The sequence below is a fragment of the Sparus aurata genome, chromosome 17, assembly GCF_900880675.1.
Source record: "Sparus aurata chromosome 17, fSpaAur1.1, whole genome shotgun sequence".
Classification (NCBI taxonomy): domain Eukaryota; kingdom Metazoa; phylum Chordata; class Actinopteri; order Spariformes; family Sparidae; genus Sparus; species Sparus aurata.
Window position 1 is genome coordinate 34,573,366 of NC_044203.1, and position 64,248 is coordinate 34,637,613.

Below are 64,248 nucleotides of genomic sequence, written 5' to 3' on the forward strand. Positions count from 1 at the left end.
TTTTGAACCTTGTAAATCAAATATTTTTCCTTTTTTAGGACCTGATAGCCAAAACTTACATAGTTTTATAAGAATTGTAATTACATGGAAAGCTGGAACTCTTAACCAAAGCTCAGACTAATGAAAACACTTTTAATGAATGGATTTTCATCAGTTTAATTCCTCTTTGGAGCAGGCAGGAGGATTCTGAATGGGGAAAAGTGAAATGCAGTGCTTGCTCTTCTCTCATTACCAACTCTGAGGCGCCCTTCAGCCCTTTTAACCCCGACCGCTCCAGTGGAGCTGCTCAGTGGCTGGTGGATCAGGCTGTGGTTGTACTGTGTAGCCACCAGGTGTGAATGCGATCAGCACATCCCTGGAAAAAACAGAGAGCTGCACCTCCCTGAATTAATTAAAAACAACAAAATATAAGAGGCTTTTTAAGGTCGGGTGATTCCTCCGAACTTCACATGATTGGGTAGCTGGTGAGGTTGGTGATGCTGCAGAGGTTGCCACGGTTGCGTGCCATCATGTAGCCTTGTCTGGCCCAGTTCTCGCTCCAGCTGTCAGGGGAAAAGACAAAAGACATCGACAGTGGAAGAAAGACGTGAGTTGTTGAACATCGCCAGGAGTCAAACAGCACTTCATATCATCAGTTTGTCACTGACGCGGCAGACAGAAGGCCATCAAATCAACGTTACGCTAACAGACAACCTCGCCGTTTCATTTTGGCGGGCCTTATGAACCACCTGATGCCGCTCAGACTGGTGATGTGACCCACCTGTTCTAGACAATCCGGTACTTCTTCCCCTTGACGCTCACTCCATAACCCACTGCTAGCACGGCGTGATTGATGTCGTCTTTGTTACCGTTGGGGTCGTAGTAAACACCTGGGCACATGACAGAGAGGAAGAGTGAGGACAGAATCTGAGCTGGAGGTACATCAGTGAACCAACATATATACATGATGTAGCTTCTAAACATGGTGTATGTGTTCAGGGCGTAGCTTGATCAAGGGTGAATACGTTTAATTTCCTAATTCGATCCAGTTTTAAAGCTCGTTCCACATTGCTAGGATGAACATTTTGGTAGAGAAATCCTGAATGCCCTAAATGCAATCATGTCTAAAGTTGTAATGGGTAGAAATTTTAAGAAATCAGATATTTTTGATAAGATCTTTTTGGCAGAGGTCTCCACAAACACGGCTGGTTATTGTCCTAAGTCTAAAAGAAATCAATTGGTTTAACGCTTAGAATGTCCACAGTCCACAGCTAAAATATCTGCTGGTTTCTCACTTAGAAATACTGAAGTGCAGTTTCGAACTGCAGTCACTTGCTTGGCATGAAGATCAAGTCAGAAACGTGTAATGTGAAAGTGATATGAAACAGAAAAACAAGTCATGCATGGAAGTTTTACATCATCTCAGAACCATATTAAGTTCCTGCTAATGCAAACTGAAGATGCTGCTGCTGCTACTGTGAACGTTTTGGTCACCACGGTTGGACCCAACATGAACACTCATCAAAAACACAATCTACGGATGAGTCGACAGTCAGTTTGGTCATTTTTTGTCAGTGGATCAGTTTGAGATCTGTCAGGGAGAAATGAAACAAAAGGTGATCTGTTAGCTGAGGAGCTGCAGGGGACGGGCTGCACACCGTGTCATCAGGTAAACCACTGAAACCTGAAGGATCACAGTTTCAAGAATATTGGCCCTAAGAATACTTGGACCATCAACTGATCAATACAATACAACTCAAGTTTCAAAAGTGATTGATTCAAATATGTTCATCATTGATAGACTAAATAATATAATATCTTTACATTTAGATATTTTCTACAAACCTGGGAACAGTTTAAAGAAATGCAGAGCTGCAACAATAAGTTAATTAATCAGTTTAGTTCATTTTATCCTTCAGGTCATTTTTAAGACAGGTTGATGTCTCCAAGTTGTCAAATATGAGAAATTGCTGTTTTCCTTCCTTGTACTACAATCAATTACATATTTTGGGGTTTCTAACTGTTTGGAAAAAACAAGATGAGGTGATAAAACTGGACTGAGAACTTTCCTGTTTTCCGATGTTTTATAGACCCAATAAATAATCGATTAACAAAACAAAAGTACATTTTGGAGAAATCTATTCTAGAAATAATAATTATTTGCAGCCACGTGCATCAAGCCATGTGATTTTACTGTCACGTGCACATTCCACATGATGTGTTTGTGCAGTAAGAATGTACTGCGGCTGTGATTAAATAACAGTAAGACTGTATCATCTAATCATTAACAAGCACTTCTAGATTCCTCCTTGCACCAACAGATGACTAAAGAGGAAACAATACATGTTTCATAAGACGTTGGAGAGTTTTTGCTAAGTCACCCTCATTTAGTGATGTTTTATCTGTGATTTTTTTTCTCTGACATGACTGGACCAAGTGTTTGAGACCCTGACACCCAATAGAGGAACTATTGACCACTTTGGTTTCAGTCTGCGTCTGCAGCTCTTGCGGTAAACAGATGATTTCTGGAAGTTGTCCTCATTTAGATTTCTTTTTTTAAGACTGCTGAGTTTTTAGTGCAATTGTTAGTATCAGTCTCATGCTTTTGAGTGCAATATAAAACTGGAACCAGCTTAGCTTAAAAACTAGAAACGGGGAATAGCTGGCAGGCTGTCTGAAGGTAACAAAATCTGCCTGTTAGACAAAGAGTTTTGGCTAGACAAGCTCAACTTGGAAAAGTGTCATGAGCTGACTTTTGTTATGAATTGGCTCTATACAAATAAAGTGACTGATTTTTGCATTGTTTTAAGAAAATGAGGTACAGGTTGCGTAAACTAGTAGTACTTTTAAAGTTCCTATGAATCATGATGTTCAGGTCTTTTTTTACCACATTTGGCTTGCTCTGTCTCTCACCTATATGCCAGTATCAGTAACAGTAGGTAGCAACAAGAGAAGCTAACTACAGCTAACCAGCAGCCTCCAAATGAACACGTCAAGACAGAGGCTGTATGCAGCCCCTGGAAATGACAAATGATGCTGTTAGGTAGTTAAGCAAGGCCCTCACTTTGTGTTGAAAAGTGAAGGGTGCATAAGGGCGAAGACATCCCTCAGAACCTACATGAGGAACACAAAGGTAGGGTTAGTACTCTTTTGAAATGGGCCAATTATTTAGAAATTATGGGACAAGATTTCACATAGATCTTCATGTATACCAGTCTAACACAACTGGATGTGACTTTGTTGGGCAAAGTGGTGGCGACAAGGGCTCAGATGGAAAACATTATTTTAGTGGATAATCATGTCAGGGAAAATATGCAAAAATGTTTTTTAGTGTATCTTTAAATATATTTCTTGTCTGGCCTGTTCTGACTGGGAGTCAACAACAAATATACATTAAGATGAGTCTGATAGCAAGAATTTAGTTAGCAAGTCTTTCTTACGACTCCGGCGTACAGGTAGGTCTCCTTAGAGTCGATGCCTCCGTTATCCTGTGTGTACTTGAAGGCTCTGGTAATGTATCCTCCTCCGCAGCCTTGGTTCTCTGACTCCACTAGGTTCTGGGGACTGAGGTCCAGCTGACCCGTCGTCTTGGCCAACTGGCCCTTGAGGGCCCCCGGCCGAGCTGAAATGTACTTTTTGTAAGTTGCTTTGGACAAAAGCGTCTACCAAATATCCTACATGTAAATGTAAATGTAAATGTCAGGAGGGAAGGAAGGGGTTTAGTTTGATGATACGGTGTGTGCAAATCTCTGTCAAAGCCATCCTGATAACAGTGAGAAGAAACTGAGACTGAAGGAGATAAATAATAAACACACATGCATGAAAAACTAATTTGTTCATAGTTTAGAAGTTGCATATGATTAATTAAAATAAGAATAAATATGTACATGTACAAACTGATAAATGAGAGATGAAAAACAAAAAAGCAGTTTAGTTTAGTTTAGTTTGTGTCTTCCTCTGTGTCTCCACTGGGGGGCAGACTTGGACAACTTTGCTTGATATTTCTTGATTGTTGATCATTGTCACTGTTCTGAGGAGGTTTGAGCAGTGCAGGCTGTGAGGAGGAGTGTGTACATGTCACACAGTGAGACACTGATGCAGTGCTTTAAATTAAGTCAGGATAGACTTGATGAAAATTTGGAGTCGGTGGAAATGCCACCTTAACAGCATTTAAAGCAGGATAAACCAAACTGGGGCCTGCAGGACAAAGTTTGGCCGCTATAAAGTTAAATTCGGCCCACCTGATGTAATTCAACATTTATTCTGCTCTATTTATGCTATAAGTAAAAAAGGCTCTTTAGAATATATAGTGTCCCTAATTATTATTTTTCATAACCTGAGCATGGCAGGTAAGGTGAAGAAGTAAGACAAGTCACAAGCCTCGTAACCATTTTTAATCTTAACAAAAAAAAACAACACAACACACGAGGTGTTTCTTTTTGGCCCTTGGCCCCTCATTAAAACACCCCTGAGTCAGAGGATTGTAGGACAGTAAAGCTCTCCTCTGAAACTCAGACTAATAATAGTCTTAAGAGCCCTTCAGTCAGTGTTTCACCAAAAGAAATCACACTGTGTGGCAAAACGTATGTATACACCCTTATCAATACTCTGATCTGGGGATGGTCTTCACAGTTTGGACCCCTTCTTCCAAGACAGGGAAATCTTAACGTTAAAGTACGATCAGGACCCTCTCAGGTGTCACAAGATGAATACAGGTAAGAGCGGCCATGAGAGATAATGACGAGAACAGGAACTTTTTGGAAGCAGCAATGATGGGTAAGAAGAAATTCCCCTGTTTTTAAAGGCCATGAAAAATTTGAAATTAATGTTTTAATTCCAAAGAAAAATGTAAATTCCTGCATTTATTAAAAAACAAACAAAACAAAACAATGTTTCATTTATAAGGACATTTTTCTCAAGAAATATCAGTCCTTTATACAAAGTATAGGCTATAAACCAACCAGTAATATATATATTTATATATACACCATGGTTTTAGATGAGTAGAAAGCAAATGTATAAACTACTGTTCATACTGTTAAATGGTTTGTGTTTGTCTCTTTCCTATTGCAGCATTAAAAAGCCTTTTTATCCATTTAGTTTTGTTGTGCTTCATGCAACATTAATAGGGAGTTTTGGGTTAAATTTGGCAATCAATAATAATGACTGATTAATTATTAATTATGATAAATAATAAGATAATATTTTCATTTCATTCATTTTCAATCACTTAATTCTTTGGATTGTGTAGTTAGCTGGTAAGCTTTGCGTCGTAGTTCCTGGCATTTACTTAGCTGGAATACGAGCAAGACCTCACATTGCTGTTGTGAGGAGAAGTTGATTTGGCCGGCTGGAAATGTAGCTGGCAACTCTCAGCAGCAGCCAGGCCCAGAAGAATCAGGAGGAAGAAATGTTGAGGACAGGCAGTCCCATGCAAGAGAGGTGAACAGCGAGAACAAAGAAAGGAGCTGGTGTTTTGACTATTTTGTCAGTGAGAGTCCTGTCACCCTGATCAATAGGAGCTCAAAGCTGAATTTCCATCTAGGTCACTGGAGAATTCTGGGAAACTGAGTTTAGTTCAGAAACCATTTTGAAATCCATAGTGAACTGACACTCCATTCCAGGGAAGAAATGAATCACTCCACACAGGGGCTATCCATTGTTAAACAAGTTGTCTAAACAACAATCAGTGTGATAGGCTTTGGTGTTGCTTTGGCGGACACTCAGTACTGAAGCTTGCAGGGAATACACTAGCCTCACCAAACTGGCCAAACCAAACTAGCTTCCTGTGGCGGAAGGGTGGCAATGGCACAATCTAGTGGCTCTTGTAGGCTTACAGAATGGGGCCAATAAAGATAAACACAGTCTTAAAAGTGTAATTTTGCCTTCAAAACTTCTAAAAAAAACTCAACTTCTGTGAGTAATACAAGGAACACTTCTGTCAGATTCTGACAGCTTGACTAGAATGCAACAAATACAGAATATTCAAATGCTAAACTAAAATTATTTCTACAGAGCACTTTCATCTTGAATCAATAGCAGCAACAGCAAATGGCTCAAAGTGGCGGTTAATAACCTAAAGAATTTGGTTAATCAGGCGGGTTATACATTTGAATGATAGATCAATTCTTAACAGTTCAACTGTTTGTAAATACAAATCAACGTCTAATCCTGTAGTAGACTAGTTTGGTTAGATGTACAGACTTTTAGCTAGAGGGTTCAAGATGTGAATCTTCAGGTTTAGCACTGTCCAATTTGTGCTTAAGTTAATATTGCAAACTTATGAATGATTGCCAACAGTATGCTGCCTCACACGGGGCACCATATGCAGTGCTTACTGTAACATGGACAGGGAGTTTTTAGTAAAATTTGGCTATCAATAATAATTAATGATTATCAGGGACAATTATTAATTCTAAAAAAAAAAATAGGACCCAATTTTCATTAAATCACATATGTGCACCACCCTTGAAGAAGGGAAAAGATTGCCAATTCACTAAATCAGTCTTGCTGCTGACTGCAGATTTACATTTAATGGGCAGATATGAGTGGTATCTGCTTATCTATCGGTAAACGTTTTTTTCCCAAAACGTTAAACTATTAATTTATAGGACTTTCTGTCGCTCAATGTTTCAATGAGAGGATCTGTAGAAAATAGGAACCTACCATAAGGCTTCTCTATTGCTCAGGGCAGCGTAACTTGCTTACAGACATGCTTGAAGAGGATATGCTAACGCATCCGCATGTGCGCAGGACAGAGATATTTACCAGACACAGCGGTATTGATTTTGGCGTTCCTTCTGTCTTAACATGTAAAAACTAAATTGACCAACATGCCAATTTCGAGTCGATGGAACCCTTTAGACTGTGTTAATGGCAGATTTAACAGACTGAAAACTGCTGGTATAAAGTCAAATCTTCTTCTTCATCACATCTGTGGCACAGAACACAGATCTGATATTTACTGAAAAGCCGACATCAGACTGATCGAAACTGATATATCGACCCAGACTTGGCATGTTTCACTGTGAATGAGCGAGGGGTACATCTGTCTCTTTATTATAGATTCGTACACACACAGAGTCAGACACAAACAAACTCACAGTCTTACAAGACAAGGCCACAGATGGTTAACTGTATTAAAAAACATTTTTGTGTCCCATCAGAAGGTACATAAAAAGTAGTTTCAAAAACAAAACTGAAAAATGTTTAAATCAGCATGAATATAAAAAATATTTAAAAAAATATTTACACAAAAAAATATTCAAAGCAGTTCCCTCTACAGCTACATGATGGGGTAACAGCCGTACAGAGTGATGCCACACTGGTCGTCCTTGTTGCGTGCCATCCGGATGTAGCCCTGGTCTCCAAATGAAGTTCCCCAGCTGCACGAGAAGAGCATATAGAGTGAATGAATTAATGAAAAATCACTGGCACCCCATACGTATAGTTGAGCATACACTATTTTCATTGTTAAACAATACATAATAGCACAAAAGTAACATGAAGTAGCAGTAGCCTTTCCCCATTTCTAGAATAAGAAGTTGAATGTGAATTGCTCACTTGGTGCCTATGCAAGAAAGTTTTCTAGCAGTGAAATAAGGAGGATTTAACAAGCTAAAAACAGGCCTGATGCATTCAGCGATAGAAGACTGGGAAGTTGTGTTTTTCATGCAATAACTGAAAAGAAATAAAACTTCTTTAAAAAGGAGCTACACATGAGCTCAGTATGTGTCCATGTACAAGCTTTTGGGTCAGTAGGAACCTCTCACCTGTTCTTTACCAGCCAGTAGTCTTGTCCATTCAGCGTGCCGTAGCCCACAGCTAACACAGCATGGTTCAATTTCTGGGTGCAGGACGGGTCATCGTACACTCCTGAAAAGGCAGAGGTCAAAATAATGTTTCATACTATTTATTTTCTAAAAAGGAACAGTTTACCCAAAAATTAATGCCAAATCATCAGGCAAAGTTTCGAAGTCTATTTATGACCCACCCTTATCTCCACCCTTCTCAAAAAAATATCATGCAAGTAAAGCTGATGCTGATGACATGTAACGCACCACTCCTGTAGAAAGCAAATCTTGGTCGTGTGGCGTCAATTGCCACTGAAATGGGTCCGATGGTGGCGAGCGCCTGCTTCAGGGCCCCCTCGTCGCCCTCAGGCAGGAAGTCGTACCGGGAACAGTTGGCGGCGCGGTAGCTGGGGTTGTAGTTGCACTGTGACGCCTGCTGTAAGAAGACGAACTGGATTAAAGCTGATGATTTCCACAGAACCTGTTCTGAATAAACCTAATAGTTCCCTAATGAGGTGATCTTTTTAGTACCAACTAATTCAAATTCTTAAATCCATCTTGTGAACTAATATGATAAGAAGTTTGCTCGAGGCCCAACTTTACCAACCAACTTGGTAAAGTTGGTTTACCTTGTGCAGCCTGTGCTGCACAACTCTCACAGGTCTTCACCACAATCTTCAACCTCTCCCTGACACAGTCTACCATCCCAGCACGCCTGACATTGGCCACCATCATCCCAGTACCGAAGAAATCAACCACTGTCAGCCAAAAGGTCTACCGCCCATTTGCTCTCACACCCATCATCACCAAGTGCCTGGAACGGCGGGTCCTCAACCACATCAGGTTCGAAAGAAAGTACCAAAGAAATCATCCTGAACTTTAGGAAACACAGGACAGATCCATCTCCTCTCTACATACACGGCGACTGCGTGAAAAGGACCCGCACCTTAACCTCCTGGGCACCGTGATTTCTGCTAACCTTTCCTGATCTGCAAACACCTCATCTGTCATCAAGAAGGCACATCAGTGTCTGCACTTCCTGAGAGTGTTCAGGAAAAGTAACATCTGCGAGAAGCTGCTGGTGACTTTCTACCGCTCTACCATCAAGTGCATCTTAACCTACTGCATCATGGTGTGGTTCTCCCACTGCACCGAGGCAGATAGGAAGAGGCTACAGAGAGTGGTCAAGACAGCACAGAAGATCATGGGATGCCCCCTCCCTTCCCTCAAAGACATTTACTCATAGAGAGCTGAGGCAATTAAAGAGACAGCACCCATCCTGCATATCACCTGCTCAACCTATTACCCTCTGGTAGGTGCTACAGGTCCAACAAAACCATAACAAACACTCAGAAACAGCTTCTTTCCACAAGCCATCACTGACACTGACACACACACACACACCACCCAAGGACAATGTGCAATAATTGTAAAACACTGTACATATTTATCTATGTATTTTTTATACTTACATCGTACTACTGCCTTGTAATTTTTGATGTTGTGTGAATACTTGGATGCTGCCAAAATGTCGTTGTACACTGTGCAATGACAATAAAAGGATTCTGGTTCTGATAACGTCCAAGTATGAAAAATGTTAAGTTATTATACATTTTCTCGACTCTAGTCAAAGCTGAACAAGAAAGTGAATTCCAGGCACGGAGACGCTCGTCAGTGAGCTTATTAACAGATATATTTTTACATCACACAAAATAGATATTTTGGGGTGAATTAGAGGCACAACACCTCCGCGAGGCTGCCGCAGTCTGTGGGATCCGCTCAGAACTGCCCTCCTCCTCCACACAAACACCAACAACAGCGAACCAGATAAAGCGTGGAGGACAAACAATGTTGTCCACTCCGATTAATTTATTGTTGCTCCAAAGAGACATTAACTGCAGACCACAGACAAGTGAGAAGAGTGTTGCTGTCTGCAGCCCGAAGGGTCCGACTTAACTTATTGTACACCCACATCGTTGTCTCATACGGGAATTTCTTAACTGTAAACCTGTGTTCTGAATTTCCCATATACACCATGTTTCCACTTAAAAAGCACCATGTTTCAATTTCTTGTAGTGGATTACAACAACAACAACAACAACCCAACTGCAGAGAGAACGACAATCTTCCTCCTTGAATAAGATGAATAACCAATCAGCCCCTCATGACTGATTACAGTATGAACTGTAGTAACTGTAAAGCAGCATTACCTCATATCCCCTGCTGGAAAAAACAGCATAGACCAGCACCAAAACACAACATATGCTGGTCTTGCTAGTGACTCAAGACCAGCATATGTTGTGTTTTGGTGCTGCTTTGGTGCTGGTCTATGCTGGTTTTTCCAGCAGGGTCGCGCTACAGTTTCGACTTGACTTGGACCTGTAAGCACCTGAAGGTCGTTGTTAATCAGTATCTTCTCCGCACACCTGGGGATGATTACTTAATCAAAAGCAGATGATTTCTCTCGACGGTGCTATGCTGGTGGCTTGTTTACTTAATTGCATCTGCCACAGAAATGAAATAACAATTTGAGGCCAGAGTGCTGACGCGACTGTTATCATCTATGAGCAACAGCTCACTTCAACTCAACTTCTAATGACGTCCTGACACAGATGATCTTTGAGAATCTGACCTTTTGTTATTGTTTTTAATGACTTCCCACATTTGTCTGCCCGTCTATAACCTCAAAGCAATCACATTTGTTTCCCACATGACCTAAACATACTCTGTAGAATCCAGGTTGAATGGATTTTCCCTTTTCCCTCCCTTTGATACATCTTTGAGAAACAGCAGCAGGATTAAACCAGTGACTCACCTGTCCTTTGTAGGGGTATGAAGTGTCAGAGTCGATGCCCTGGTTGTCGATGACATACTTGAAGGCTTTTTCCATGTTGCCACCGTTGCAGCCGTGGTTTCCGTATTTAGATGTAGACGAACAGTCCACCAGGTTCTGGGGGCTCAGGTCCACCAGCTTTCCCGTCTTCTTGAATAACTGGCCCTCCAAAGCTCCAACAGCACTGAAAGCCCAGCAGGAACCGCAGGCACCCTGGACACAAAATGAGTTAAAGGCAAAAAAACAAGATGTATTAGCTTTAAACTTAAATTAAACACTATTCACATTTCCATGTTTGGCAGCACAACATTGCAGCAGTTGGAGTTGGAGAGGTTAAACAGGTCTACTGACTCTTTGGAGATTTTTATTGTTTATCAATTATATTTAACATGTTGCACAGAACAGAAGGAAGTCCAAAATCAATACTTGTGTGTCTCTGGTTGAATGATACTCATCAGCACAGCACAAGTTTGTAATAAATTGAAAATGCCTTTTTTTTTTTCTTTTGCCTTGAGATTTTTTGTTCATATCTCTGCATTGTAAAGTTTTAAACTTCTACACTTCTCATTTATTTTTCAAAACAAGACCTTCAGATTTCACATCAATCATCATGTCTTCAACATTCCCACTGCTGACATTTGTCTGTAACTTAATGAATGAAGCTTTGTGAAGAAAGAATGAATGTGATAAAAGGTCTGAGTTGTACACAGAGGTGGGGTGTAACAGTACAATCATCAGCTGGGACAAATCCTACTGATTCTACCGTTTACTTTAATAGTCTTTGAGTTAAATTAATATGACATGAGCTTAGGAAACTGTTTAGTAAAAGCTGAGATATTTCCTCTTCTGCTTTCTGAAGCTAATGTGTGTCGGTGCAGCGATCTCATTCGAAGTGTGGGACAAGACAAAAGACTTGGTGGTTGTGGCGACGACTTCCTGGACAAACAAGAACCGATTGGACGCATGAGGAACAGGAGGATTGAGGTAAACGAGACTTGTGGGGTGATCACACTGTTGACTGCATCACTGACACACCGCATGTTTCTGCTCTCACCAACACCACCGATGAATCCTGCTGACCTATGAGTCACTGATTGGAAACACTGAGTATACTTTTTTTTTACCTGCATCTTGACTTTGGTGACGTAGCCCTTCTCTCTCCAGTCGATGGTGTCTGGTACAGCAGCGCCTGACGTCCCAGCGAAGGGAGATGGTGCCCTCTGGATGTCAGTGGGAGGAATGAATGTGGCGTAAGACTGCAGGATCTCCTCTGGTGTCTATAAGGAAGCAGATAACAGCTAATGAAATGAGCAGCACTCAGTGGACTATATTGACTTAAAGGTCAGGCGTCTTGTAAAAGGATAAACGGTCTGTTTTTGATTCAGATTAGTCTGTCGACTACAGAATCATTTCCATCACGGATCAATCTGCCTATTATTTGTTTGATAAATAGATTTCTTTTTAAGTAAAACATTGTAAGACAGTGAAACACACAAAGATATTCACTTCATCTTTGTATAAAATCACAGAAAAGGTTCTTCATTCTATGCTGACATGTACAGTGACTGTAGCATTCTATTCATCAACAATATAGCCCATAAATATATCAAATTACAGATTGTTTCCAACCAGGTGCTGCCATTTATCTAAAAGTTTGCATACAGGTGATTCCTGATTCTGATAGATTAATGATGTGGTAATGGATCGATGTATACACGATACCAATTCAAACATTTTAGACTGTATCGGAGGCCTTTACAACACTGGTATCTACAGCAGAAACACCCCAATAATAATTGTGCAACATAAAAAGTGTCACTTGTCGTGAACAACCCTCCAGAGAGTTGTCACTAGATCCTCTCTACATTATTTTGATTTGATTTATCTTAGAACGATCATTTCCATCTGAATCAAGCATCTGTTTTAAGTGAAATAAACCTTCAACACAGTCGACCGAATGGCTGTTGGACAAAGCTGAACATCTCGGACAGGTTGGAAACACTTTTTCCTTTCGAGGGCCAAAAATGAAACTTAATGATGAGTCGTGGGCCAAACACTTCCTCAGTCGTCCTCAACACTCTTTGTATATATTTTTATCTTTGACACACAACACCTCAGGAGAGTGATCCCTCCTCTGTGGCTCTTCCTGAAACATCCTCTAATTGTTCCCCACCCCAACCTTTGGACTTGTTGGCCAGCCCTGTTCTGGCACATGAAGTGTCACTTTTATTCAAACCAAAGCTAAAAAGGGGATTCAATATTTGATCTACATTTGTCAGGTGGACACAAAAATGACTACAAATAAATGCCAATGTTTCTAATAGGTAACTTTTTGCTGACATATTTACCATAATACGGCGATATCATGTCCCTTCTGGAAAAAAAAAAACCTTGTATTGTAACATGAACAACAGTAATATCAAACTTTAAGGAGCACGTTGTCCCTGATAACATTCCTGTTAAGCAGATAAACAGGCCTCATCCTGTGCTTCAGTAACTCCCTGCTCTCTGAAACTCAGTTTACTTCCTTCTTTAGGTTCACAGGAATCAGAGTCAGCGCAGAGATAATGATCAGTAAATGGGAATCAAATTTAGTCTGTATATTTCCAACGAATCTCTGACACAAACTGAAACAAGGCAGGTTAGGACACAAACTAAACACCACTTAGTCTGTAATGACAAAGTTCACTGAACACGTCCTGCTTATCAGTGAATGGCAGACACAGTTAGCAACTAGCTGGTGAGCATAGTGGGACATTTAGCGTCTGAAGAGGCAGATCTCCTCAGAGCTTGTCAGGAGACAGGAACAGAGCTAAGAGAGAGTATCAGACCTAAATTCATTCCAGCAGCAGGTGTTTGTTGTGTTGCACATGTTGTTGCCACTCGGTCATAAAAGGTTATCAGTCAAGCAAACAATACAACATCATTGGGTAGTTAAAATATAAAGTTTTATACTTTTCCACTGACCTCCAATCAGGTAGTAAAGATTACAAATAATTCTAGTTTTTGCCATCAAGTAGTTGATATAACGCTTCTAACTCATGAGCCTGACAGAACTGAAACTGGTGGCTGTTAATCGTCAATGTTGTGTGTGGCCAAACCATTAATATAGAAAGGTGACGAGCAAATACTGTAGTGCTCCCAAACTGCATGTTTACACCCTTCTGGACTGATTGTGTAGATTCAGGTCACCTGTAGCAGTAGCAGTGTATGTGTGTGCAGACCGGCTCTTTATCAGTGATTGAGAGAAGCTTGGGGCATTCCTCTCTAAGCCGATCAGGATTTGATGACGCCACACCTGGGTCATTCTGATGTCTTGCTCGACCCACTGCAGGCGTCAAACCTATCAGATTCTCAGCCAGAAACTCGGCCTTGTTTAGGCCAAGTGGAGATTTCTTTCCTGTCTTTTGTTCTTTTGTAAATGAGGGATGTTTTGAGCTGTATGACGATCAAAAGTCAGCGTTCAGCTGTAGGTTACCTGCATCAGGGCACAGTTCTATCTATGATGTTTTTTATTATGTTTGGGACCGGATCTCAGGTGTGTTCCCACCAGAACCACCACAAAGCTCATCTTTTTTTTAACTTTGCACTAAAACTTTGGAGATCCAAGCTAAAGGCTATAAAACATGCTATTTTTTTAAACAACCATTGGAAACATATATTCAACATTGCATTAAACTAACAGGCATTCAGCTGTTGTTGTCATTATTATTGAAAAAGACTTGACGTGCTTGTCAGTATTGTATTTGTCAGCCTTGGTCCTCATCTTTTACAATAATCTTTAGCCTTTTTTAATGTTTCATATCCACAAATTTGCATCACAGAGCCTCTGAGGCCTTCTGCAAACTTGTCAGTATCGTAGCATATATAAAAATAAAACAGACTATATTTCATCATGATAATTAGCTGTTGAGCTTCAAAGTTCAAACTAGTCACGATGCATCTAATCCGTATCCTTCTGAACTTCCCGCTATCATTAAATACATGGTGATTAGTGAATAAAAGTCATAATCATAAATCAATTAAAAACCTTCAGTTTAAACCAGTAAACGAGTGTCTCACCAGGTCTCCCATGTGGTTCATGCCCAGTTCGTACGAGTGAATTCCCAACGAAGCCTCCAGATTGTGTTTGGTAATGAGCATCAGATTCTGCTCCCACAATTCCCTGCGGCTCACTTCCTCCACCTACAAAACATACAGAGAGAGAGAGAGAGAATGCATGAGATCAAATACTGTATAAGTTGATGATAAAATCGTACATATGGATTTTTAGGGCCAACTAACAGAAAAACTCTTACATATTTACATCCACTTGTTTTGATCACATACCTCGTTTCTGTACAACTTCTCATGAGTCTTCTTCCACATATTCCAGTGGAAGTCCAGCCGGCTGTCAAACGTGGCCGCCGCCCCGAGACACAGTGAGAAGAGCAGGACGCTCCCCAACATCAGGCCTGTAAACACAGAGACACAGACGAGGGAGGACATGAGACGTCAGGATGTCGTCTGCTAGCTGACACACCAAGACGACAAACTGTCTGGAAGACGTCAGAAACATACGAGTAGTTTCCACTTCATAGAAAACCCACACAGAGAAAAGACATCTGAGAAAAGAAATGAGTCAGCAAAGAGGAAAAGTCTTGTTTGTTAATTCAAGACATTTGGACACTTCGTGTAATTCTATTATTTGTTTTATGCGTTGAGGGTAAATGTTACAAATTCCAAGGTTTTGCAGATTGTACTTTTGTGGATAACTGGCACAGAGGATGCTACAGTTTTAGATTTTGATGGTAAGTTTAGTCATAAAGGGAAAAATCCCAGTTTCAATATTAATGCATTCATTTATTTCACACCACTATGGATAATTTGAGCATTTTTTATTTGAGATTTAATTGCATTTTGTTCCCCAACCTTTTATTTATTGGCTGTTTTTTAAAAACCCTTTTTGCTTTCTTCTTTAATTCTACCTTTACTTTCACTCATGGTGATCTTTTAATGTTGCAGCAAAGTCAAGGTTTTGGTAGGACTTCAAGCAGCAACTTTTTTTGCAGAGTTTTGTAGGATCTGCCTCGAAGAAATGCAAACTTTGAAATAACACAACACTTATGCATGCAATGCTTAACGATGCAAACTGTTGTTGTATAAGCAGGAAGTGGTTTCCAGGAGTTGGCTGCAGGTATGTTGCAGTTACCTAAGTGTACATCAGTTAGGTAAGAAATGAACAGAAACACAACACAACTTTAGTTTTCACACCCACAAGGTCCAAGTTTATGCCCTGTCTTTGTGTGTGTGGGGTCGAGTTAGAACATGCGATGGAAAAGTTCAGCAAGTATTCATTGAATTAAAGATGAAGATGCAAAAATATCCCCTATAGGCCTGATTCACAAGTGCCTTTTGTAGCATTTTACATTCTAATTTAATGTGGGTCAGGTGAGGTCATCATAAACACATTATTGAAACTAAATTGAATTTGAAAAACTACAAGCACACAGCCCGGATGTTCACTTTTCAGCTGCAGGAAGGAAGCCAACATGAGTCACGCTAAAAGAAGCTGAGTGTTTATTTTCTAATATTCAATGTAGAGTTGATATTTTATAGTTTAAAGGAGACACTATTATTACTATTATGGTCATTGTCATTCCAGCTCCTGTCTCTTTAAGGCTCAGCCCTCCTGAATACCAAGTCTGCTCTGATTGGTCGGCTGACACATGCCTGAAACCAGCATTGATTACAACAAAAACAGAGCAGCTGTGCTAATCAATTCCTATTAGCCAAACTAGCTGCTAGGCTTAAATAATGCAAATACGTGACATGGTGATGTAGTGTGATGTCACAAAGCCACAGAATTAAAGGTGGGGCTGCTGGCGAGGCGTTTCAGGGGCTGTGTTTTCTGTGGGAGAGAGGAGCTTCTTTTGGTGTCGACTTTAACCTTTCTAACAGCAAGTTATATTTGAACTCTGACCATATTTCACAAATTTCACACCTTCTTTTAATGTAGGCTGTTATCATGTTAAATTATAGAAAATGTATCTATTAAAACAAATTGTTTTGAGGCTCACCATTGGCCCACAAGCCGTACTTTTGGAGGCCCGCAGGTTAATTCATTTCTCATGCATCTTAACTCAGACTGTCGAAAGTGAGCGGCTGGTGGTGTTAAAGATCTAAGTCGAGCGGTCAGCAGCAGCGGAAAGTATCACTTCCACAAATTTAAAGCGATTGTACTGTACATAAATCCCCAAGTGAGGCAACTGTCACAAGACCAGAAGTGATACTAATGAACAAGCAAGAAATTTAGTCCAACTAAGCATCGATATGAGTTGTTGTTCAATCAGATGATCAAAAAAAAGACGAGTTACAGCAGCTTTAGACACACAGAGAGAGAATGATAATTTAAATACAGAAAGTGTAGGGAGCAGGTGATGTTTGAGGTCGCTTCAGTCTGATGTGAGTGTTCAGTATGTAGATCTGCAAGTCTCACCTGATCAACAAGAAATGAGACGAGAATAATAAACAATAACTCATGTGACAAAAGTCTGTCTGTCTGTCTCTACATCTACATAACACGAACATTAACCAAAATCTGTACTATCTATGTTTGTTTATAGACAGTGGTGGAATGTGACTAAGTACATTTACTCTAGTACTGTTCTTAACTAAGTTTTAGGCATTATTTCCATTTCCTGACACTTTATACTTCCATTGCTACATTAAGGAGGTTTATACCGTACTTTTTGTTTTACTCCACTACATGTATTTTGTAGCTTTAGTTACTAGTTACTTTGCAGATTACATGCTGCATCGGAGCCAAGGTAGCTTGTACTTTTTGATACTCGGATACATTCAAAATCAGATACTTCCAGGCTTTTACTCAAGTACTATTACTGAGGGTGACCAAAATCTGTACTATAAATATTTGTTTATACACAGTGGTGGAATGTAACTAAATACATTTACTCAAGTACTGTTCTTAACTACAATTTCTAGGCATTTCCATGTCCTACTACTTTATACATTTAGGGAGTAAATGGTACTTGGTACTTTCTTTTACTCCACTACATGTGTTTGGTAACTTTAGTTATTAGTTGTACTTTTGATACTACCGTGTTTTTACTCAGTACTATTACTGAGGATGACTTACTTTCATCAAAATTAATATTTTTACACTCTAACTTTACTTTTACTCGAGTATGACTTCAGGTACTTACATATATATATATATATATATATATATATATATATATATATATATATATATATATATATATATATATATACACACATGAGCTTTAGATTTTTCAGAGACTATCAGCAGATAGTTGAGTATCCAGAAGAAGAAAATGACGTTGTTTCGTTACTTTTATTCATCTTAATACTCTTTTTTTAATAAATAATAAGAGCAGGAAATAACTTAGGCCTCTAAAGACTGTTTGTGAAAGGGTAAACTATGGCAGAAATATAGCTTTTATAGAAATACAGCTTTTTACAACATCTTATAAAATGAGCGGATTAAATGTTAAAACAGATAATGTGTCATCAATAAGTCTACATTTATATAAGAACATTATTTTTGTGTTTCAAAGATCTCCACCTGCAGTCTGAACACAAAAGAGCTCATGTTACATGAAAACACCAAAAACGAAACTAAACGCAAAATCGAGCTTCAGGTTTAATAAACGAACTCTGCTTTCTATAAAAGCCTCGGCTCTTCTTATAAGAATAATTGAAACCACAGTTGAATTAGTTCTGATGGAGCTGAACTTACCTTTGTGTGTCGGTGTCATCGCTGCTGCTGCTGCTGCTGTGTTGTACCCACCCTCACTGTGTTGCTGCTCGATATTTAAGAAGGAAATGTCACATGATCCGCTCTTCCTCTTTTGAAACTCAGATTTTCATCACGTCGCTCGTGTTTTTTATAATCACCTGCAGTAACTGCCTGTAACACACTGCACCATATAAGGCTGTTATATGACCGACGAGGAGGTAGAGGTTATTAATGTGTCTGCTGTGAGAGCCTCAGAACTGAACCAGAGGATCAGAACCCGTCCTCTGAGAATCAGGAGGAAGGTGTCTCGTCTTATTTTGACTCTGAATAAAGTAAAACGTTAAATTGATACCTCAAAAAGTATCAGTCGAAAGTCTCACTAGCAGCCCCTACAGGCTGTAATGTGAACTGCATGTCACAATACAAAACTTCCGTGAAGCAAAAACAGGATAAAATACTGTCACGTATTTCCATTTTCTGCTAATTTATACCTCACTTTGAAGGCAAATATTCAATCTTAAGTTATGCTAGACTTTAGGTAAAGTTATTTGATTTCCAATGAAGCAACGTTGAACAAGGTATCTGATAAACAACCAGGCACTGAATACATTACATGAAAATATATGTATTTACTTTTAATTTTGTACATTTACTGGTAGAAGGTTACTGTTGATACTTGAAAAAATAATGAAGATAATATAATAATATAAACAATAAAAAATAATAATGGTGATGATGATAAACTTATTTTTATTTTTTCTTAGCAAGGACAAGTCAGATAACATGAGTGAAGGTCATGAACAATAAAATGAATGAGATAAAATATGAAGATACAAAGAACTTTATAAATGACAACGAGAACATATTTTCAAACATGAATCAAAAGACTTATTCTCAAATACTACTCCAGTGAGTGACTCACAATATCTTGACTTCTACTTTACTCAAGAATGATATATAGGTAGTGTTTAATAGTTTTATTATTTGAGATGCTTTAATACTTTAATACTTATACTTTAATGTTGCTATAATAGTGAGATATTCTGTGTGTCGAGGAAAAAAGAAATGAAAAACATTCCTTTATTTGGGAGATTTAATATGTTCAATAAATTTGAGGACAAGCTCCTTTCAATTCATTTTTGATATTTCAGGCGAAGAGGTGAAATGTTTATTGTGATGGTGCTGTCAGATCAGGAAGGTCACTGAAAGCGTCTGGGGATCACAAGTGAAAAGTCTTGGAGTGAGCAGTTGCAGAGAATGTGGTTCTGACCCAAAGTAGAGGTCAAGAGGTAGTGTGACCTGTCATGAGGCTGGACGGGAAGCCAGGAGGTCGACATGTTTTATGGCAGGCTGCCAGATGTTGATGAGGTGCTGATGTTGGATGGAGTCAGAGGTATACAATGCTGACATTTTATATCACTCCTGTCAGTACACATATGTAAATATGAACCTTCTGTATCATGTTTATGGCTCTGAATATACAGATTATGTGCAAGATTGTATTTATATTATTCACTTTGTACCACATGCTAACATTATACAATAACTCTACTTTAGCTATATACGTTTACATTAAAATATGATACTGAACCTTGTTAATCTGATATTTTTCCTTTTTTAAGGCCTGATATCCAAAACATACATAGTTTTGTAAGAATTTCAATTACATGAAAAGCTGAAGCTGACTAATAAAAACACTTTTAATGACCAGATTTTCATCGGTTCAATTCCTCTTCGGACCAGGTGGGAGGACTCTGAATGGGGAAAAGTGAAATGCAGTGCTTGCTCTTCTCTACATTACCAACTCTGAGGCGCCCTTCAGCCCTTTTAACCCCGACCGCTCCAATGGAGCTGCTCAGTGGCCGGTGGATCAGGCTGTGGTTGTACTGAGCAGCTTCCAGGTGTGAATGAGATCCATTGAAAAAAAGAGAGCTTCACCTACTTGAATTAATTAAAAACAACAAAATATAAGAGGCTCTTTAAGGTCGGGTGATTCCTCCAAGCTTTACACTTCACATGATTGGGTAGCTGGTGAGATTGGCGATGCCACAGAGGTTGCCACGGTTGTGTGCCCTCAGGATGTGGCCTTGTCTGGCCCAGTTCTCGCTCCAGCTGTCAGGGGAAAAGACAAAAGAGGTCGATGGCAATAGTGGAAGGAAGATATGTGAGTTGTTGAGGATTGCCAGGAGTCAAACAACACTTCAGATCATCAGTTTGTCACCGATGTGGCAGACAGAAGGCCATCAAATCAACGCTGCGCTAACAGACAACCTCACAATTCAATTTTGGCGGGCCTTATGAGCCACCTGATGCTGCTCAGACAGGTGATGTGATGTTCTTGACGATCCAGTACTTCTTCCCCTTGACACTGACTCCATAACCCACTGCCAGCACGGTGTGATTGATGTCGTCTTTGTTACTGCTGGGGTCGTAGTAAAACACCTGGGCACATGACAGAGAGGAAGAGTGAGGAAAGAATCTGAGCTGGAGGTACATCAGTGAACCATCAAATATACATGATGTAGCTTCTAATCATGGTGTGTGTGTTCAGGGTGTGGCGTGATCAAGGGTGAATATGTTTAATTTCCCAAGTCGATCAGGTTTTAAAGCTTGTTCCACATTGTCAGGATGAAAATTTTGGTGGAGAAATCCCAAAAGCCCTAAATTCAATCATGTCTAAAGTTGTAATAGGTATAAATTTTAAGAAATCAGATATTTTTTATATGATTTTTTTTGGGAGAGGTCACCACAAACACAGCTGCAGAAGTCCCAAAGTCTTGTAAACTAAAAACATGGCTGGTTATAGTCTAAAAAAAATGAATTGGAGTTAGGCTTGAGAAATGTTGAATGTCCACAGTCCCTCAGCCAAAGTATCCGCTGGTTTCTCACTTAGAAATGTTGAAGCGCAGTCTCGAACTGCAGTCACTTGCTTGGCATTAAAATCAGGTCATAAACATGTAATGTGAAAGTGATATGGAACACAAAAACAAGTCACGCATGTAATTCAGTGGAAGTTTTACATCATGTCAGAGCCATATTAAGTTCCTGCTAATGCAAACTGAACATGCTGCTGCTGCTGCTACTGTAAAGGTTTTGGTCACCATGGTGGACCCAACATGATCATTCATTGAAAACACAATCTACGCACAAGACGACAGTCAGTTTGGTCGCTTTTTGTCAGTGGATCAGTTTGAGATCTGTCAGGGAGGAATGGAACAATAGGTGATCTGTTAGCTGAGGAGCTGCAGGGGACGGGCTGCACACCGTGTCATCAGGTAAACCACTGAAACCTGAAGGATCACAGCTTCAAGAATATTGGCCCTAAGAATACTTGGACCATCAACAGATCAATAGAATACAACTCAAGTTTCAAAAGTGATTGATTCAAATATGTTCATCATTGGTAGACTGAATAATATTAAATCTGTACATTTATGATACGTATGAGTGGTTTCAATGACCTTTGCTGTAGAACTGGAAGCTGCTCAGCATGGCTTCTACAAAACTGAGAAAAATCTAAAGAAATGCAGAGCTGCAACAATAAGTTAATTAATCAGTTAGTTCATTTCATCCTTCAGGTCATTTTTCAGACAGAATGATGTCTCCAAGTTCTCAAATATGAGAATTTGCTGCTTTTCCCTCTCTTGTACTGCAATCAATTACATATTTTGGGGTTTCTAACTGTTTGGAAAAAACAGGATGAGGTGATAAAACTGGACTGAGAGATTTCCTGTTTTCTGATCTTTTATAGACCCAATAAATAATCGATTAACAAAACAAAAGACATGTCGAAGTATTCTTAAGCAAGATACTGAACCCCAAAATTGCTCTGATGTGCACTTGTGTGGCAGCCTCTACCATCAGTAAGGGTCCTGCGATGAGCTGGCGACTCATCCAGGGTGTACCCTGGCCTTCGCCCATAGTGTTAACTGGATTTGGCCCCAGTAATGCCCGCGACCCCTTGAAAAAGGGGGATAAAAGCGGTAATATCCCTGCAACCCTCACAGAAAAAGCGGATGAAAACGGAATGGAACGGAACAGAACAAAACAAAAGTACATTTTGGATAAATCAGTAATGGAAATTATGATTTTTTGCAGCCCTGTGCATCAAACCTTGTGATTTCACTGTCACGTGCACATTCCACATGATGTTTGTGCAGTAAGAATGTACTGCGGCTGTGAATGAATAACAGTAAGACTGCATCATCTAATCATTAACAAGCACTTCTACTTCCTTCTTGCACCAACAGATGACTGAAGAGGAAACGATGCATGTTTTTTAAGACAGTGGGAGAGTTTCTGCTAAGTCACCCTCATTTTTTTTTCTCTGTCATGTGACTGGAGACCCTGACACCCAATTGAGGAACTATTGACCACTTCAGTCTGCGTCTGCAGCTCTTGCGGTAAACAGATGATTTCTGGAAGTTGTCCTCATTTAGATTTCTCTTTTTAAGACTGCTGAGTTTTTTGGGTCATTATCAATATCAGTCTCATGCAGTGCATTATAAACTGGAACCAGTTTGGCTTTAAAACTTGAAACAAGGAGAATAGCTGGCAGGCTGTCTAAAGGTAACACAATCTGCCTGTTGTCTTTTTTTGGTTTAAGAGTTTTGAGTAGACAAGCTCAACTTGTAAAAGTGTCATGAGCTGAATTTTGTCATGAATTGGCTCATACTAATAGTGACACATTTTTGCATTGTTTTAAGCAAATTAGGTACAGGTTGTGTTAATTAGCAGTATTATTAATGTTCCTATAAATGATGATGTTCAGGTGTTTTTACCACATTTGGCTTGCCCGTCTCTCACCTATATGCCGGTATCAATGTTGAAAAAAACGTTTTTTTTCAGATAACAGTTACGGTAGCAACAAGAAAAGCTAACTACAGCTAACCAGCAGCCTTCCAATGACCACATCAAGACAGAGGCTGTATGCGGCCCCTGAAAATGACAAACGATGTTGTTAGGTAGTTAACCAAGGGCCTCACTTTGTGTTGAAAAGTGATTTGTACATAAGGGTGATCCTTCAGAATCTACAGTAGGTACACAAAGGTAAGGTTAGTACTATTTTTAAATGGGCCAATTATATTGAATTGAAGCTTATATGGCGAAGTTTCAGGAGCAGGACCACACCTCAACAGCACCAACTTTCGATATTCCTATAAATAACCACCTGACCCTCTCCTCGTCTTCGCTCTCGTATTCTGCACCTCTCCCCCCCACCCAATTTCTCTCTCTCCCTGTTTCTTCTTTTCATTCCTCTCCTTCGTAGGACCATGAGGGGGTCCGTCGCTGCCGGAGTGCGACGGTGGATTCTCTACAGAGCTTCCCCAAAACACACTCGAAGAGCTCGAAGAACCAATATCTTCAACGTTTTGTTTCTCTTTCTTTCATAATAAATCGAAAAAGTGTTCTCTGAGATGCATTCCACTAGCTTCTGGGGACTGAGGTCCCTCAGCTGACCCATCGTCTTGGCCAACTGGCCCTCGAGGGACCTGGCCGAGCTGAACAGGAGCCACAGGAACTGAAACTGAAGAAACTGAGACTTAAGGAGATAAATAGTAAACAGACATGCATGAAAAACTCAATAGTTCATAGTTTAGACGTTGCACACTATTGGTTAGGAATAAAATAAGAATAAATATGTACATTGCAAAGGAATCTGTAAATATGAATGGAAATCATACTGAGAAATGAGAGATGAAAAACAAAAAGCAGTTTAGTTTGTGTCTTCCTCTGTGTGTCCACTCGGGGGCAGACTTGGACAACTTTGTTTGATATTTCTTGATGGTCGATCATTGTCACTGTTCTGAGGAGGTTTGAGCAGTGCAGGCTGGGAGGAGGAGTGTGTACATGTCACACAGTGAGACACTGATGCAGCGTTTTTAATTAAGTCAGGATAGACTAGGTCAGAGTTTTGAGTAGGTGGTAATGCCACCTTAACAGCATTTAAAGCAGGATAAACCAAACTGGGGACTGCAGGACGAAGTTTGGCCGCTACAAGGTTCAATTCGGCCTACCTGATATAAATCAACTTTTATTCTGCTCTATTTATGTGATAAGTAAAAAACACATGAGGTGTTTGTTTTTTGCCCTCGGCCCCTCATTAAAACACCCCTGAGTCAGAGGATTGTAGGACAGTGAAGCTCTCCACTGAAACTCAGACTAATAACCAGGTCCACATGGTGCAAGCAATCTCGGCCTCTCCATACAGGTGAGGGACAGCATGCAATATGGAGGGCCGTCCATGGGGTGATCGTGAGTTGTGGACTTGACGGACTGTGTGGTTGTTCCAAGTCAATACAACCTCATTCAGTTCTTCCTAGGACTCACATAATATAGAGTGTACATAAATATTAGGCATTGGTGACTACTGTCTAAGTCAAGTAGTCCTGACTGTGAGATCTGTCTTCCAATCATAATGTGGTGGGGTAGCACACTAATATTAATACCTGCAAAACACAATTTCCAGCAGTGCAATGAATGTTTTATTCTCACAGCTACCAATATGAATTGGCAGAACCTTAAATGTGAAGAGGCTGTTACACTATTATGCCATGCCAGTCATTACACTGGTACATTCTTTAATGATGCCTAATTATTTGATGCAGAGCTACTTGGAATACCACAACCCACATTATTTTTGCAAACCAAAACCATAACTTAGGCTACGTTTACACAATGACGGTCTGAACAGAAGATGCAAAAGTGGTACTCTTCACTTTTTATTCCGCGTTTAGAAGAGCGTTTTCGGGAGGAAATCTGCGTGCATACGGTGACGCAAAAGGGTGTGGAATTCGATTGGGTATGCAGTTGCTGATCTCCCAGGTCTTGTCCAAAGCCACCTGGGTCGGCTCCGACGAATTGGTGCATCCAAAATTTAATGGAGGTAATTACAGATCCTCCTCTGTTCAGTAATACTATCTGTACATATCCTGTACATTTCGTGGAAAGACTCCTGTACGTTTATTAGAGCTGCCAGAGCAGCTTGAAGGTCCGATGCATGGAAATAATCCGACATGTTTGTTTATTTCCCTGTACTGGTGCATGTATGTGACGTAAATGCATGCACTGGGGGCGGCTGTGGCTCAGTGGGTAGAGCGGGTCGTCTAGTGATGAGTAGGTCACCAGTTCGAATCCCAGCTCCCCCTAGTTGCATGTCGAAGTGTCCTTGAGCAAGATACTGAACCCCAAATTGCTCCTGATGAGCAGTTGGCGCCTTGCATGGCAGCCTCCGTCATCAGTGTATAAATGTGTGTGTGAATGGGTGAATGTGGCATGTGTTGTACAGCGCTTTGAGCTGTCAGTAGACTGGAAAAGCGCTATAAAAATGCAGACCATTTACCATTTACGCGACGTGAACAGATCTGAGCAGAGTTTTGCGTTTTGCCAGTGTACACGGAAACGCTGCGGTGGAGCGTATTCAACTTTTCCACTCTGGAGGGTGGTTTCAGATTTTTGTGTTTTCAAGCCCCCAAAACGCCGTCACCGTGGAAACGAAAGGCACTTCCGATAAAATATTTTGTCGTTTTTACCCGCAAGCGTCCTTGTGTAAACAGGGTCGTATTCACCTTTCTCTGCCCAAACACAGGCAATTACTTTTTATATCACCTACTCACCTACTTTATAACTAATATTTGTGAATGGAAAGTAAATGGGGAAATCTTCAATTCCTCTTCAAAACTCATCCACTTTCAACCTCTCCTTGTCCCTCATGCTTTGAGCTAGAGACACCATTCCAACTTTTAAAGAGTCAGAAGACTTTGAACTGTTGAGCATGTATTCAGTTTTTAAAAATCTTTTACGGTTTTCAAATCATCACAGTTTTAGTTTTAAGGATTTTAAGGCCGTCTTCTGATTTTATAATGGGTGTGTATTGCGTGAGTTAGAGGGCGTGACATCATCACTGGAGTGTAGAGCAGCTTGCAGAACTGGAGAAAAAAGCGCAATGGAGATAGTTTCTGGACTTTTGCATGAAGTAGCTGTGAGCTCAGCACTTTTACACGCAGTAAACTGAGAATATTTTGGGTTTTTAGAACTTTTCCCTTCTCATCCTGTTTAATGTGTTTTAAAGTTGACCCCGGCTGCAGAAGCACCAGCTCATGTGGAGGATGATTCGTTTTTATCTGCAGCTTCTTTTATCACAGTGAAGTTTTTTGGAGGGATATTGCTCTCACAGTAAAACCCCCAAAGCTGACAGTACTTATTGGATATGATCGTACATCTGCACCACTCCCTGCTAGTTCTGTTTGTGCTGTCTGACCTCAGTGTGATGTTCCCATGCTATATGCAGACAGAGTATCATTACATCATAGCTGCTTAAAGCAGTTTGACCCCTCAGTGTTCTGCTTTTATTTTTTTAAATTTTCACACTTACCTCAGCAGCTGAGGTCACTCACAGAGTGAACAAAGAGAACTGACCAAGAACAGCACAGACGCTAATGAATAATATTTCTCCTCTTATCCTGGTCAGTAAACTGCATTAAAGGTCACAGGTTCAATACATTCCTGTTCACTTCACTGCACCTTCAGACTCAGTGCACACTGAGTTTAATTGTAGAAAGCATGTTCACATCTTCCACTCTTCCTTTGTTTGTATTCATCCTGGTGTCATTCAGAAATAACATACAAAAGTGTTATCCATTTAAAGCATTAGTTAGAAAGTGCCTAGTGCTTGGTTTTACATGATGTCATATTGCTGCTTCGCGAGAGTGTGAAATTCAGATGGAGGGCAGGAAGTGAAGTAGCTGAGGATCTGCCATCTGAAAAAATGCCCATGTTTTGTGTTGTTTACGGCTGCTCCAATTGTTCTAACCGAGAAAAGCGAAATGGGTTTTATAGAGTACCAAAGATTGTCGTTCATAAAGGCGAGAAATGTACTTGAAGCGCAGCTAATTTAAATCAACTTTTGACAACTTTTTGAAACGTTATTACCCAGTCAGGTGTTTTGCTGATTGTGCACTTTCTCCAGCCCTGCCTGTTTCACCTTCTCAAGCTGCTGCTGTTGTTCACTGAGCAGCTGCAGTAGATGATGAAATGGTGTTTGATTTACAAATAGTTTCTGGACTTTTGCATGAAGTAGCTGTGAGCTCAGCACTTTTACACGCGGTAAACTGAGAATATTTTGGGTTTTTAGAACTTTTCCCTTCTCATCCTGTTTAATGTGTTCTAAAGTCGACCCTGGCTGAAGAAGCACCAGCTCATGGGAAGGATGATTTGTTTTTATCTGCAGCTTCTTTTATCACATTGAAGTTTTTTGGAGGGATATTGCTCTCACAGTAAAACCCCCAAAACTGACTGTACTTATTGGATATGATCGTACATCTGCACCACTCCCTAATAGTTCTGTTAGTGCTGTCTGACCTCAGTGTGATGTTTCCATGCTATATGCAGACAGAGTATCATTACATCATTACAGCAGTTTGACACCTCAGTGTTCTGCTTTTATTTTTTTAAATTTTCACACTTACCTCAGCAGCATCCTGATCACAGAGTGAACAGAGAGAACTGACCAAGAACAGCACAGACGCTAATGAATAATATTTCTCCTCTTATCCTGGTCAGTAAACTGCATTAAAGGTCACAGGTTCAATACATTCCTGTTCACTTCACTGCACGTGTATGCATGTTTTGTATAGTTTACGGCTGCTCCAATTGTTTTAACCGAGAAAAGCGAAATGGGTTTTATAGAGTACCAAAGATTGTTGTTCATAAAGAGAAATGTAAAAAGCTCAAAGAACAACGCCGTAAAAAAATGGATTTTAAACGTGCGTCTGCGGTCTGGAGGAGCAGAGTCTGCTAATGCCCGTGTCTGCCGTGCCACTTCGTCGAAGGTAAGTTATGTTAGTTAGCTAACTTGGTTTTTGTGGCTGTGTTTATGTAGCATTAGGTTTTCGTTAAATGCTCATTTACTTAGTAATGATTATTAAGTTAACGGTAATCTAATATGGACTTCGTTGCATGTTTGTTGACATTATAGCCGCTACTGCTAGCATCATAACACATAAAACAATATAAGAACAAACACTCAACCTGGCGAAGACCAAACAATGATCATCGTGGAGCCGTTTGGTTGTGGACCCTCCTGCTGACAAAAAATTTGTATGCCTCCAGACTTTTATAGGCCTTCATTTGCTGTCTGGTGTAGTAAGATGTCTGAAGGACCAGATTGTTGGTAATGTCAACAGCCTTGACTGTCGGCAAATCTTCAAGTTCTACAGAAAACTCACTCATCTTCATGAGATACGGGTCACGTCTAACATATCTGTTAGACTTAGACTTAGACTTAGCTTTATTGATCCTTTTGGGATGACTCCCACAAGGAAATTGAATTTCCAGCAGCTTACACGTAGAAAAAAAGAGAGGTATAAAATTACAGTATAAATAGACAATAAACTCTTAGACAGTATAAGATAAACAATAAAACTCTTAGAATAAACAGTAAACAATAAAACTCTTAGAATGAACAGTAAACAATAAACTCTTAGCTATATATATAATAAAACAAAATCAAATAAGATAAATAAATGTAACTGTAGAGAACTGTATAGGGGATAAGTACAGATAAATAGGATACAATTTGGGCTCTATGGCATTGTTTTTTACAGTGGTTAAATGACATTGAATTATTGCACTTGAGGGGTGGATCAAGTTATTGCACAAAGAAGAGTGTCCAGGTATGTATGAGTGGATTAATTAATTAATTAATTAATTGCGCAGTGCTACCAGTCCTTCCCTTCTGTCCTCTTTACCCTATTTCCTCCTCCCCCCGAGTAAGGAGTTGTAAAGTATGATGGCATGAGGGACAAAGGAGTTCTTGAGTCTGTTGGTCCTACACTTGGGAAGGAGCAGCCTTCCACTGAACAGGCTCCTCTGGTTGCTGATGACGGTGTGCAGGGGGTGGCTGGCATTGTCAATAATGTCCAGCAGTTTGTCCAGTGATGTCCTCTCTGCCACCGTCACCAGCAGTACCAGCTTCATGCCGACCACAGAGCCGGCTCGCCTGATCAGCTTATCCAGTCTGGAGGTGTCCTCCTTGGATAAGCTGCTCCCCCAGCACACCACAGTGTAGAAGAGGACGCTGGTCACAACAGTCTGGTAAAACATCCACAGCAGTTTGCTGCAGATGTTGAAAGACCGCAATCTCCTCAGGAAGTACAGCCGGCTTTGTGCCTTCCTGTACGGGTGGCTATTGTGTGTTGTCCAGTCCAGTTTATTATCCAGCCACAGCCCGAGGTATTTGTATGACTGTACAGCCTCCACCTCAGCTCCATCTAGCAGGACTGATCATGGTCTTGGTCTGGACCTCCCAAAGTCAATGACCAGCTCCTTTGTCTTAGAGATGTTGAGCTGTAGGCAGTTGGTGTGACACCAGAGAGCGAAGTCTCTCACCAGACTCCGATACTCCTCCTCTCTGTCACCCCTGATATATCCAACAATGGCTGTGTCGTCGGCGTACTTCTGTATGTGACACAGCTCCGAGTTGTAACAAAAGTCCGAGGTGTAGAGGGTGAAGAGAAGAGGGGCCAGCACTGTACCATGGGGGGCTCCAGTGCTGCTGACCACAGTGTCAGACGTGGTGTCCTTCAGCCTGATGTGCTGTGGCCTGTCAGTGAGGTAGTCTGTGATCCAGTCCACCAGATAGGGGTCCACTCCCATCCTGTTCAGTTTGTCCTGAAGTATAGGGGGCTGGATGGTATTAAAGGCACTGGAGAAGTCCAAGAAGAGAATCCTCACTGTGCCGCTCCCCTTATCCAGAGATAAGGGGAGACTCGGTGTAGCATGTAGAGGATGGCATCCTCCACACCAACATCTGGCTTGGAGGGGGGTGTTGTGGTGTCAGGGGGGAGGTGTGTAGAGGGAAGAAGGAGAGATGGCTGCGGTGAGGGTGGGGGTGGGGGGGACAAGGGCTGGTTAAACCTGTTGAAAAAGTCATTCAGCTCATTCGCCCTCTCCGTTGTCCCCCCGTAGCTCTGGTCTTTGTGCTGTGACCTGTGATGGTCCTCACACCTTCCCAGACCTCCCTCATGTTATTCTCCCTCAGCTTCTGCTCCACCTTTCTCCTGTAGCTGTCCTTAGCTTCCCTCACACAGTGTTTCACCTCCTGCTGTGCTGCCTTCATGGCCTCTCTGTCCCTGCTCCTGAAGGCAGCCTTCTTCTTATTGAGGACAGCCTTGACTTCCCGCGTTACCTATGGCTTGTTATTAGGGTAACAACGTACAGTCTTGACAGGGGAGACCACGTCTGCGCATAAATTCAGGTAGTCCGTCAGACAATGTGTCATCTCCTCTATGTCCTCACCATGTGGGTTGATCAGCAGACCACCAACACCAGACTGTGGTGTTGTAACAGTCTCTCAGGGCACTTCTCCCTCACATTAGCATACAGGAGATCAATTGTCCTGTTGTTTCTGGTAGGACAGTCTAGTGAAAACCTGGTGAAAAACAGCCAAAGTGGAATCCAAAGTTGCATGATTAAAATCCCCAGAGATTATCATAAATGCCTCAGGGTGCTGTGTCTGCAGCCTTGCTGTGACGGAATGGATCTTCTCACAGGCAGTGGCTGTGTCCACACTTGGAGGGATGTAAACACAGACGGTGATCACGTAACTAAACTCCCTTGGCAGATAATATGGCCGCAGGCTAACAGCTAGCAGCTCGAGGTCCCGGCAACATGAGACTGTCTTTACGGAGATATTTCCTGGGTTACACCAGCGGTTGTTGACGTACATGATGAGTCCCCCACCTTTGCTTTTTCCGCTCGCTTTTGTGTCTCTGTCGGATCTCACGGCAGTGAATCCCAGCAGGTCCACCGTTGCATCCGGTACAAGGTGGTTTAGCCATGTCTTCGTAAAGATGAACAAGCTGCTATCAAGGTAGATCTGCTGGTTGTTCAGCGCGGACAGCTCGTCGATCTTGTTTGGCAGCGAGTTCACATTCCCCATGATTACGGAGGGAATCGAAGGCTTGTAGCACCTGTTAACTAACTCCTTGTACCTATGTCTTGAAACGGGATCTAAATCTGTCCAATACGGACTCTCTGAAATCGCGCCGCCTTCCTGCGTCATCATAATCACGTGACTGAAACCCAGCTATTAATGGGAAGTTAACATGTGGGTGGAGTAACATGAGTATTTTGTACAACTTTTCTTCAACATCTCAGAAAAGTTTGTGAAATATGTTTTCATTAATTTTCTGTGTGAACAACTTTTGGTCGACGCATGATTAAGAACATTTGATGACAGTAATTCATCTGATAATCAAGGACTTTGAAGCATGTCCATGTTACCTTTCCCCACATCATACCGGTAGTTTGATTACCTTTGTATTATTAACTGATTGATAACTGAAGTTACTCAGTTTCATTGTGTTTTCTTTTGTGCTCTATGTTACAGTGATACAGGGTCAGGATGACTGGGGAGTGACTTACAGCTCTACTGAGATCTGTGCCTTAAAAGGATCTGAAAAATGAATGAGAGTATTCAAGTTGTGTGCTAAGTCCTCGATTATCGGACAAATTACTGTCATCAAAAGTTCTTAATCATGTGTCAACAAAAAGTCATCTGATGTACCATGCCGCACAGCATGGACAAGGTAGAGTTATTGTATAGTGTTAGCATGTGGTAAAATGCAAATAATATAAATATAATCTTACACATACTTTGTATGTTCAGGGCCATAAAGATAATACAGAGAGTTCACATTTACATATATGTACTTACAATACTGACAGTTTATATCACTCTTATATCACTCTCACTCCATCCAACATGTTGGTCGACAGACCTCAACAACATCTGGCAGCCTGCCATGAAACATGTTGACATACTGGCCTCCTGTCCAGCCTCATGATGGGTCAAACTACCTCTTGACCTCTACTTTGGGCCAGAACCACATTCTCTGAAACTACTCACTCCAAGACTTTTCACTCGTGGTCCCCGGACACTTTAATGACCTTCCTGACCTGACAACACCATCATACTCCTCTTCACCCCAAATAACTGCATTTATTAAGGTGCTTGCCCTCAAATTTATTGAACATATGCATTCTCCTCAATAGAGGAATGTTTTTAACTTATTTTTCCCCCCAACACACAGAATATCTCACATCACAACATTTATTAAATATTAAAGCATGTCAAATAATAAGTCTGTTAGTCAGTGGTGTGAACCCTACCTACATGTCACTCTTGAGTAAAGGTAAAGATATCATTAAAATACAATTTTGGTAAAAGTGAAAGTCACCCATAGGAGTAGTACTTGAAAAAAGTCTTTTGATACATGTTCTCGTTCTCATTTATAAAGTTTTTCATATCTTCGTATTTGATCTCATTCATGTTATTGTTCATGTCCTTAACTCATGTTATCTGACTTGTCCTTGCTAAGAAAGAATCGTTTTACATTTTTAAGTATGAAAAGTAACTTTCTGCCAGTAAATTTACAAAAGTAAAATCTTCATAGACAACTGACAAGACACCTCCCTCCTTATTCTCAGAAGACTAGTTATGATTCTCTGGAACAGTTCTGAGGCTTTTATAGTAGAGACATAAATAACCTCTGCCTCCTTATGATTCATAGAACAGCCTTATATGGTGCAGTTGCTGCAGGTGATTGTAGAAACATTAGCGACATGATGCACATTTCAGTTTCAAAAAAGGAAGAGAAAAGATCACATGACATTTCCTTCTTAAATATAAAGCAGGAACACAGTATCAGGGTGGGTTCAACGCAGAAGCAGCGATGACACCGAGACATCAAGGCAAGTTCAGCATCATCAGTAAATATTCAATATTAGTCATAAAATATTCTGATGAGTCGAGACATCTATAAGAAGCAGAATCTTTATTAATGCTTCAATGCGTTTTTTTCTGTTTAGGCTGCAGGTGGGGTCTTTAAAAGACAAATATAACGTGCTTATAACTCCAGACTTTATTTTTAATTAATTAATGTCATTGTTTATTTTAATATTTAATTTGCTAATTCTCTAAGATGTTTTAAAGGATGCACAGTCAGCTTTATTTCTGCCACAGTATACCCTTTAAAAACATTAATTATGGGCCTGAGTTATTTCATGTTCTTATTATTTATAAAAATGAGTATTATAAATATAAGTAACAAATCAAGGTCATTGACATGTGGCTGGATACTCAATATATTCCCTGTTAACACTTGGTCAATCATTGGTATGACATTGGTATCATCACTTGGTAGAATCATTGTCAATGATTCTATCAAATTTCATGTTAATCCGACCAGCCGATGTGGAGATATAAAATACTTCAATTTAAATTGCGCCACCTAGTGGCCATCGGCAACATTTTGCACAGAGGCTCAGGGGCTCATGGGGAAGTAGTCAACCGAGTTTCAGGTCATTGGGACAGACCAATGTGGAGATATGCAATACTTTGTGTTTTGAGCAAAACGTACAGGAAGTTGTTATTTAATAACTTGAGTATTGTTTGGAATATCAAAATTCTTTTAATAACTTTGTGTCAGGAGAGTCCACAGATAGTGTGTGCAAATTTCCATGCAAATCGGTGAAATCGCCTGGGAGGGGTTTGAAAAAGTAGGTTTGCAAAATTTCGCAAATTTGCGAATACAAACGGTAGGCGGAAATGGGCCTGCCCTATATCACAAGATTCAGCACAATTCATTGAAGGTTTTTGAATGTGCAACAAAGTATACGTGAGTTATTAGGCAAAATGCACTTTCCTTGATTATAGCGCCACCTAGTGGTGGAAATTGAGGACGACAATAGATTCTGACATTTTTCGGCAGGTGTGATGTATATTCCAATTTTGGTGAGTTTTGGGGTATGTTCAGGCAGTGGAAAATGCGATCATTTGGGACGAAAAAGTGGTCATTGGGAAAAGTAACCAAAGTCATACTCGAGTAAAAGTAACGATATCGCGTAAAAATATAACTTTGATAAAAATAAAAAATTACCCACAGTAATAGTTTAAAAAAGAGTAAAAAAGTATATTAACCTCCTAAATGTAGTAATGGAAGTATAGAGTGTCAGGAAATGGAAAAATTCAAAAAGAAATGCCTTGCAACTGTAGCTAAGAAAAGTCATGACAGCCGGCTCATCAAATATTTCATCTCATGTGCTTCCTGTGTGTCTGTGTGTGTCTACAGGCCTGATATTGGGAAGCGTCCTGCTCTTCTCTCTGTGTCTCGGGGCAGCAGCCATGCTTGACAGCAAGCTGGACTTCCAGTGGGATCTGTGGAAGAAGACTCACGAGAAGACGTACCAAAATGAGGTATGTGATAAAAATAAGTGGATGTAAATATGTAGGAGTTTTCTGTTTGTTGGCCATAAAATCCACATGTAATATGTATCATTAACTTGTACAGTATTTGGCCTCATGCGGTCTCTTTCTGTACGTCTTGGAGGTGGAGGAAGCGAGCCGCAGGGAATTGTGGGAGGAGAATCTGATGCTCATTACCAAACACAACCTGGAGGCTTCAATGGGACTTCACACGTACGAACTGGGCATGAACCACATGGGAGACCTGGTGAGACACTCGTTCACTGGTTTAAACTGAAGGGGGAAAAAAGTTTTTATTGATTCATGATTATCTCTTTTATTCACTAATCACCAGGAATTGACTGACAGCCGAAAGTCAAATGGATACGGATTAGATCCATCATGACTAGTTTAAATTTTGAAGCTCAACAGCTAATCATAATGAAATACATTAAAAAGGTTAAAGATTAATGTAAAGGATGTAGCTGACAATACAATATTCACTAGAACAGTGGTCCCCAACCACCGGGCCGCGGACCGGTACCGGTCTGTGGGTAGTTTGGTTCCAGGCCGCAGAGAAAGAATAAATACGTTATTTTATTTCCGTTATATTGACGATCATACTCGGAAAGTTGTTTTATTTTGAAAAACGGATTCTCTTTTAACAACATCCGTCTCTTCCTCTTGGGGCGCTTGACACGTACTTGTTTCAGTCACGGATCGGTGTACCCTAAAAAAATCAAGCTAGCTGAGATTAGTGGAAAACAAACGTCTTCGGAGAGCTACTTTGCAAAGAAAAAAGGAAATGGCCCAAAGATGAGACGGAAGAAGAGGGTGATGGACAAATGTATTGAAGTTGGCTGTTAAAGTGGCTGAACTGCAGTTGCGGGGACGGTGAGTGGACAACTGCTATAATTTTATTATCGCGGAATCAGACGCTCCCCCCCCCCAGTCTGCCAAAATTTGTCGTACATGAAAGCGGTCCGTGGTGCAAAAAAGGTTGGGACCACTGCACTAGAATATAAAGTCTGTGTTAATAATAACAGAAGAATGCCAGTTAGTTAAATGTGATGTTGAATAAATACGTTTCCAATGGTCTTTTTAAAAATAGCATTCATATAGCCTTTTGCGAGGAGCTACAAAACTTTGGTCCAAAGTTAAAAAGGTTGAGCTTCTGAATATTCTCATTTAGGTGATAGTTATATTTAGAAAAAAAAAAAACGACAGTAGAGGATTAAAAGCACTTCGAAAAGACTATGTAAAAGGAATAAAAGTTGATAATGGCCGTTCCAAAGAGTTATGTTGGTTTTTTTTCTCTCGACCCAAATGCAGAGATCAGAGGCTTCAGGGAGTAAAGGAATTCATTTTGCAACAGAGTTCATGGAGGGAAATAGCAGATGAGTTGGGCAGTTCGGCAGACAGGCAGAGTTGTCCGGGGACAGAATGGGAGGAACTCAGGTACACCAATGGAGCAGAAAGTAAAGCAGAGAGGCGCTGGAGGTTCTGCACACAAAGCGGGCCCGGTTCTAGGCATGGGCACGGGGGGGCAATGCCACCCAAATGCTTCGGCTGCCCCACCAAACCGACCCCGCTTCATTCCGAAAAAAAAAAAAAAAGGATATTCAAATATATAATATTGTAACGTATTTCCATAAATGCTGCTCAGAGTAATCACAGTCCACGGCTCTTCTGCCAACAGAGCCGGTGTCTCTTTCTCTCTTGTACCGTGCATACAGTCATTAGCAGCTTCTCTCAGTTAGCATCACATTAGATACTACGGACACTCCAGGCTTGTCAGTTGTTAGCATGTCGGCTAGCAACTGCTAGTAGTAGCCTAGTCCCATCAACTGCCGAGTTTGTCTCTGTCCCGTGGCATGGGAAGCGTCACATGGGCAGGCTATGTACCGGTTGTGAAGCGGATTTCAACTTTCAACCCTTGCCAGCCCCGCTGTTAGTCCTGTTGGCCCACGAGCCTCACCCACCCCCGCCGACATGATTAAACAACACACGTTAGTGAGAGGGGACTCCATAACCTGTAAATTCAGGTTAACGCCGCCGGCCACTGTTTAATGTTACTTCCTGGGGCCAGAGCCTCCGACAGCGGCTACTCTGAGGCTGCTGGCATCTGGCAGGGAGAAACAGGGAACCCAGGCAGGCACACACGACTTTCCAAAGCGCGAGAAAGTGGTGCACAATAATATAGCATCAATCAATCAGACAAGATTTATTTATTTATTTTTATAGCGCCGTTTACAAAATTGCTTTGTCACAGATTATAAAGAAACTTACATTTTGCCCCACCACCAAATTTCCCAACCTCCCTTCATATCTACCACAATGAATTTGGGAAATTTGGATGTGGCAGGCTGACAATATTAAACATGTGCAGAAGCTAGAAGAACCACAAGCCCTTATGAGCAGCTAACCAATCACTCTGCTTTCTGTTTAGCATTATCCAAAGTCTAAATGACAATTTAGTTTCTCCAATGCCTTCACATCTTCTATATCAACAATCTGATCACAATTTATATACCACATACAAGTCTCTATATCACAGTCATGGTTACCCTCTACAGTCACGAACTTTTACATCAGTCTGCATTCTTTTGTAGCAAATTTCTTATTCATATGTTCAAAAATGTAAAAGGGTTGAAATAAATACAAATCTACCTCCATTTTTTTATTTGATTATTTGTTTGCAAAAGTTAAAAATGAAGCAATGCCTTCTGGGAATTTCAAGACTGAATCGAGTGGGCCGCGTTTGCGTGGTTGTTGGAAGTTGGAGATTGAAAATTGGAAGCTGACTGAGATTAAGCTAGCAAAAAAAAGAATCGAGGCATCAAGCGACACAAGGGGTGAGTGGAGAAAAGAGAGAGAGAGAAATCTGAGAGCACTGTAGGCTGACGGTGAAAAATGCTGCAAACCGACTGATTTGTTTTTAAAATCAAGTGCAGCTTCATCTAGAAGACATAAACATGGATAACAAATGATGGCAAGACATTTTTATTATGGAACGGCTGGCTCTGATGATTTAGGTTTTTTTTTTTTTATGCATTGGGGTTGTGCATTGATATGTCCATGTTTTGGTGCAGTTGTTTATAGCATCACTGGGGCTCAAAAGTGTGTGTTCTTTCCGTGTGTCAAAAGTTTTATCTGCCAGTTGCGCAATATTTAGGTTTAGATTCCATTTAATATTAGATATCTAATTATAATTGGCGCTGATAAAGTTGTCCTACATCGGGGAGGTGAAGGTGGGCTTAAAATGTAAAATGCCATTACATTGTAGCTTCAAATTTAAATAGAAAATATGTATAGACTGACATCAATAATTTGTTGGCCACAGAATTTGTTTTCTTCGTCAATCCAGGAAAATAATTCCCATTAGAGCTTTGCCGATGGAACCACGGCGAATCTGCCATGCTTACGTCTGGGTTGGCATCATAGACTAGTAGACATACAAAAAAACGTCATCCCTATGGCACTCAAAACAGTAGCAGTTGGTGACCCATCAAAATTTCTTACTGCCCCCCCAATCAAGGCAGTCTAGAACCGGGCCTGACACAAAGCAAACAAAGTACAAACATGAGACAAAAACTCATACTGGGAAAAACAAAATGAGCTATATAGAAGATGTATATCTTGATGCTAGAAAGAAGCTGAAGACAATAGCTTGCACTGCTGATATAATCACCATACGTGGCGGAACAGTAGAGATGAGGCCAGGATTAAATAGCAGAGGATGATGAGTAGATGACTTGCAGGTGCACCTCTCTGCTACTGCTGCCACGCCCAAAGATACGGACACACACAGGGAAAGGAGCAGGTGAGGGAGAAGGGAGGAAGGAAGGCAGACATGGGGAAAAACAGAAAAACAACAAAAACCCTGACTGCCACAGTAGGACCGTGACAGTGTCCCCGACCTAATGGGCACCTAAGGGCACCCTTCCCGATTTATCGGGAAACTCAAAGTAGAAGTCGCTGAGCAGGATGTCCAAAATAACAGATGAGCTCTTGAGCGCTCTTCTGGACCACAACTGCCCCAGTCCAACAGGTTCTGGAAACCCCTGCCCTGGCGACGAATAGTGTAGACTGGATGGCCACAAGCCAGGGGGCAGAGGGGGTTAAGCTGGAGGGCTCAATGGGCTGGAAGACAAAGGCTTAAGAAGCAACAGGAGGAGGGTGCACCTTGAGTGCTGGAGGGAGTTTGAACCGGGCCTCCGCAGGGTTAATCATGCTGACAATCTCAAAACGACCTATGCCAACTTACAAAAGTTAGTTTGGAGGGGGAGATCCTTGATGGAGAGCCAAACCCTCTGACCAAGGACGTGAGCAGGGGCTTGCATGCCAGGCATTGGTTTTATTTATCAAGAAGATAACAGGCAGATTGATTAGTGATGGAAGTTATTCTGTAGTCAGTAGATGATTCAGTCGAATAGGCAAAACAGACTCTTCACCCTTTCACAAGACCTTTAAAGCTTTATTTACAACCCTGCTGAGTAAATATAGTCCACTGAGTGCTGCTCATTTCATTAAGTGGTATCTGCTTTTTATAGACACCAGAGGAGTTTCTGCAGTCCTACGCCACATTCACTCCTCCCACTGACATCCACAGGGCACCATCTCCTTTCAATGGGACATCAAGCCCTCCTGTACCAAACACCATTGACTGGAGAAAGAAGGGCTACGTCACCGAAGTCAAGAATCAGGTAAAAAAATGAATAGATGTATACTCAATGTTTCCAATCAGTAACTCACAAGTCAGCAGGATTAATCGGTGGTGTTGGTGAGAGCATAAACATGCAGTGTCTCAGTGACGCAGTCAACAGTGTCATCATCCCTTGAGTCTCGTTTACCTCCTGTTCCTCATTCGTCCAAACGATTCTTGTATGTTGTCGCCAAAACCACCAAATCTTTTGTCCCTTCCACACTTTGAGTGAGATTACTGCCCGACACATGTTAGCTCCAGAAAGCAGAAGAGTAAATATCTTTTTAAACAGTTCCCTAAGCTTTTTTTTTTTTTTTTTTTTTTTCAATTTCTTTTATGAATTTAAAAAATAATCTGGATTTTCAGTTATGGAGTTTCTATTTCAAGAAATATTATATATTTTATCTTTTTACTCTGAGCTTTAATTGCACCGGTTTTAATGCACCTTTTCACTTGACTAGATTCACTCACTAGATGTTGTATGTGTTTGTCTGTAAATCTTCATATTTTCTCTGATGTTTTGTTAGCTTTCAAAGCCTAGTCCTGAAGAAATAATATTACATATTACAATAATATTAATTAAGTTATTATAAAGAACTATGCAGCTACTCTTATATAAATATTATTTCTATGACAAAGATCATTTATCACATAATTCTCTGTTCTCACAGCTTCATTTCTTGAAGTTACAGACAAATGTCAGTGGTACGAAGTTGAAGACATGATGACTAATGAGAAATCTTAATGTCTTGTGAAAAAATAAATGAGAAGTGTAGAATTTCAAATTTTTACAATGCACAGGAATGAAAAAAAAATCTCAAGGCAAATTGCTTCCAGAGTAAAAAAAAAAAAGACATTTATCAGAAACCTGTGCTGTGCTGATGAGCAGTGATGCCAGTCTGTAATCTGACCACTTTTTCCAGTAACTAGTAATCTAACGCGTTAATATTTCCAAAGCAGTTACCAGATTAAAGTTACTTATTCAAGTCACTGTGCGTTACTTTTATTTTCGTCATTTTCCTCACTAAAATATATATATTTTTGCTTTCTTCTTGCGTCTCCAGGAGTGATGTCACGTGCACCAGTGGTCCACAACCACCGGGTATGGACCGGTACCGGTCCGTGGGTAGTTTGGTACCGGGCCGCCAAGAAAGAATAAATACGTTATTTTATTTCCGTTATATTGACGATCATACTCGGAAAGTTGTTTCATTTTGAAAAACGAATTCTCTTTTAACAACATCCGTCTGCTCCTCTTGGCGCGCTTGACACGTACCTGTTTCAGTCACGGACCGGTGTACCCTAAAAAAATCAAGCTAGCTGAGATTAGTGGAAAACAAACGTCTTTGGAGAGCTACTTTGCAAAGAAAAAAGGAAATGGCCCAAAGATGAGACGGAAGAAGACAAATGTATTGAAGTTGGCTGTTAAAGTGACTGAACTGCAGCTGTGGGGACCGTGAGTGGACAACTGCTATAATTTTATCATTGCGGAATCACATGCGCAAAAATCTGCCAAAATTTGTTGTACATGAAAGCAGTCTGTGGTGCAAAAAAGGTTGGGTACCACTGACGTACACAACAAATCACGTTTTTCAGCACGAGGACTACTCATGTGTTACACCATGCAGCGACACAAACACAAACAATGGAGGGAAGAGAAAAATGCGCGTTACCTGCTGAATGTAACTAATAAAGTAACTTGTGATTTAACTTAGTTACTTTTAAAAACAAGTAATCAGTAGAGTAACTAAGTTACTTTTTAAAGGAGTAGTCAGTAATCAGTACACGCAAATCAATACACGCAAGTATAGATTTTGGACTTCCTTCTGTTCTGTGCAACATGTTAACTGTATTTGATGAACAATAGAGTCAGTCAGTAGACTTCTTTGATCACTTCAACTCCAACTGCTCCGTCTTTACAAACTCATGTTGTGCTGCCAAACATGGAAATGTGAAGTGTGTCATTTAAATTTGAAGCTAATGCATCTTGTTTTTTTTGCTTTGTTTAACTCCACTCGTTTTGTATCCAGGGTGACTGCGGTTCCTGCTGGGCTTTCAGTGCTGTTGGAGCTTTGGAAGGCCAGTTGGCTCATGTAGTGTCTGGCAATTCACGTTGTGTAAACGTAATGACGTCAGAGTACGTGATGTATACTGGGAACGGGAGAGAAGTAAATAAAGAGCATGGTGATGACTGCCCAAGCGGAGTATGAGTATTAATGCCTTTAAGAAGTTGAGAAACACTACAAATGGCGACGAGGATCTAAAATGGTACGCGGAGAAAGCAGAACCAGTTGAAAAGAAAGTTGAATCTGACGAGGAGGAAGAAGAAAAGTGAACGGACCGTGAACATGGCGCTACCGACGGTAACTCCCTTTGATGTGTTGAGCGATTCAGCTAATGTTGGCGTCCGCTGGCAAAAGTGGCTAAATAGTTTTAAACTCTATTTAGTGGCGTCGGGAATCCGCGACGATGCACGGAAAAGGGCTTTGTTGCTACATTTAGCAGGAGCTGAAGTCCAAGACATCTTCTTCACTATGGATGAAACTGCAGGCGACGGTGGCTATGACGGTGCAGTAAACAAGCTGAATGCCTATTTTACACCGCAGAAAAATATCCCCTATGAAAGACACGTGTTCAGACAAGCAGAGCAAACACAAGGAGAGTCCATTGACAGTTTTGTGCGTAGATTAAAGAAGCTTGCAGCTACATGTGAGTTTGGGAACAACAGAGATGATTTCATACGTGATCAAGTGATTGATAAATGCTCGTCAAACACACTGCGCAGACGCTTGCTGCGACAGAAAGATTTAAAACTCCCAGAGCTCCAAGAAATTGCAAGAGTGATGGAGACAGCAGATTATCAAGCTGAAAGGATGGAAAAATTAACAGTTAATGCTGTGGAAAAGAAATGTGACAAAAGTAGAGATACATCTGTAAGATCCAGATTCTCCAAAAGCCAAAGTCAGTCACCACGTGATGAGCACGGCATCAAGTGTTACAGGTGTGGGCGTACAGGACACATGAGCCGTGAGTGCACAGTGACAAAGAACAAAAAGTGCAATAACTGTGGGAAAGAAGGACATTTCGCAAAGATGTGTAAGACAAAGAAAACACATAAAGTAAACAGAGTCACAACCACAGTAACACACCAAGGACCCAGCGACAGTGAAGATGACTATGTGTTTACAGTAAATAAGTGTGCTGCTGAGGGAACACTGTCCATATTAATAAATGACCAACCAGTAGACATGCTGATAGATTCAGGGGCTTCATGTAATATTGTGACAGAATCCAAGTTTGAGCAATTGAAGTCAAAAGGTCACATCAAGCTACGGCGTCCAGTGAAGAGAGTCTATCCATTCGGCTCTACAACACCACTCTGTGTAAAAGGTGTTTTCACTGCTGGATTCAAAGCTAATGAAACATCAGAACCAGTCACAGCGACAATCCAAGTGATTAAAGAGGCACAAATCTGTGTGTTGGGAAGACACACTGCTGAGAAATTGGGACTTCTACACATCGGCCCTATTGAACATGTAAACACAGTCCAGCCACAAGATATGACAGCTTTTGCAGCTGACATAGAGGACAAATATAAAGACTGTTTTCAGGGCTTAGGAAAGCTGAAAGACTTTCAGCTGAAGCTGCATGTGGATGACAGCGTACGACCAGTTGCACAGCCTGTTCGCAGAATACCTTTCAGCGTGAGAAAACAAGTGGAGGAGAAATTGAAACAACTTGAGGAAGCTGATGTCATTGAAAGGGTAAACGGACCAACACCATGGGTATCACCTCTGGTTGTGGTACATGGTAAGAAAGAGCCTAGACTGTGTGTGGACATGCGCAGAGCGAATGAGGCCATAGTGCGAGAAAGGCACCCCATCCCCGTCATAGATGAGATACTGGAGGACATGACAGGAGCCACAGTATTTTCAAAAATTGATCTGAAGTGGGGATACCATCAGATAGAGCTGGAGCCAGAGTCCAGGTCGCTCACCACTTTTGTAACACACACAGGGCTATGGCGTTACAAGAGACTGATGTTTGGTATCTCATCTGCACCCGAGATATATCAACACATCATTGGACAAGTACTACAAGCCATTCCTGGAGTGCACAACATATCAGATGACATCATTGTATCAGGAGAAACACTACAGCTCAGAAGACAGGAAGGCTGGTAAACCTGAGCCCCCAGAACCTGGTGGACTGTTCGTCTAAATACGGCAACCTTGGCTGCAAAGGTGGCTGGATGCAGAATGCCTTCCAGTATGTCATCTTCAACCAGGGTATCGACTCTGACGCTTCATACCCCTACCTAGGAAAGGTGAGTCACTGATTTAATCCTGCTACTGCTGCTTAAAGATGCATCAAAGGGAGGGGAAGGCTAAATCCATTCAACTTGGATTCTTGAGTGTGTGGTTAGGGCATGTGGGAAACAAATCTGATCGCTTCCTGGTTATAGACGGGCAGACAAATGTGGGAAGTCATTAAAAACTATAACAAAAGGTCAGGTTCCCAAATATAGTCTCTGTCAGGATGTCATTAGAAGTTGCTGTTACTCACAGATGATAACAGAGTTGGCAGCACTCTGGCCTGAGTTTGCCATTCAACAGCACGTGGAGCGACTGCTTTCTGGATCTGTTTGGCCAAGGCTCGCCCCCACCATATTTCTGATTGGCTAGTAGACCTATCGTTAGTGTGACTGAGTGAAAGTTGTGCCTCTGTTAGATCCAGAGAACTGTATGTGGGCAAACCCGGCGCGGCGCCGGAATGCAATCAGCACTTGAAGGAGTTAAACACATATCAATAATATTGTAGTGTACACACCAATGGTTCCAAAGGTTGAAAATGTCCTTGTGGCAGCTGTGGCGGATGGCGTGGTGTGAGACAATGCAGTATGTGACAGGCTAAACTAGTCAAATAACCAATCATCTTACCTTTAAATTGTCAAAACTTTGACCATGAAAACATTACAGTTGCAGGTCTTGATATAAAAAAAAAAAGTTTGGATGTTTATTTCCCCTGGGTAGCAGCCCAAGGAAGCCTTTGGTGTTTTGAACTTTTAGACACAAAACAACGCATTTGAAGACATTACCATGGGAGAGAGGAACTTGTGATGGACATTTGTCCCTATTTTCTGACATTTAAAGTCCAAAAAATGAATAGACCAATTAAAAATAAACTATAATGAAAACAATCAGCAGTTGCAGCGCTAGAAACTGCAGCGCGAGATGAAGTAATGCTACTTTACGGTTACATTGGTCTGTTGGATTGCCCCTGACAAAGGTTGACAGTAAGTCAACTTTTTTGGAAATGGCCTCGAAAGACAGCAGGGGTCAGGAGCAGAGAGAAAAAGAAGAAGAAACTGCGAGATGATGCCCGTGCATCACTTGCAGGTAAGTCCATGTTTAATCATTCTTAAATACGGGAAATGTGCTGCTAATGTGATGGTTAGCCCAGCATACACCTCGAACTAGCTGACGTTATTGCCAGTGTTAGCAAACTTAAATATGTGATAACTTGAGATTTTACTGTTTAACATTACATATGCATTTTATAAGTAACTGACGCCAGCTAGCTGTTACTTTACTTTAGATATTGAGCAGTAGTTTATGGTTTATTTTGACGTGACAGTGGTCAATACTTTCTCAGTAAAAGTTAGCAGTCAGTGCACAAGGTAGGCTAACAGTTCCTCTTGCTTCAGACCATTTATTACCGTGTAGCGTGCGATTAATAGTCTTTAGCCAGGCATCTAGCAAAGTTTACCTAGCATAGTGTCATGTGAGAACGCATATTTTGGGTTTGCAATGGATAATAAACCCACCACCATCTTTAGGATTGTCATTCAGTAGAATTCAGCAGAATGTAGGCTACAGTCTCTCACACACATTAGGTGAGGTGTCGGATGTGCATTGGGACAGAAAATGGCTCTTGATAATGTGAAGTCTGAAGAACTCAGACTTTTAGTGTTACTGCTACAGCTAGCTTAGCTACATCTGAATGTGACAGAAGCTACATGACAAAATGAACTGGTGTTTTGAATGCATTTATGTCAGGATGCAAAGGCATAGACGATATCTGCCGGTGAAATAGAAAAACATTTTGTTGTAGACAAAATGCTCTTGTTACCATATTTAAATTGTATTCAATTAAATGGTAAATAATGTTTAAGACTCAGAAATGTAGTCTTGTGTAAGGTGTATCATTTTGCTTTTATTCCTGTAGGTAAAATATATAATATATAAAGTTGATTGATATAAAGCAAACATTATCATTGAATTGTGTGCAATATTGCAACTAATTCTATTATGCTTTTATATTAGATTAGATCAGATTTATCAAATAGCTGATGAATAAGTAATAATAGCTCCTTGGCTGCATGCTTTCAGTTTTGAATTTTTATAATTATTTTCGGTATAAGATTCTTTGTTTGAATATTTAGTCTCTTTCTATACTGATCCTTTTTCTTGGTATTTCTAATTTAATGCAGGGTCAATGCTGAGATAGTACAAGGACGAGCAGGTGGCCAAGAGGAAGTTACAGACGACGAGCAACCATCTACAAACAGTTCAGGCACACTTCAACAGACCTGCTGGCCGGGTGGGGGCCAGCAGGTCTGTAGACTCCACAACAGTACCAACCACCCTCAGCCAGCAGTTTAGGGACAGATACACAGCAGAGAACCACCACCTCTGAAAGCACAAGTCATGTCATCAAGTCCATCAGCAGGTGACAATGTAGAGACCTGCGTGACCTGTTCTGTGTACTGTGTTTACAAAGTAGATTTTACTTTTTCGTTTTATTGTTCTTAGGTGTTACTTTGTGATGCTGATACTGTGTTACTGGTATTGAGTTATATGTTTTGTAATAAAAAGTTAAACTGGCAAAAACAAATGTTTTTTTTCTCGGAGGGGGACATTATAAAGTAATTATGCTTAGGGCAGCAAAAAAGCTAGCAGCGACACTGGAGGGGCTGCTTGGTTATTCAACTTTAACCTCTTAATGAATGCCCCCATTTTAAGGTTCTTTTTCCAAAACGACATACCGAAATTAAAAGCATGACAGCTCCCACATAGTTTGAGACTCAGGGATGTGCTTGGTACCATTGGAAAGGTAACACCCTCAAGTTTTTTACAAGTGTAAGTGTGATTCTATGACATACTGACACAGAGTTACAGAGGTTGGAACACAGGTTTTGGTTTCCGTCCAATTCAAATGTCAATAAACTGACAAAGATATAAGGGTTCAGGTATGTCTATGGACACAGCAGACACAATTAGGCCATAGCCCCAGGTCTCAGCTTGCTACACTCAAAGTTGGAGTCAAAAGACTAAAAAATTTATTTTTCACAAATTTTTTTCTAAAGGCATGTCTGTAGCTTGAGACTTGTACAGGCATGTCTGTGCGTTTTGCTTGGGTCCTTTTTTTCCAAGAGCGCCTACTGAGATTCAAAGGCTTATAACTTGAATATCCCTTTACCTAGAAACATAATCTTGGTCTCAAATGAAAGCTAAGACCCTGGGGTTTCTTGCTGGTTCGACACTTGTAGTTAGTTTTGGGTAAAATGACATGGATATTCCCATTCTATGGACTCTTTGGCGAACTATGAAAAAAAAATTTGTGGCATGACGTTGTAGCTGTGGAAAAAGGGAACACTCCGAAGGTATGTAGGCATCCTTGCTTCTTGCGGTAGAGGGCTCTTTCTAATGTTGTGTCATGGTGAGTTTAGAAGGCTATGACATGGTCTGGAAATAACTTTTTTGGGCTTAAAATAATCATGACAGTCTCAGCTTTCCAACAGTGAGTATATACTGTTAAGATCTGATGCTTAAATCTTTTAGCAAAAAACTATTAGTTTTTACGAAGGGTGTTCGTTTAGTGAAAGGTGTTCCTATGCTGGAACGGTGTTCCTTAAGGGGTTAAAGGAGGAAGATTGTTGTTCTCTCTGCAGGGCTTTAACCCAAAAATAAAACAGGAAGTGCTGAATATTACTATGTTGTTGTCATAATCCAGTTTACAAGAAATTGAAACATGGTGTTTTTTGTAAGTGGGAACATGGTGTATATGGGAAATTCAGAGCAATCTCAGGTTTACAGTTAAGAAATCCCTGTATGAGACAACGATGTGGGTGTACAAGAAGTTAAGTCTGACCCTTTCACTTTCACATGTAAAAGTATCAAGAGCAGCCGAGAAAATTAATAATTACATAACATTTTTAATACATGGACATAATCACCCAAGTTGGTTGTTAAAGTTGTGCCTCGAGCCAACTTCATATCATATCAGTTCACAAGACACATTTAATAACTGTGTGCTTTTTTTGAGTACCATCAGATATATTTAAAAACAGGTCCAGTGTAAATCTTCAACTTTAACCCCAGTGTGTCTTCTTACTGCAGGAATCAAAATGCAGCTACAACTCCCGCTACCGTACCGCAACCTGCTCCGGTTACAACTGGCTGCCTCAGGGCGACGAGCAGGCTCTGAAGCATGCACTCGCCGCCATCGGACCCATTTCAGTGGCAGTGGACTCCTCGCGAAATGGATTTAAATTCTACAAGAGTGGTACGTTGCACATGATCAGCTGCAAAGGCTTCTTCTTTGCTCGAGTCATAGATACAAGTAAAAACTAGATCAAATGAAATTATTGATGTAAAATAAAATAAAGATCATGTACACCATATACATTCTCACATATCAATCTTTCACATTAATACAAACAACTCAAGTTAACACCCCTTGAAAGTCTCTTAACCTCTGACCTGACTACAGTGATAAACACTGCTTCTCAGTGCAAATTTCACTTACTTCAAAGTTTTCTTAAACAACCTAGTGAATCAAAAATACATTTAATAACTGATAAAAAATTTACAATAAATTCGCCCGTAAAAGTAAAATTCAGTCATTATTTACTCAACCCAATGCAGGTGGAAAGTGAGTAGAAGTTTCTTAGTCCTCAAAATATTTCTGGAGCCTCATAGTAAACAGTTTTGCAGCATTCTGCTGAACAACGGAAGTAGCTTGAGACTTGTACAGGGCTGAGTATTTAAATTTGATACTTTAATGGCACTGACAAAATTGCTATACACAGTGTTGTGCCTAAACGCGCTCAGTGAACGATCGTTCATGAACTCGTTCATATTTTGGGCAAATGTGAACTGAACATACTGTATTTCTGCCTGATGAATGTTATTGTGAACGTGTTCATTCTGGCATTTGTGAGCGGCGCTCTCTCACTGTTTAACTTTGTTCAAGATTGTGGCAGATTTCTATAGAGCCTTCCAGGCGAAAACCCGGCTAAAACACACCGTAAACAGGCCTTAAAAAAAAACACCCAATCTGGCAACACCAGCCACCACAGAGTCGCACTGCCGCATGCGTCATCAACATGCGAAGCATGGAGGCAAAAACAAATGAAGGCAGCAGCACTAACTCAGACTGCCTCCACCATTTATACGGTGGAATTTATATTCTTCGTATGATTGCTTAAAACAATTTAATGAAAAGGTGAGTGATGATCCAGGTGGGAACAATCTGACCTTTTTGTGTAAACTTTTGCCCGCCAGGTTTCAAGAAGCAACTCCGTACAATACAATATCAAAAGCAAACCTGAAACAGCACATTGAACTAAAGCACTTGGCAAGCCTTTCAAGGTATGTGCGAGTGAATAAAAAAATCAAAAGACGGCAACAGCGAGCCAAACCAGATCCTCTACCACCCAAATCGCATTAACGGTGTGGTTTCTGGGCTCTCTTTATCAAATGTGTCGGCGAGTAGTATGTTGATAAAAGAATTCTGCGGAGGCAAGGCTGGGTGGAATGATAGAGCAATCTTTATTGAAACAGACCTCAATGCCAGCATCCGATCCAGAAGAGGCCACTTTTCTGGTATTCTCAAATCTATGGCAAAAGCAAGGCCTCTATCAGAACTCCTATCAGCCTTCGATCTTAGGAGTTCTACCAAGTGCCACCCTCCTTCTCTTCCTATGCGAGGGTTTTGAGAGTCACTTTTCCAGTACACACCCACTTCTTCTAATTGGTCACTTTGGTAAATTATCCAATAGACTAAAAGAGCAGTTGACCTGCCTCCCTGTTCATCTCCAACTTGGCTGTGGTCAACCTAAGGTCTTCTCCCCAAATTGACACCTCTATCCTTACGGTAGAACGTACAGTCGCGGCTCCGCTGTCTTCATCTCCCAGCCGCAGTTGGACAACCTGGTTTTGCAGTATATTGTCGGAGACCTGCAGTTTCAGTATTAAAACTGATCAAATAATTGCTGTCTGTGGTTCTATATGGGCTGTGGCAATAATTTTGAAAAATAATAGGTCGCAGCAACATATTTTGGAACTGGGAACTTGTTCAAATTATGAACTATGAACTGAACTAGTTCATCTTAAAATGTGTGAACTGAACTTTGAACTAGTTCATGTAGAAAGTGACCTTTCCCAACACTGGCTATACATTTCTATACAAAAATTGTCTTGTCATTCAATATCAAAATTTCAATACCTATAAGGAGTTAATGTCATCAGTGTCAGTGAGCCAATAAGTGTGCTGTATGCTTGTTCTGCCAATATCAAACAGTGCTGGTAATTGGCTGTCTCAAGGCATGCAGGAAAAAACATTAGGTTAGACCCAAAGACATGTAATATTTAGTTCCATGAATTTCATAAAATTGGTATCGGGGAAAAAATATAGTTCAGAAACCAGTATTGAAGTCAAGGTATCTGCAGGTACGGGTACCCAGCCCTGGAAAACGTAAAAAAAACAACTGAAAAAAACCCATAAAATGTCTCCATACAGCTCATACAGTGTGCACACACTTCAGATGGGTGAGTCCCAGTCATGTTTTTAGCTTAATGAACGGTGTAAAAAACATCTTGGGTCTTCCAAACACTTGGATTACACCGGACAAGCTGCATAGACCCATTTAATGTTCATTTTTTGGTTATTTGTGCTCCGGAATTTTTTGGGACTACGAAACTTCACTCGATGATTTGGATTTATTTTTGGGTAAACTGTTCCTTTTAAAAAAAAAAATGCATATATATATTATAAAACTTGAATGTAATGGCATTCATTTAATCTTCCTATTATTTTGACCTCTGCCTTTTTCAGGAGTGTACAATGACGCATGCTGCACCAAGAACGTAGACCACGCTGTGTTAGCTGTGGGCTACGGCACGCTGAACGAAGAAGACTACTGGCTGGTGAAGAACAGGTGAGATGTTTCTACTGACCCAAAACCTTCTACATGGACACACTTGGGGGCGGCAATAGCTCAGTCTCACTCGGACCAAAAAAGAACAATGTGGACTGGCAGTTGGAGAATGCTGGTTCACATCCTGGGCAATGCCGAAGTGCCCTTGAGCAAGGCACCGACCCCTAACACTGCTCGTTGGGCGCCGTGGCATGTGTGGCAGCCCCTTCGCTCATCTCCTCTACACTGCGTGTGTGTGTGCACGCACTTGTGTGTAATGTGAGTGATGAAAAGAATTTACCAATTTGGGATTAAAAAAGTGTGTATATATATATATATATATATATATATATATATTTATATTTATATAAAATACTGAGCTCATGTGTAGCTCCTTTTCATCTTCCTCCCTGTCCCTGACTTTGTGTTATTCTGTATCGTTCAACGCTGAAAATAGTGTATGCTAAACTATCAGTATGGGGTGCTAGTGACTGAGCAACTTCTGTCAATATTCTCATCAAATAACTTATTGTTATTCCTGTGCATAAAGTTCATTGACCTGGTTGAATAGAAATAAAACGTATAAAGCAAGAAACAAACTACTACCAGGTAATATTCAGAAACTTATAATTTGAGGGAAAGGTTTAATTTCAAGATGCTAACTGTTCGTATGACTAATAAAAAGTAAGTGCATTTCAGTCGGTGGTGTGTAATTGTGGAACGGTATGAGCGTTAGGGATGCGCATCCTTAACTGGTCTCGTTTGGGAACCGGTTCTGAGTCAAATGATTCCGCTATCGATTCTTCCCGGGTGTGCCGCCACTGTAATCAAACGCACCCCACTCGCAAATTTGCGATGACGTCACACACACAAGCTGCTGCAGAGGTGAGCTGAGCTGCTACATGCGATGCACTGTGGAGAAATGTTGTCCCGGCAAAAACGATCCAAAGTCTGGCTGCATTTCACAAAGAAGGACGACACCTCGGGGATCGTCACCTGTAATACCTGTAAGAGGGATCTGTGCGCCAAAGGTGGTAATACAACTAATATGTCCAAGCATTTTGCCACACAACACAGCATTATACTCCAGAAATGCAGTGTGTTTGACGCACTTAGCAGCACCAGTGCTAGCACTAGAACTGCAGGTAAAATTAAACAACTGGCTATCGTCGTGTGATAATGATAAAAATGAATGGTTAAGAATGGTTTATCAGCCCAGCCCGGCCCGTTACTTGTTTGTTGTTCCTCTTGTTCCTCTATGGGATTATCCTTAGCCAATAGCTACTTGACTTGTGGACTCATCTTACTCATTTGAGTATTGTTTATTTGTTTATTGAGGACTCATTTGAGTATTGTTTGTTCTCAGCAGTGAATAATTAAGATTTATATTAATAATCCTGAGATTTGATTTAATAAACCAGGTTGTATTCTTTTCTGTACACATGTACTACTTGTTTTTCAGTCTATTTGGGAATCAATAAGAGAATCGATAAACAATCGGATCGATAAACAGGAATCGATAACACATCGAAAAAACTAAATTCTTATCAATATACATCCCTAATGAGCACGGTGCTAAAACAACGTCCACGCATGTGCCAGTTTAAAAAAATAAAAAAAGGTGTTGATTTTCAAAAGGTACAGGGATGAGGGAATCACTAGGTGTTTTCATAGATGCCTGCATGTGTTTGTGTGTATACCTCCAACTGGTTCAGAATTCAGCAGCTAGGCTTCTAACTGGTTTTAACAGATGTAAACAAATCACTCAAGTATAAGCTTCCCTACATTGGCTCCCTGTCCGTTATAGAATTGATTTTAAGATTTCACTGATCACTTTTAAAGCACGCTCAGGTCTGGCTCCAAGCTATATTGCAGATATTTTAATCCCCTACGAGCTAGCTCACAGCCTTAGATCCTCAGGCGGGGCCCTCCTAACTGTTCCAAAGTTGAGACCAAAAACTAAAGGTGATTGTAGCTTCGCCATAATGGCCCCTCAACTTTGGAATGCCCTGCCTGAGGAGATAAGGCTTGCAGGATTGGTAACTTCTTTTAAATCACTTCTTAAAACCCATTTTTATAGACCTGCCTTTATGTGACATGGTCCTTTTATGTTTATTTTTACTCCAAATGTTTTGAGTTAATTGTTTTAATATATCTGTCATTATATCTATTGTATTTATTACATTTCTTTTGTCTACTTTATCTATTCCATTTCTATTATTTAACCTACTTTATTAATGTGTATCATTACCTCTGTTACTTCAACTATTTCATGCTATCTATTTTTATCATCCTTTGTATTTGCAGTTGTATTCTTGCTTTGTTTTGTCAAAGCGCTTTCTATACTCTTTTTAAAAGTGCTATACAAATAAAGTTATGATAAATACTAATATTATTTTTAATGTCATAATGTCATAAAATATACACTTGTGGTAATAACTTTATATATATATCAACTGGGTCAAAATATATATGGTATATATTATATTATAAGCTATGTTTGTATATTTGAATGTGTGTGAGTGTATGTCTGTACATAGATGTGCGCACATGTAGGTATGGATATGTAAAAATAAATATATTTATATAAGATATATATAAAATATGTATACAGGTAAATGTAAAGTAAATGTAAGTAAATTGATTATGATTAAATATTGAGTTGTGCAAAAGGGGTAGGATTAAATAAATGTATACTACTTTTTGAGCCTGTCAGTGCTTGTTAAAGGAATGTACTTGGTAACATGCTTTTCATTTTATCATGTTTATTTGTCGAACTAATTCAACTTTTTGTTTTGTTTTGATTTGTTAGCATTCATTAATTTTCTCACTTTACATGGATGTTTACTAATTAATCACATTTCAAAAAACCTTGTTGTATCCCTTTAATTATATTCTTTTTCTTTTCCTGCTCTTCTCGTGCAGCTGGGGAACCAACTGGGGAGAAGATGGCTACATCCGGATGGCACGCAATAAGAATGACCAGTGTGGCATTGCTATGTATGCCTGCTACCCCATCATGTAGCTGCACTGACACTGTTCTCGATTTCTTTTTCAACAATATCTTTTAAAGCTTTTATTCACACCGATTTCAGTATTTTTCTTTTTTCTTACTTTTGCTACTTTTACTACTTTTTATGTAACTATGACAAAAATCATCTCTGGCCTCACATGTTTGTTTCTGACTGTGTGTTTGTACGAATCTATAATAAAGAGACAGATGCACTCCTCGCTGAGGCTCAGTCGCAGTGAAACATGCCAAGTCTGGGTCAATATATCAGTTTATCGATCAGTCAGCCTTTCAGTAAATATCAGATGTGTGTTCTGTGCCGTAGATGCGATGAAGGTGAAGATTTGACTTTACACCAGCAGTTTTCAGTCTGTTAAATCTGCCATGAACACGGTCTGAAGGGTTCCATCGATGGGAAATTGGCTTGTTGGTCAATTAAGCTTTTACCAGTGTGTCTGGTAAATATCTCTGTCCTGCGCACATGCTGATGTGGTAGTGTATCCTGTATGAGCATGCCTGCAGGCGGGTTACACTGTCCTGAGCAAGTAGAGAAGCCTTGTGGTAGGTTTCTATTTTCTACAGACCATCTCGTTGAAACATTGAGCTACAGAAAGTCCTTTAGTCCTGCTAGTAGTCCAGCTCAGTTCGTGCCAGGAACTGTGACGCAATGCTTCCCAGCTAGCTACACAATCCAATTTTATCTTATTGTTTGTCTTAATTGATAATTAATCATTAATTATTATTGATTGCCAAATTAAACCAAAACGCCCTATTAAAGTTACATGAAGCACAACAAAACTAAAAAAAGGCTTTTTCATGCTGCACTAGGAAAGAGACAAACACAAACCACTGAACAGTATAAAAACCAAGGTTTATATTCATTACTGGTTGGTTTATAGCCTATACTTTGTATAAAGGGCTGATTTGTATTGAGAAAAAGGTCCTTATAAATGAAACATTGTTTTGTTTTGTTTGTTTTTTAATAAATGCGGGAACTTACATTTGTCTTTGGAATTAAAACAGTAATTTCAAACTTTTCATAGGCCTTTAGAAACCGGGGACTGTCTTCTTACCCATCGTTGCTGGTTCCAAAAAATTCCTGTTGTCATCATTATCTCTCACGACCGTTCATCTTCATCTTGTGACACCTGAGAGGGTCCTGATCATATCTAAACGTTATAAACCAAACTGCTTTTTTATGATGCCCAATAACTGTATGAATATATTTTGGCTTTTAGAGTAGACAATATTGGGGAGTTAAGTGTCTGAATTTCTTCTGACCCAAAGTGTCAAAAGACTTGGCTGAAACTGGTTCTAGGTGTGATTTCTGTTGACAGAACAGGATGTCACAACAATAACAGACAGAGAAAAAGCGTGAACATATGACAGGAAAGATAGATAGATAGATAGATAGATAGATAGATAGATAGATAGATAGATAGATAGATAGATAGAATTACTTTAATGATCCCAGACAGGGAAATTATTTTGTTACAGCAGTAGTGGGTCCGCAAATAAAACACTTTGTACATAACATAAATAGAAGGCAATATATACATAGTGTATGTATACAATGCACAGTGTGCTATAAACAATAAACATTAACAATATATACAACAAAACAAAATATGCAAAATATATTATAAACAATAATAATATATACAAACAGTAGAGAGACCAGAGTTCTCTGCCAGGCTGAGGTGAGAGAGTTATTGTATAAAATGATGGCTTGTGGCAGGAAAGATTTCTTGTATCTATTGCTACGACAGCAAAGCTGAAGCAGCCTTCCGGAGAAGGTGCTCCGCTGTCTGACCAGTGTGAGTTGGAGAGGGTGGAGAGGATTATCCATGATGGATAACAGTTTTTTCAGTGTCCTCAGACAGAACACTGCCCATACGGACAAACTGTGGCCTGCCTGTCAGGTAGTCAGTAATCCAGGAGATCATTGTGTCGTCTACACCCATCACCCGCAGCTTCTCCCCCAGTAGCAGTGGCTGAATGGTGTTAAAAGCACTAGAGAAATCAAAGAATGTGATTCTCACAGTGCCTCCTCCACCATCCAGGTGCGAATGGGCTCGTTGCAGCAGGTAGATGACAGCGTCATCAACTCCCAAGTGGGGCTGGTAAGCAAATTGCAGAGGGTCTAACAGGGCTCTCCCCTGCGGCCTCAGGTTGGCCAAGACTAGTTTCTCCAGCACCTTCATGACGTAAGATGTGAGGGCCACTGGTCGATAGTCATTGAGTTCTGATGGTGTCGACTTCTTTGGAACAGGAACCAGGCAGGACATCTTCCAAAGCACTGGTATTCTCTCCTGACACAGGCTCAGGTTGCAGAGGTGTTGTAGGACAGGAGACAGCTGGTTGGCACATGTCTTCAGGATCCTGGGGCTGATACCGTCAGGGCCTGCAGCCTTCTGCTGGTGGAGTCTCTCCAGCTGTCTCCTAACCTGGCCTGCAGTCACAGTCATGCAGGGGAGGCTGCTGATGTCTTCAGTGGAGGAGGAGGTGAAGGTGGAAGAGGAGGAGGAGGAGGTGAAGGTGGAGGAGGAGGAGGAGGTGGAGGAGGAGGTGAAGGTGGAGGAGGAGGAGGAGGAGGTGAAGGTGGAGGAGGAGGAGGAGGAGGAGGAGAGGTGCTGCACAGGAGAGCTCACATCAGGGGAGTGAGAGGGGAAGGAGTAAGCATTTGGGGCAGTGAGGGTGTGTGGGGGTCTGGAGGTGTCAGGGAGACGACAGAAGGCTGTGAGCTGAACCTATTGAAGAATCTGTTCAGCTCGTTTGCCCTCTCCAGGCTGCCCGATGACTGTCTGCCGCTCACCTTACACCCAGTGATCTGCTTCATACCAGTCCACACATCCCTCACATTGTTCTGCTGGAGTTTGGCCTCCAGCTTCCTCCTGTAGGCGTCTTTACAGGTCCTCAGCATATCCCTGAGTTCATGCTGCACTCTCCTCAGTTCTTCCCTCTCTCCAGACCTGAACGCCCTCTTCTTCTTGTTAAGAAGGGCTTTCACGGCTTATTAATAGGGAAGCAGCGTACAGTCCGGGTTGGCATGGTGGTGTGATGTATTCTGTGATGTAGTCGGCAGTACAATCAGCTGGTCGCGTGTGTAAACAATGCGCTCAATGATGCACTCCTGGTGCTCCATTGCTAGAGTGAACAAAAACATCATAAAAGTGCCTTACAATGTTTTAAAAAGAAAAAAAAAGTAAAGTGTTCGTCTTCTCTCAGTCTCTGGAGAAGAGTTGCCAAAGTTCAACGAAAATAAGAACAGAAATACAACAAAAACTATACGAAAAAACTTGAAAAGCCACGGGAGCTGCTGTTACAGGCTGCCACCTAGTACGGCGCCATAGCAACCAAATAAACAAATGAAATGTTCTCAAAATATTCTGACCTCAGCTCCTCTGGATGCGCGTGTTAGTTTATTGAGAAGAGACTGATAGCACAAAGTTAAGGGGGGTACACACTACAGGATAATCGGGCCGTTTTTTGTCCCGATTTCCCCCTTACGATCAAAGCCAGCAAAGGCCCGATTACCTGATGTGTGCAAAGGACATCGGTCTGATTTTCCTGTGGTGTGGGGTGTGTTAAGAGTGATTTTGTCCGGTCAGATCCGCTCGGAAGGCGTCGGAAGGAGAGATCGTAAATAATGAACATGTTTAATATTTGCGACTAGAAATCCTGTAGTGTGTGGGGTGTTCCGAGCGGAGCCAAGCACGCACAGCGTGTGATGTCACGTGTACCGGACCAACAGCCAATCAAGACGCGAGCTGAGCCTTTTATTTACCTGTTGCCATGGTTACCCGCAGTACCGGGTGCCAGAGCGCACAGCGCTGCTCTCAAAGCTATCTGTAATACTTGTGACAATTTTTACTCACCTCCAGCTCGCGCTGTAACGCATACAGCCAACACTCTCGTCGTCTCCATGACTTTTTCAGCCAGTAATAGGCCTAAAACAACCACCACTGTATCTTCCGGTTAGTCCGCCATGTTTGTTTACACTGAAGTCATGTTTGACCACACGAGATTTGTAATATTGAGCGTGAAGAACCTGATACTCTGCTGAAGAATCAGTTAGTGTGTGGTGTGCACTACGGAGAACACTACACACTATAAGATCAGCAGAGAGAGATCTTGTGCGATCTGTCTTTCTTTATCATCAAGTGTGTGGTCTCCTAATCTGTGAAGGTTTGAAAAATCCTGTAGTGTGTACCCGCCATTAGTTAGCAAGTCTTTCTTACCACTCCGGTGTACGGGTAGGCCTCCTCAGAGTCGGTGGTTAGCTGGTTGGTCATGTATCCTCCTCCGCAGCCTTGATTCTCTGAGACGCAGTCCACCAGGTTCTGGGGACTGAAGTCCCTCAGCTGACCCGTTGTCTTTGCCAACTGGCCTTCGTGGGACCCGGCTGAGCTGAAGGCCCAACAGGAGCCGCAGGAACCCTGACAGGAGTGAAGGAAGGGGTTTAGTTTGATGATAGAATTTTCACAAATCTCTGTAAAAAGCTTCCTGATAACAGAGAGAACCAACTGAGACTGAAAGACAGAAATTATGAACAACCATGCATGAAAAACTTAGTTGTTCATAGAAGTTGCACATGATTGGTTAGGAATGAAATAATAATAAATCTGTACATTCCAAAGAAAGACCTATAAATATGAAGGGAAATCAAACTGATAAATGAGAGATGAAAAACAAAAAGCAGAGTCTTCCTCTGTGTGTCCACTCGGGGGCAGACTTGGGGAACTCTGTTGGACATTTCTTGATTGTCGATCATTGTCACTGTTCTGTGCAGGAGGTTTAAGCAGTGCAGGCTGGGAGGAGGAGTGCAGGGGTGGTTCTAGGGTGGGCCAACAGGGGCCAGTGCCCCCTTAACTCTGAGTCCGGACCCCCCTGTGGCCTGACAGGGAGTCTGCATCAGTAATACAATGACAGATTTCTTGCAATGATTTTGTACTGAAGGGAAAGGTGGAAATAAAGTTTCTCAGCAGTTTACTACCCACTCAAAATTGTTAAAATTGTAAACACTGTTTTGTCTGAATGAGGGATTTGTCTTTTTTTGGGGTTGTATGTGCCCCCTATTAAAACTGGTCTAGAACCGCCACTGGAGGAGTGTGTACATGTCACACAGTGACACACTGATGCAGTGTTTTAAATTAAGTCAGGATAGACTAGGTTAGAGTCTGGAGAAGGGGAAATGCCACCTTAACAGCATTTAAAGCAGGATAAACCAAACTGGGGCCTGCAAGACGAAGCAGTTTGGTAGCCATAAGTTTCAATTCGCCCTGCCTGATATAAATCAACATTTATTCTGCTCTATTTATGCTCTTTATATATGTAGCGTCCCTAATTATTTTTTATTGTAATTCGAGCATGGCAGGCAGGGTGCAGAAGTCAGACAAGTTGCGATCCTGGTTACCATTTTCTATCTCACCAACACAACACAACACACACAACACAACACAACACACAAGCAGTGACGTGCGGTCAGGAGACTCACCTGTCATCATGGAAAAACTAAAATATATAATAAACAAATACATTAAATAGTTATATTTATCAAATGGTTTGAGCAACAAACTAATTTTCCATTTAACTTAAACAGTCACCTCTCAACACTGTGGATGATGGTGCCCTTAGCATTCGCTTATACAGCCAATGCCAGGGGCCGGCTCTGCACTACCACATCAGCATGTGCGCAGGACAGAGATATTTACCAGAAACACCAGTTATGATTGATAGATGTAAAAGCTAAATTGACCAACAAGTCGATGGAACCCTTTCAGACCATGTTCATGGCAGATTTATCAGACTGAAACCTGCTGTTGTAAAGTCAAATCTTCATCCTCATCTCATCTACGGCACAGAACACACATCTGATATTTACTGAAAGGCCGACATCAGACTGATTGATAAACTGATATATTGACCCAGACTTGGCATGTTTCACTGTGGCTGAGCCTCAGCGAGGAGTAGATCTGTCTCTTTATTATGGATTCGTACAAAGACATAATCAGAAACAAACATGTGAGGCCAGAGATGATAAACTGTAACATTTAATGACATTTTTGTCATAGTTACATAAAAAGTATTACAAGTAGCAAAAGTAAGAAAATAAGAAAAATACTGAAATCAGTGTGAATAAAAACTTTAAAAGATACTGTCAAAAAAGAAAAGGAGAACAGAGTCAGTGCAGCTACATGGTGGGGTAGCAGGCATACATAGCAATGCCACACTGGTCGTTCTTGTTGCGTGCCATCCGGATGTAGCCCTCTTCTCCCCAGTTGGTTCCCCAGCTGCATGAGAAGAGCAGGAAAAGAAAAGAATATAATTAAAGGGATACAACAAGATTTTATTTAATATGTGATTCATTAGTAAACATCCATGTAAAGTGAAAAAATGAATTAATGCAAACAAATCAAAACAAAACAAAACAAAAAAATTTACATTTATTTAATCCTACCTCTTTTGCACAACTCAATATTTAATCATAATTTACTTACATTTATCTGTATACATATTGTATATATATCATATAAAAATACATTTATTTTTACATATCCATACCTACATGTGCGCACATCTATGTAAAGCCATACACTCACACACACAAATATGCAAACATAGCTTATAATATATATACTATATATATTGACCCAATTAAAATATATATAGTTATTGCCACAAATGTATATTTTATGACATATTACAAATAATATTAATATTGATAATAATAACTTTATTTGTATAGCGCTTTTAAAAAGAGAGTATACAAAGTGTTGTGGCAAAACAAAGCAAGAATACAATCACAAATACAAAGGACGAACAGAGGTAAAGATACAAATTAATAAAGTAGGCAAAATAAAAGAAATGGAATAAATAAAATAGATATAATGAGTAGAACAGATATGTTAAAACAATAAACTCAAGACGGTTTGAGTGAAAATATACATAAAAGGACCACTTCACATAAAGGCAGGTCTATAAAAATGGGTTTTAAGAGGTGATTTAAAAGAAGATGCCAATCCTGTGAGCCTTATCTCCTCAGGCAGAGCGTTCCAAAGTCGAGGGGCCTTTATGGTGAAGGTATGATCACCTTTAGTTATTATACTCGACTTTTGAACAGTTAGGAGGGCCCCACCTGAGCATCTGAGGAAGGCTGTGAGCTAGCTCGTAGGGGATTAAAATATTTGTAATATAGCTTCGAGCCAGACCTGAGCGTGTTTTAAAAGTGATCAGTAAAATCTTAAAATCAATTCTAAAATGGACAGGGAGCCCTGGTAATAGTTTTTTTTCTTGTTTTATACATTACTTTATGCAGTTTGATGTTCAACCAGGTCAATGAACTTTAATGCACAGAATTTTAAAAATGAGATGAGACTATAGACAGAGGTCACTCAATCACTACAACCCCATACTAATAGTTTGGCATACACCATTTTCAGCGTTCGATATAGAATAATACAAAAGTCGGGGACGGGTGGAAGATAAAAAGGAGCTACATATGAGCTCAGCATGTGTCCATGTAGAAGGTTCTGGGTCAGTAGAAACATCTCACCTGTTCTTTACCAGCCAGTAGTCTTGTCCATTCAGCCTGCCGTAACCAACAGCTAACACAACGTGGTTCGTTTCCTTGGCGCAGGATGGGTCAGTGTACACTCCTGAAAAAGGTCAAAATAATAGTAATATTGAATCAATTTCATTATCCATCCATCCATTTTCATCCGCTTATCCGGGGCCGGGTCGCGGGGGCAGCTGCCTGAGCAGGGACACCCAGACTTCCCTCTCCCCGGGTACTGCCTCCAGCTCTTCCGGGAGGACCCCAAGGTGTTCCCAGGCCAGCCAGGCCAATTGTAAACACTGTTTTGTCTGAATGAGGGATTTGTCTTTTTTTGGGGTTGTATGTGCCCCCTATTAAAACTGGTCTAGAACCGCCACTGGAGGAGTGTGTACATGTCACACAGTGACACACTGATGCAGTGTTTTAAATTAAGTCAGGATAGACTAGGTTAGAGTCTGGAGAAGGGGAAATGCCACCTTAACAGCATTTAAAGCAGGATAAACCAAACTGGGGCCTGCAAGACGAAGCAGTTTGGTAGCCATAAGTTTCAATTCGCCCTGCCTGATATAAATCAACATTTATTCTGCTCTATTTATGCTCTTTATATATGTAGCGTCCCTAATTATTTTTTATTGTGGGTTACTTCCCTCTCCCCGGGTACTGCCTCCAGCTCTTCCGGGAGGACCCCAAGGCGTTCCCAGGCCAGCTGGGCGACATAGTCACACCAGCGTGTCCTGGGTCTCCCTCGGGGTCTCCTCCCGGAGGGACATGCCAGGAACACCTCCCGAGGGAGGCGTCCCGGGGGCATCCGAAACAGATGCCCGAGCCACCTCAGCTGGCTCCTCTCGATGTGGAGGAGCAGCGGCTCTACTGTGAGCTCCTCCCGGGTGACAGAGCTCTTCACCCTATCTCTAAGGGAGCGCCCTGCCACCCTGCGGAGGAAACTCATTTCGGCCACTTGTATCCGGGATCTTATTCTTTCGGTCATGACCCAAAGTTCATGGCCATAGGTGATTTCATTATATTCATGTTTAATAATCTTTTTTTATTTTATTTTATTTTATTTTTTAAAGTAACAGTTTACCCACTAAAGAATCCAAATCATTTGGTGAAGTTTCGTAGTCCAAACAAATCTGGAGCGAAAATAACTAAAAAATAAACATAAAATGGCTCCATGCAGCTCGTCTGGTGTAATCCAAGTGTCTGGAAGACCCGAGATGTTATTTACACCCGTCGTTAAGATAAAAACTTCCCTGGGACACACCTATCTGAAGTAGGTTTTCAAGGGCTTGGTACCCGTATCTATACAGATACCTTAACTTCAGTACTGGTTTCTGAACTATGTTTTTTCCCGATACCAATTTTATGAAATTCATTGAACAAAAGATTACAATACACATACCTGTCTTTGGGTCTAACCTGGTGTTTTTTCCTGCATGCCTCGAGACAGCCAATCACCAGCATTGTTAGATATTGGCAGAACAAGTATACAGCACGCTTATTGGCTCACTGACACTGATGAGACTAACTCCTTAGGTATTGAAATTTTGATATTGAATGAAAAGACAATTTTTGTATAGCAGTGTACATCAATTTGGTCAGTGGGTTAACGACAATAAGCGTTTACATTTTAAAAACTTAAAAATAACTACAAAATCAACAGTACATGCTACATTTTTGAAACTTTCACCAAACTGTAGCCCCAATACTGCTGAAACAAATTATGAAATCCATCACTCAGTTTTTTTTCAAAACCTGTAAAACTTGTAAAACCTCCTCCCACAATTTTTGCTCAATTGTCACCAAACTTGCTGGAGAGCATCTTCAGACCGTCCTCCACAAAACTTGTTGAACACAAATTCTTGCTAAATACATTTTCAATCTTCCTGAAAAAAATTAAAAATATTTTGGAGTCATGGTTGATGAAGTTCGGCAAATATCAGAATTTTATCTCAGAAACTGAATTTTTGAGATCATTTTGAATTCTGCTCTAATAGGAACAACTGCAGTCAATGTAAGAGTGGCATTTTTAAACATCAGATTTTAAGAGTTAAAAACAAATCACCAACATGTCCATGCTGTCAAGATGCAATTTATGTATTATCAGATTTTTGTTCAGGTAACAGAATTTTTGACATTTTGACCATTTTTGAAATCTGCCTTGACAACAGCTGCCTGGACAGTGACTCCCTGAGTTGACAAATGAAGCTACACAGCAGGTCTCACTTCCAGCCAATTAGCTCAGTGAGTTAGGAGCTGGTTCTTGGTGTCATGGGTTGTGGATTTGAGACCCAGCAAGGATGATGATGATGACAGATCAAAATGTCAGATGTCGTCAACATGACACGCAAGACAATTGTCCTAATGGTGGCAACACGGCAAGCCTCCAAATTAAATTAAAACAAATAGCTTGGAACAGACCATGGGTGAAAGCTAACCAAGTTTTGCATAAAGGTCCAGTCTCATGCCAGATTATCTCAGCTGTAAACCCAAGCCAATAGTCCTGATGGTGGCGCTACAACAAACGTTTAAAGTCCAAAACATTGGAAATTCATAACAAATCAACCTGCTAGAACTTCACACTTTCATCAAACTGTAGCCCCAATACTAAAGAAACTTTTGTACATTTAAACCTATTAAAAATTATGAAGTCCATCACTCTGTTTTTGTTTAAAATGTAAAACTTATAAAACCTCTCTCACTTATAAAACAACAATCTCCTCCCACAATTTTTTCCTACAGTGCACGAAAATGTTTGACTGTGAACACTACTGTAAACATATACCTGCAAATTGATAAATAAATCTTCAATGTCCATAAAAAAATGTAAAATTTTTTAGAGTCATGGTAGATGATGTTTGACAAATATCAGAATTTAACCTAAAAAACTGAATTTTTGAGAACATTTAGAATTCTGCTCTCATTGAATAATTGCAGTCAATGCAAGCAGCATTTTTAAACATCAGTTATTCACTTATGGCGCAAATCAATCATTTTTAAAGACATTTACCAACATGTCCATGCTGCAAATATGTGTATTTTTAAGATTTTTGTCTTTGGTAACTGAATTTTTTATGGGGTTTCAAATCGGCCTGCCACAACAGTGAATGGCTTACTCAATCTGTGAAGCCACTGTTGTCTTAGTAGTCAACAAGCCTC

General features: G+C 40.6%; 3 protein-coding genes across 3 annotated transcripts in view; 1 reads left to right on the plus strand and 2 right to left on the minus strand.

The window, feature by feature from the left end:
- Positions 1-6,999: 6,999 nt before the first annotated feature.
- LOC115568060 (cathepsin S-like) lies at positions 7,000-18,632 on the minus strand. The gene is made up of 8 exons (XM_030395109.1): positions 18,368-18,632; positions 14,935-15,059; positions 14,668-14,790; positions 11,730-11,882; positions 10,588-10,818; positions 8,040-8,208; positions 7,752-7,854; positions 7,000-7,364 (listed from the first exon to the last, which is right to left on the minus strand). Exons 1-8 carry the CDS (start codon positions 18,384-18,386, stop codon positions 7,265-7,267), a joined length of 1,023 nt encoding a protein of 340 aa, XP_030250969.1. The 5' UTR covers positions 18,387-18,632; the 3' UTR covers positions 7,000-7,264.
- A 4,115-nt stretch (positions 18,633-22,747) lies between these two features.
- Positions 22,748-53,783, plus strand: LOC115568066 (cathepsin S-like). The gene is made up of 9 exons (XM_030395117.1): positions 22,748-22,936; positions 34,501-34,625; positions 34,759-34,881; positions 39,167-39,319; positions 41,349-41,404; positions 43,477-43,645; positions 47,721-47,886; positions 50,440-50,542; positions 53,447-53,783. The coding sequence occupies exons 2-9, from the start codon at positions 34,554-34,556 to the stop codon at positions 53,544-53,546; spliced, it is 942 nt and encodes a 313-aa protein (XP_030250977.1). The 5' UTR covers positions 22,748-22,936; positions 34,501-34,553; the 3' UTR covers positions 53,547-53,783.
- Positions 53,784-59,688: 5,905 nt separating this feature from the next.
- LOC115568069 (cathepsin L1-like) overlaps positions 59,689-64,248 on the minus strand; it is an 18,802-nt gene continuing 14,242 nt past the window's right edge. Inside the window, exons 6-7 of the mRNA XM_030395120.1 lie at positions 61,087-61,189; positions 59,689-59,824 (exon numbers count right to left, since the gene is read on the minus strand). Of these exons, the coding sequence (XP_030250980.1) occupies positions 59,725-59,824; positions 61,087-61,189 (203 nt within the window). The 3' untranslated portion in view covers positions 59,689-59,724. The remainder of the gene's footprint in view (positions 59,825-61,086; positions 61,190-64,248) is intronic.

Coding starts and splice junctions, on each gene's coding strand:
- LOC115568066 (XM_030395117.1), top strand. CDS start 34,554: ATGCTTGACAGCAAGCTGGACTTCCAGTGGGATCTGTGGAAGAAGACT. Junction 41,405..43,476: donor GGAGCTTTGGAAGGCCAGTT/GGCTCATGTAGT, acceptor GAGAAACACTAC/AGCTCAGAAGACAGGAAGGC. Junction 50,543..53,446: donor TACTGGCTGGTGAAGAACAG/GTGAGATGTTTC, acceptor CTTCTCGTGCAG/CTGGGGAACCAACTGGGGAG.
- LOC115568060 (XM_030395109.1), bottom strand. Junction 14,791..14,934: donor AGAAGTTGTACAGAAACGAG/GTATGTGATCAA, acceptor TATGTTTTGTAG/GTGGAGGAAGTGAGCCGCAG. Junction 8,209..10,587: donor CATACCCCTACAAAGGACAG/GTGAGTCACTGG, acceptor GTCTTCTTACAG/CAGGCGTCACAGTGCAACTA.